The sequence below is a fragment of the Callospermophilus lateralis genome, chromosome 7 (genome assembly GCF_048772815.1).
Source record: "Callospermophilus lateralis isolate mCalLat2 chromosome 7, mCalLat2.hap1, whole genome shotgun sequence".
In the NCBI taxonomy this organism is placed as follows: domain Eukaryota; kingdom Metazoa; phylum Chordata; class Mammalia; order Rodentia; family Sciuridae; genus Callospermophilus; species Callospermophilus lateralis.
Genome location: NC_135311.1, coordinates 55,030,513 through 55,087,949, shown reverse-complemented (window position 1 = coordinate 55,087,949; position 57,437 = coordinate 55,030,513). Strand labels below are relative to the sequence as shown.

Genomic DNA, 57,437 nt, shown 5'->3' with positions numbered 1-57,437 from the left:
GAGTATGGTGGCTGTCTCAGCCTCAGCGACTGCGGCCGGGGCGCCCCCAGCGGCCGCCATCTGCAGCGCACATCCCAGAGGAAGCGGGAGGCACGGGGTGGGCGGGGAGATTCATGGCGGGCAGGCGGCTCGCGGGGAAACTAAACCGCGATGGCAGTTAGTGCTTCACGCCTCTCTGGGCTTAAAAAAAGACAAATGCAGCCAAAAAAGCTGCCTTCTATGGCTTCCTGGGCGCCTTTGGTTTCAGTTTTTGCACCGCTTCTTTTCTCCCCCTCCCCTTCCAGCGATTTCTTTCCCTGGGTTTCAGAGTTAATAGGGACTGTCAGAATATGACGTTGTTTTAGTCAAATTGAAATCCCAAAACTAAAACTTCTTTTAAATACTCAATATTCGTGAACCTTCAAATATGAAATAAAGAAGAGGAAAAAGGAAAGGGATTAAAATGTGTTGAGGGCCTACCAAGTGCCCAGCCCTGTACTGATACAGGCTTTTTTTTTTTTTTTTTTTTTTTTCATCTAATTCCTGTCACCCAGGGTAAAAAAGAGCACAGAAGGAGTTAAAATCACACCTTCCCTTTTAAAATTTGCCCATACTCGGAACTGAAAATGCTTAAAATCAAATTCTGCAGGGTAAACTTTAAAAAAAAAAAATCTTGCTACTTGCATAGCAATTATCTGTGGCGTATAAGCACATGCAATATCTTGTTAAAGTTTATGTTTACTTGGTTACATAAAGTTCAGGTTTTTCAACTGAGATTTTCATCCTTTAGTCTCAAGGACTCTCTTGCAGTAACCTCTGAAAGGGTGTAATTGAAAAGATTCTCTTTCCCAGTTAATTCATTTATTCATTCATTCATAAAAAATATTTTAATTGCATAAAATGTCAATCACGGGCTAGTCCCAATGATTAAAAAAAAAAAAAGAAAAAAAAAACTAAGAATTTTACCCTCTCCTGATGCAGACCTGTTTAGATCCAACATTAAAAGACATGGCATCAAGCCAGGTGCCTGGGAGTCTACTTGGCTCAGCTACCCATCAAGCCCAGCGGCTCTGAGGCTGAGGCAGGAGGATCACAAGTGGCAGCCCAACATGGGAAAAAAAAAACCCTGCCTCAAAATTTTAACAAGTGTGGGGGATCTATAGGTCAGTGGTAGAGTGCTTAACTAACATGTGTGCAAGGTCCTGGGTTCAAACCTCTGAACTGCAAAAACAAACAAACAAACAAACAAATCCCACAAGCAGACAAACATAGAATTAATTTAGGTAGAAGTTGGAGGAAGAAGCAATAAATTGAAATTGACGAGTTTTCTGAATTTCAAATAATGCAAAAGATTTGAGATAAAGTGGGAGGAAAGTGTTCTTGGTAAAAGAAATAGGAAAAATAAAGACCCAGAAACAGAGTGTAAAATGTGAGAATGGGTAAAACGTGTTGCCCAGCAGGACAGAGGGGGAAAGTGGGAAGAGTTGGGGGACTTTGAAGTTTGTCACTTGGACAACTGGGTGGACTGAGTATTGGAAGCAGGAGGAGGACAGGTTGGGAATGGAGAAATAATGAGACTTTTTCTGAACTGCTTGCAGGGAGAGAGGGCCAGCTCATGTGAAAGGTTAAGATTGAAAATATGCTTTGGGGGATTGTGGTATTTACTGATGGCTGAAGTCCAAAAGGCAGGCAAGAATGAATTGCTCTGAAGAATAATTAATGGGTAGAGAGAGGAGGAGTCGATTGTGAAGGCTTTCAAGAACAAAGAGCCAGAGAAAGAGTAAAATCAAGAAAGAGAGATGATCTGGAAGCCAAGAGAGAGTTTTAACCATTCAACATTTGTAGTTACTAAGACCAACTGTGTGCCAGGCTATTATGCTGGGATCTAGATACAAATGAATAAGACACACAGAGGCTTACAAATGAATGGAAGAAAACAGAAAAGCAACAGATCAATGAGAGACAGAAAGAGACAGAGACACACAGAGAGAAGGAAAGACCCATTTCCTATCCTAGGACTCATTCCTTGTTCTAGAGCTTGCAATCTTGGAGGACACAGGTAAGTCGGCAGTCCTGGTACAAAGTAACAGTGAATACTCTCTCTGTATAATGGTACATAAAGACTGCAGAGGGAGAGTATTCTACCATCTCAGGGAAGCTTCTGAGGGTAAGTGACTTTTTGATGAGAGTCAGGGTGGGGAGCAGTTTCCAGCCTACTGTGCAGGTGCAGAGGCTCAGAGGAAGAGAACACATTTCAGAGGGAACTGAAATTACTTCTGTCTGGCTGCAGTTTACAGTGGGGCTGTGGTGATGGGTAGAGATGGGAGCCACTGATGTTTTAAGGCAGAAGAAGGTCATCTTAGAAAGACCTCCAGCTGTAGTAAAACTGGAAGATGAGAGATGGTCTGTTACACTTTTTTAGACTTATCGTCAAAAAACTTTGCTTATTAAATACATACTATGGGTCAGGGTCAAAACAGACATCATGCTCAAAACATTTAGATGGGGGAAGTTTAATGAAAGGACCCTACAGAGTTGGGGCCAGGATCAAGAACTCACAGTTTTGTGGGGAGTTGAAAGGAGGCAGAGATGAATATCTGATCTGTCTCAACTCCTGTTTTCTAATCTCCTGTTGGAGTCTCCCATGGTCTGCCTCAACCAAAGCCAGAAGGTAAAGGAGCCTGGAATATGCAGTTCATACAGGACAGCCTTAAGAGGCAGAGATGATAAGGACAGGTAGTAGTAAAATGATATAAAGCTACCAGCACAAACCCAATTCATCCAGCATTTACTGTAGGAATCCACAACCACTCTAGATATTTCAAAACACAAAGAAATTTCATCTGGCATTTTAGTGCTTCTGAGGTCCTTGGAAGGGATGGAGGAGTAGAAATTCCCAGACCAGTGAGTCCGAAGTTACATCAGTTAAGATGAACATTACTAGTCTGGTCCTATTTCACTTCCTTTTTAAAAATTTTTATTTGTTCTTTTTAGTTATACATGACAATAGAGTGTAATTTGACGTGTCGTACATGCATGGAGTATAACTTCTCATTCTTGTGGTTGTATATGATGTGGTGTTACACTGGTTGTATATTCATATATGAACATAGGAAAGTGATATCCGATTCATTCTACTGTCTTTCCTATTCTCATTGTCCCTCCCTTCCCTTCATTCCCCTTTGTCTAATCCAATGAACTTCTCTTTTTTTCCGCTTCATCCCCATCCTTATTGTTTGTTAGTATCTGCATATCAGAACACTTGGCCTTTGATTTTGGGGGATTGGCTTGTTTCACTTAGCATGATTGTCTATACTTCCATGCATTTACTGGCAAATGCCATAACTTCATTCTTCTTTATGACTGAGTAATAGTCTATTATTATGTATACCACATTTTCTTTATCTATTTATCTTTTGAAAGGCACGTAGTTTGGTTCCATAGTTTAGCAATTGTGAATTGAGCTGTTATAAACATTGATGTGGCTGTTGTCACTATAGTACACTGATTTTAAGTCTCTTGGGAATGTGCCGAGGAGTGGGATAACTGGGTAACATGGTGGTTTCATTCCAAGTTTTCTGAGGAATCCCTTATTGCTTTCCTTACTACTTGCACCAATTTGCAGTCCCATCAGCAATGTATGAGTGTACCTTTTTCTCCACATTTTCACCAGATTTACTGTTATTTGTATTCTTGATAATTGGCATTCTGACTGGAGTGAGATGAAATCTCAATGTAGTTTTAATTTGCATTTCTCTAATTGATAGAGATGTTGAACCTTTTTTCATATATTTATTAACCAATTGTATTTCTTCTGTGATGTGTACATTCAATTTCTTTGCCCATTTATTGATTGGGTTATTTATTTGGTTTTTGGTGTTAATTTTTTTTTGGGGGGGTACTGGGATTCAACTAAGGGAACTAGACCACTGAGCCACATCCCCACCCCTATTTTGTTTTTTATTTAGAGACAGGGTCTCACTTAGTTGCTAAGTGCCTCACAGTTGTTGAGGCTGGCTTTGAACTCACAATTCTCCTGTCTCAGCCCCCCAAGCTGCTGGGATTATAGGCATGCAGCACCACACCCAGCTGGTATTAAGTTTTTTGAGTTCTTTACATATCCTGGAGACTACTACTCTATCTGAGGTGCAGGTAATAAAGATTTCCCCCCCATTCTGTAGGCTCTCTCTTCACATTCTTGCTTCCTTTTGTGTGACTCCTTTACTTCCAAATATGGAAGCTTATTTCTAGGTCCACATGTAGATAGGACAATGTGAGTAATTCTAGCTAATTATATCTGAGAGGAAGCAATGTGTCACTTCCAGAATGACACCATCACAAGCTTGTGAGCATTCTCTAGACTGTCTCTTCCCTGCCACAAAAGTCATGGAAGAGACCCTGGGGTAACATAGTAGGTACAAAGTTGAAGCATCCTAGATTCTAAGAACATAGAGAGCAACTGTCCACATCTACAGTAAACATTTTGGTGTGAGAAAGAAACTTTTACTGCTTTAGGCCACTGAGATTTGGGAATCATTTGTTTTTTTTTTATTTTTTAATTTGATTTTTTAATTGTAATTAAACAGAGTACCTTTATTTATTTATTTTTATGTTGTGCTGAGAATTGAACCCAGGGCCTTGCAAGTGCTAGAGGAGTGCTCTACCACTTAGCCACAACAACCCCCTCCCCAATCATTTGTTACTAATAACCCTGGCTTATTCTGACTAGAATGTACCAAGGATTAGACACTGCTATTGCTGCTATCAGCACTGACTCTCACTCCATGAAGACCACAAGGGGAGTGCAAATGTTACATACATGTCATCACACCTCACAAGTGACCTGCAAATGCAGGAAGGTAAACTTCATTTACTTGTACATTTTTTTCTAAGTATATCTCTTTGGCAGACCTCATTTGTACCTAGAACTCAAGTGAAAATGGATTCTGAGAAATGTCATTTTTAGCTTTTCAACTTCTTGAAACAGGAGGGTGGAGTGGAAGTTGGAAAGGGTACCAGTAATGTACCCATAATGCAAGTTCTTCAAAGGCAGGGGTGGTTTTGCTAATTATCTTTGTATGTTTTGCATCCAGTCTGGGACATGACATTAGTGGTTGCCAAAAAATATTTCTTGAAATAATCTGAGTTTATGGACCAATTCTAAGTTTATATCTCTCAGGTGAAATAATAGAGATGTAAAATAAGTCCTAAAACTACACCCTGCTAAAAATTTGAGAGTTCTGAAAGTACTCTATACTATGAGAAGGAAATAGCAGAAGTCATCAATACAAAGAGTGGAGGTGGGCAGAAGAGAAAATAGCCATACCAAACAACTAGCTAATACCTTGTAAGTTAAGTTAGATTCAACTGCAAATAAAACTTAAAACTGCATTGGCTCAAATATGACAGGAGCTCATTGTTTCCTAAAGACAGGGGGTAAACAGCCTGAAGCTCTGCCATGGGAGCTCCTTGACCCTCAGGAACTCATGCACTGTTACACCATCATCTTTATTGTGTGGTTTTGACCAGATAGTTGATGATAGCTGCTTTTGCACCAGCCACCATTTCTCAGTTTCAGTCAGCAAGAAGATGGTAGGAAGAAAAGTATGCTCCCTCCTTTCAAGAACACTTCCTAGAAGATGCACACTCCTCTTCTATTTAAATCTCATTTAAATAAATGTGCATTGTGAACAGAAGTAATGATACTAATTGAGGCCTGGTCCATAGAGACTGCCCTTATGTGATCCTCTTCATTTCTGGCATCTTCTGGTTAGATTTTTCCATCAAGGGAAACATTGGAATCACATATTGGATGACAGAGCCTCTACTAGCCTGGATCCCTAGGTGATTATGAATCAAAGAGTTACTCCCCTACCCAAACACCTTTGGCCAGGAAATGCTTATGCTGAACTGTGAAGTGAGCAAGAAACAAAAATTTATTGTTACCCTTTGAGGTATATTTGCCACAACAACTAGCATTGTCTTTATACAAAAATTGTTACAGAAGCAGGATGCTATTTTAGAAATCTCAAACTCGTCAGGCAGTAGACAGCAAGAAAACTCACCAGAGACTGGAAAATGGAAATCCATGGCAAAATGTCTTGGTATCTTTTCTCCTATTAAAAACATAACACCACAATTTGGATAGGTTACAAAGAAGAGTGGTTTATTTTGGCTTATAGTTCTGCTTCCAGGTCAAAGGGCTACATCTGGTGATGGCCTTCTTGCTGGCAGAGTCCCAAAGTGGTGCAAGGTATCACAAGGCAGGAGACAGGGACCATGAGAAATGCCTTTTTTAGCAAACCCACTCTCAATCCATTATCCTATTAATGTGTTAATCTATCAATCACATAAATGAGGTAATCCATTCATGGGGGAAGAGCTCTAAACACCTCCTAAAGGTTCTTTCTCTTACTGTCCCATATGGATTCAGTTTCAGTACAAATTTTGAATGTAGAAGACATTTGGTAAGAATTGCCTGCAGTAAATTGAAAGGACAATAAGATGCCTCTAAATCCCATAGCTCTAGAAGAGGTTGGAAAATGAAATGCTGGTAGGCTATATTCACTGGCTGTATTTAACAAGATATTGGAAAAATAAGATGAGGTCCTAGAATAATTAAAAGGTTTCCCAAACATGATGTAAAAGGGAGCCTTGAGGGGTTGAAAAACTGACTGTTGTATACTTCAAAAAATAGGAAATAAAACTGAAAAGGCGTTTGAACAACAAAAGTCGATAAAATTTCAGTCATGCAGCCAAAATTAGATTTAGGGCGTGGCCTCACATTGGAGGTCTCCAAGTAGCTCCCTCAAATTCAGAGGAAAAGAGGCATAGGAATGAAGAAGCAAAGAAATAGGATCAAGAATTATCTCTAGGAAACTTTCATGTTTACTGGCTTATGGAACTCACAGGGAAGCAAATGGATCAGAAGTCTTCTCAGTGTTTCAGAAATTGTACTGCTAAGAAAATCACTTAAGAGCTTATTTGTAAACCTATTCTCTCTCTACAGAAGTCATGCTTCTCAATATCCATTTCAAATGCAGGCTTAGAGAAAGAACTTCCAGAACACAGAGCCAGTGACCACAGAGGACCAAGGACAAGGGGCTTCCCCACTGAGAGTGGTACCAGGATCTAGTGGAGGAACTTTCCTTTCAGGTCCATCACAGTGCCTCCTAGCAGAATCTCATCTTTGCATAGGCCAGTGTCTTCTTTTCCCTGCTTTCCAACTGGACATGTTGACTGCAGTAAATTTGCTGCATTGTTACATACTGGGTGCAGGGTGGAAAAGATATCAGTTCATGGGTTGCAGTAGAGTTTCTCACCCTCAGCACTACTGATATGTTGGACTGAAAAGTTTTTTTTGAGGGGCTGTCCTGTGTATTTTATAATATTCAGCAGCCTTCCTGGCCTCTGCACACTAGTTGCCAATAGTATCCACCTCACTCGCCCAATTGTGTCAGTCAAAACGTTTCCAGACATTCCACAAAAACCACCTCTGGTTGAGAATTATTGGGCCACAGGATAATATGGAGAGATATCACGACCAGATGGAGAATCCTGTGCATTAACTGTGGATCCTGTATTTTGAATTTAATGCAGTGGCTGGGTGAGATTTTAGGTTATCTTTCTTGGTGAGGGAATGAGCATATTATTTGTTTGCAAAAAAATAAAGGATGAAATGGTGATCTGGTGACCAAATGGATGGACTATAGCATAGAATTCAAGGTTATCACCAAACCTGTTTTCTAGACATAACATGTCCAAATTATGACTCATCAGTTGACCCAAACTATTGATCAATGGAACAAGTTACCCTAGGGATAACAGTGTGTTTGGAATAAACAAAATGTAGCTTTTTCACTAAAGCACCCGGCCTACACCCGGGAGATTTCACCCACTATAAACATTTTGAACTAACGCTAGCCCACAACCCCTTACCATTAAATATGATTCATTTTAATAAGTAAAACATTTATCTTAAATAAAAGTAGAGGAGATATAAATTATTACCAGGAGCTATAGAGAAAGCACTGTAAGGGAAAGATGAAAAAAAAATTTATAGTGTAAAAAAGCAAAGACTAAAACTTCTACCTTTTGCATAATGATTTAACCAGAAAACCCTTGACAAGAAGAATTTCAGGCAAGCACCCCAAAACCAGATGAGCTACTTATGAGCAGCTAATAAGAGCTCATCTGTCTATGTTGCAAAACAGGGGAATGACTAATAAGTAGAGGTGAAATCCTAGGCAGCCTGGAGATAGTTGGTTGTCCAGATTAGAATTTTAGATTTACTTTAAATTTACCTGAAGCACAAGCAAGCCAAATGTAATTTTAAATGTTAATCTAAAAAGGGACAGCTCTTTAGAGTCAAGAAAAAACCTTAATTAGAGAGTAAATCTGCTAATTTCCATAGTTTGCCTAAAAGCAGTCTTCAATTGAAAAAGCATTAAATCTTAACCTAAGCATCAAAACTTAATACCTAACTCTCAATAACCTTCTAAACCAACACTGGACTAATCTATTTTTATTATAGAAGAAATTATGTTAAAATGAGTAACAAGAAGATAGTTCTCCCTGCATAAGTTTATATCGGACCAAATAATTCACTGATGTAATTAACAAATTCATAATATTAAATAAATCATAAAACCATTATTAATAACATTGTTAAACCAACACTGGTATACACTTAAGGGAAAGATTAAAAAAAGTAAAAGGAACTCGGCAAACATTAACCCCACCTGTTTACCAAAAACATCACCTCTAGCATAATCAGTATTAGAGGCACTGCCTGCCCAGTGACACATGTTTAACCCATACAAAGGTAGCATAATCACTTGTTCTTTAAATAGGGACAAATATGAATGGCTTGACGAGGGTTTAACTGTGTCTTACTTTTAATCAGTGAAATTGACCTTCCCGTGAAGAAGCAGGAATATTCTAATAAGATGAGAAGACCCTATGGAGCTTAAATTTAATAGTCTAACAGCCTTATCTTCACCTATGCGGTCAAAATTATTGTTAACAGACTAAAAATTTTGGTTGGGGTGACCTCGGAGTACAAATAAGCCTCCAAATTATAATAATCTAGACATAACATGTCCAAATTATGCTCATCAGTTGATCCAAACTATTGATCAATGGAACAAGTTACCCTAGGGATAACAGCACAATCCTATTCAAGAGTTCATATCGACAGTTTAGGGTTTACAACCTTGATGTTGGATCAGGACATCCAAATGGTGTAACCACTATTAATGGTTCCTTTTTTCAATGATTGAAATGCTATGTGATCTGAGTTCAGACCCGAGAAATCCAGGTTGGTTTCAATCTATTACTATATTTTTCCCAGTATAAAAGGACAAGAGAAATGAGGCCAATTAAACACTTATGCCTTAGATAAATAGATGAAATAATCTAAATCTAGTAAACTATTATAAATACCCTGCCCCAGAATAGGGCTTGTTAAGATGACAGAGCCCGGTCATTGCGTAAGACTTAAAACTTTATACCAGAGGTTCAATTCCTCTTCTTAACATTAATGTTTCTAGTAAACCTCCTCCTCCTAATTATCTCAATCCTAGTAGCCATAGCTTTCCTAACCCTTATTGAACAAAAAATACTAGGCTACATACAACTCTGTAAAGGCCCCAATGTCGTCGGGCCCACCAGCTTACTCCAACCATTTGCCGATGCAATAAAACTATTCATTTAAGAGCCTATAAAACCTTTGACATAATCAATTATACTATTTATTGTTTCTCATACCCTAGCCCTAACCCTGGCATTTACCATGTGAATCCCCCTACCCGTACCCCAACCCCTGATCAACATAAATATAGGCATACTATTCAATCTCGCTACCTCAAGCCTAGCTGTATATGCAATCCTGTGGTCAGGCTGAGCCTCCAACTCTAAATACACTCTAATCAGAGCATTATGAGTCATAGCACCAACAATTTCATATGAAGTAACACTAGCCATTATTCTCCTCTCTTTATTACTAATAAATGGCTCTGTTACTCTATCTACCCTTATTACTACTCAACAGTTCACATGATTACTACTACCGACATAACCCCTAGCAATAATGTGATTCATCTCAACACTAGCAGAGACCAACTGAACTCCATTTGACTTAACAAAAGGAGAATCAGAACTTGTATCAGGCTTCAACGTCGAATATGCCCTTTCACCCTATTTTTTATAGCTGAATACACAAATATTATTATAATAAATGCCCTAACAGGAACCTTCTTTATAGGGGCATTACTCAACCCTTCCCTTTCCAAAACTTTTACATTCAGTTTCACCCTAAAAACCCTCATTTTAACTTCTATGAATTTGAGCATCCTATTTATGATTTCATTATGATCAACTTATGCATCTTTTATGAAAAAGCTTCCTACCCCTCACTCTGGTCCTATGCATATGACATATCTCCTTTCCCATTATCACTTCATGTGTACCACCCCTAATCTAAGAAATACATCTGATAAAATAGTTACTTTGAGTAAATAATAGAGGTTTAAATCCTCTTATTTTTAGAACCATAGGACTTGAACCTAATCCTAAAAATTCAAAATTCTTCATGCTACCTTTACACTGTGTCCTAAAAAGTAAGGTCAGCTAAATAAGCTTTCAGGCCCATAACCTTAAAATGTTGGTTTATATCCTTCCTGTACTAATTAATCCCCTAACCTCCTCCACAATCTACCTCACCTTATTTTCTGGAACAATAATTACAATATTCAGCTTCCATTGACTACTTATTTGAGTAGGCTTAGAAATAAGTATGCTGGCATTATTCCCATCCTAATGGATAAAAGGTATCCCCAATCCACAGAAGCTGCATGCAAATATTTCCTAATTCAAGCCACCGCATCAATAATCTTAATAATAGGCACAATTATTAATTTTACAAACTTAGGCCAATGGACCCTATCCAATTCATGCAATCAAATCTCATCATTTATATTCACTATAGTACTCTCAATAAAAATGAGACTTGCCCCATTTCACCTTTGAATACCAGAGGTCACTCAAGGAATTGCACTTAAATCAGGACTAATCCTACTAACATGAAAAAAAAATTGCCCCAATCTCCATGCATATCAAATTGCATCTTCCATAAACTACAACCTTATATTACTTATGGGAATCCTGTCTATTATGTTAGGAGGCTGAGGAGGACTCAACCAAACTCAACTACAAAAAATCTTTGCATATTTATCAATCACACATATAGGATAAATAATAGCAATTATTACATATAATCCAACTTTGACAATATTTAACTTAATCATTTATATTACACTTACCAATAATATATTTATACTTCTCCAATAAAACAAAAAACTTCTACCCTCTCCTTATTAAATTTATGAAATAAATTCCTCCACTAACCCCATCAATTCTAATCATACTATTACCACTAGGAGGATTACTTCCTCTAACCAGATTTGCCCCCAAATGAATTATTATTAAGGAACTAATTTCAAACAACAATATTATCTTGTCTATACTAATAGCAATACTAGCCCTCCTAAATTTATATTTCTACACATGACTTATTTATTCTACATCCCTAACCCTATTTCCATCATTAAACAACACAAAAATAAAGTGACAATTTAAAAATACAAAACTAACTCCCCTTCTACCAAATTTTATTATTATCTCTACCCTCTCCCTACCACTCACACCTCTCCTATCATCTCTGAGCTAGGAATTTAGGTTAACCCAGACCAAGGGCCTTCGAAGCCCTAAATAAGTGTCCAACACTTAATTACTGAGTTAAGGACTGCAAGACTCTACCCTACATCAACTGAATGCAAATCAATTAATTAAGATAAGCCCTTTCTATCTAGACTAATGGGATTTAAACCCATAAAACTTCAGTTAAAGGCTAAATGCCTAATTCAACTGGCTTCAATCTACTTCTGTGGTAAGTAAAAAGGGCGGAGAAGCCCTGGAAGAGTTGAAGCTGCTCCTTTGAATTTGCAATTCAATTTGCTTATTCACCTCTGGGCTTGGCAAAAAGAGGGCTCAACCTCTGTCTTTAGATTTATAGTCTAATACTTACTCCGCCATTTTACCATCTACCTATGTTCATCAACCGTTGATTCTTCTCATCTAATCACAAAGATATTGGAACACTTTACCTCCTATTTGGCGCTTGAGCTGGAATAGAAGGTACAGTACTTAGTCTACTGATTTGGGCTGAATTAGGCCAACCCGGAGCCCTGTTAGGCAATGATCAGATCTATAATGTTATCGTAACTACACACAATTTTATTTATAATCATAGCAATTATGATTAATGGATTTGGGAGCTGATTAGTACCCCTTATAATCGGAGCCCCTGATATAGCATTTCCCCATATAAATAACATGAGCTTCTGCCTCCTTCCCACCTCCTTCCTCCTCTTGCTTGCTTCTTCTATAGTTGAAGCAGGTGCGGGAACAGGTTGAACAGTATACCCCCCACTAGCTGGAAATCTTGCCCATGCAGGAGCCTCAGTAAAATTAACCATCTTCTCCCTTCACTTAGCAGGAGTATCATCAATTCTAGGAGTGATTAATTTTATTACTATTACTTAATTTTATTACTACAATTATTAACATAAAACCCACTGCTATATTCCAATATCAATATCATATGATCCATACTAATCACAGCAGAATTACTTCTTTTATCTCTTTTAGTCTTTGCAGCAGGGATTACAATACTTCTAACAGATTAAAATCTAAATACTATATTCTTTGACTCCATGGGAAGTGGAGATCCTATTCTCTATCAACAATTATTCTGATTCTTTGGGCACCCTGAGATCTATATTCTTATTCTACCAGGGTTTGCTATTATCTCCCATATTGTAACATATACTCAGGTAAAAGGAACCATGCAGTTATAGAGGAATAGTATGAGCTATAATATCTATTGGTTTTCTCAGATTCATTGTATGTGTGCACCACATGTTCACTGTTGGGATAGATGTCGATGATACCCAAGCTTACTTCAAATCTGCAACTATAATTAATGCTATTCCAAGAGGAGTTAAGTTATCAATTGACTAAGCAACCTTACACGGAGATAATATTAAATGGTCACCAGCAATACAATGAGCCCTCAGCTTCATTTTCTTATTCATCAATGGAGGTTAGCAGATTCCTGCTAACAGGAATCATTCTGGCTAACTCTTCATTAGATATTGTCTTACATAATACATATTATGTTGTAGCCCACTTTCACTAGTCATATCTATATGAGCTGTATTTGCCATCATAGGAGGGTTCATTCACTGATTTCCCCTTTTTTCTGGCTATACACTAAATAATGTATGCGCTAAAATCCAATTTACTGTAATGTTTGTAGGGGTAAATTTAACTTTCTTCCCTCACACTTCTTGGGATTATCAGGAATACCATGTTGATACTCCCACTACACAGACACATACACGGCATGAAACACTGTATCTTTGATGGGCTCATTTATTTCCCTCACGGCTATCATAATTATTATTTTTATAATTTGAGAGGCATTCGCATCAAAATGAGAAGTTCTTACCGTAGAGTTAACACCCAATAACTTAGAATGACTATCCGGGTGCCCTCCACCTTTTCACACATTTGAAGAACCGGCTTTTATTAAAGCCTAGACCAAGAAAGGGAAGAATTGAACTTCCTAAAACTGGTTTCAAGCCAGCAACATAACCATTATGAGTTTCTTCATGAGATATTAGTAAAATAATTACATAACTTTGTAAAAGATAACTTATAGGTTAAACTCCTTTATATCTCTATGGCATACTCCCTTGAATTAGGATTTCAAGATGCCACATCATCTATTATAGAAGAGCTCCTACACTTCCATGACCACACTCTTATAATTGTGTTCTTAATTAGCTCTCTTGTCCTCTACATTATCTCATTGATATTAACTACAAAACTAACCCATACAAGTTAGAAGTAGAAACTATCTGAACTATTCTTCCTGCTATTATTCTCATCTTAATTTCCCTTCCCTCACTACATATTCTATACATAATAGACAAAATTAATGACCCATCTCTAATGGTAAAAACTATAGGCCATCAGTGATATTGAAGTAATGATTATACAGACTACGAAGATCTTAGTTTTGACTCCTGTATGATTCCAACCTCAGATCTGGCCCCAGGAGATCCTCGATTTCTGGAAGTAGATAACTGAGTAGTACTTCCAATAGAGTTACCTGTGCGAATACTAATTTCACCTGAAGACATGCTCCACTCCTGAGTGGTCCCATCCCTTGGCTTAAAAAAGGGTGCAATTCCAGGTTAACTTATTCAGGCTACCTTAACATCAATATGGCCGGGGCTTTACTATGGGCAATGTTCTGAAATCTGTAGCTTTATGCCAATCATCCTTGATCTGGTCCCATTAAAACACTTTGAAAATTGATCCTCACCAATGTTATAAATTCATTATGAAGCTACAGCAGCATCAACCTTTTAAGTTGAAGATTAGGAGCCAAAATCTCCTCATAATGAGATGCCCCAATTAGACACATCAACATGATTTGTTACAATTTTATCAATTATCCTAGCCCTTTTTTTTTCATATTTCAACTTAAAATTTCAAACCATCTGTACCTGTCTAACCCTTTCCCAAAGACATTAGATTAATTGAACACAAAACCGTATGAGAAGAAAGATGAACGAAAATTTACTTGCCTCTTTCATTATCCCTACAATAATAGGACTTCCTATTGTTATCTTTATTATTATGTTCCCCAACATCTTCTTTCTCTCACCCAATCAACTTATCAACAACCACCTAGTATCATTCCAACAGTGATTAATTCAACTTGTACTAAAACAAATAATGGCCATACATAACCCAAAATGATCAACCTGATCCGTAATACTGATTTCACTGATTATATTCATCGTCTCTACAAATCTACTAGGTCTACTCCCTCACTCCTTTATACCAACAACCCAGCTGTCAATGAACTTAGGAATGGCTCTTCTCTTATGAACAGGTGCAGTAATTACTGGTTTCCACTACAAGACTAAAGCATCCCTTGCCCATCTTCTTTCACAAGGAACCCCTATCCCCCTTATCCCAATATTAATTATTATCAAAACAATTAGCCTTTTTATTCAACCCATAGCGCTAGCCAAATGACTAACAGCTAATATTACAGCTGGCCACTTTATTATAGACTTAATCGGAGGAGCCACCCTAGTATTAACATACATTAGCCCTCCCACAGCTATCCTAACTTTTATTATTCTAGTATATTAACAACACTCGAAATTGCTGTAGCAGTAATTCAAGCCAATATCTTTACCCTCCTAGTAAGTTTATATTTACATGATAATACTTAATGACCCACCAAACCCATGCTGATCACATAGTTAATCCTAGCCCCTGACCTTTAACAGAAATCCTTTCTCCCCTACTCTTAATCCGGCCTAGTAAGATGATTCTATTTTAATTTAATTTCTCTTTTCTCCTCATGTTAGGCCTAAGAGACATCATCTTTACAATATACTAATGATGATGAGATATTGTACATGAAGGTACATTCCAAGGGCACCATACAAAAATTGTTCACAAAGGTTTATGATATGGGATAGTCCTATTCATCATTTCAGAAGTATTTTTCTTCGCTGGATTTTTCTGAGCATTTTATCACTCCAGCCTAGCTCCCACTCCAGAATTAGGCAGCTGACGACCTCCAATGCGAATTAACCCACTTAATCCTCTAGAAGTTCCACTATTCAACATCTCCATGCTTTTAGCTTCAGGGGTCTCAGCTACCTGGGCCCACCACAGTCTAACTGAAGGTGACCGAAAACACATAGTTCAAGCATTTTTTATCATGATTGCACTGGGATTATATTTAACCTTACTTCAAGCCTCAGAATACTTAGAAACATTTTTCACAATCTCAGATGGTGTATATGGCTCAACATTTTCCATGGCTATAGGCTTTCATGGTCTCCACCTTATTATTGGGTCAACCTTGCTCTTAGTATGCCTTATCTAAATTAACTAAATTTCCACTTTACATCTAATCACCATTTTGGATTTGAAGCAGCCTCATGATACTGACATTTTGTAGATGATGTATGACTATTTCTTTATGTATCTATTTATTGATGAGGCTCATACTCCCTTTGTATTAATCAGTATAGTTGACTTCCAATCAATAAGCTTTGGTCAAACCCAGGAGAGAGTAATAAACCTTATAATCTCCCTACTTATCAATTCTTCTATTGCACTATTACTAATCTCAGTGGCATTTTGATTACCCCAGCTAAATGTATACACTGAAAAAACAAGTCCCTATGAATTTGTTTTGATCCCATAAGATCTACCCACCTACCATTCTCAATAAAATTTTTCCTTGTTGCAATTACATTTTCCTTTTATTTGACTTAGAAATTTCTCTACTTCTCCCCCTTCCCTGAGCCTCTCAAACAGTCTAAATCTTATACTAACTATAACTTTTTTCTAGTTCTAATTCTCATCCTTTGGTTAGCCTATGACTGAGTTCAAAAAGGCTTAGAATGAATTGAATATGATAATTAGATTAAGATAAAACAAGTGATTTCAACTCACTAGACTATGGGTTACCATAATTATCAAAATGCCTATTATCATACTTAACATCCTCCTAGCTTATACTACATCTTTACTTGTCTCATTTAATATCATCATTCCTATGCCTAGAAGGCATAATATTATCTATATGTGTATTATGCTCCCTCCTAATTCTAAACTTTCACTTTTCCTTATCATTTATAATCCCTATTGCCTTACTACTATTTGCAGCGTGTGAAGCATCCTTAGGGATAGCTCTCCTTGTAATAGTGTCTAACACATATGGACTAGACTATGTTCAGAACCTAAATATTCTTCAATGTTAAAAATTATTATACCGGGCTGGGGATGTGGCTCAAGCGGTAGCGGGCTTGCCTGGCATGCGTTAGGTCCGGGTTCCATTCTCAGCACCACATACAAAAAAAGATATTGTGCCTGCAGATACCTAAAAAATAAATATTAAAATTCTCTCTCTCTCTCTACCTCTCTCTCTCTCTTTAAAAAAAAATATCATACCTACAATTCTACTCTCCCCACTTATATGATTCTCAAAACCCTCAATAATTTGAATCAACCCCTCGATCCATAGTCTGATAATCAGCTTAATTGTGCTCCTTACATTAAATCAAACACAAACACAGACCTAATTTTCTTACTAACTTTCTTCTCAGATCCCCTATTCTCCCCTGTACTGATTTAACACCATGACTCCTTCCCCTTATAATTATAGCAAGCAAAAACCACTTAGCCCTGGGGCTGGGGATGTGGCTCAAGTTTTAGCCAGCTGGCCTGGAATGCCTGCGGTCCGGGTTCTATCCTCAGAACCACATACAAACAAAGATGTTGTGTCTGCCAAAAACTAAATAAAAAATACATAAATATTAAAATTCTCTCTCTCTTAAAAAAAATAATAATTAAAAAAAAACCCACTTAGCCCAAGAGCCACTGATCCTAAAAAATCTTTATATTCTTATACTAATTTCCTTTCAATCATTTTTTTTAGAGAGAGAGAGAGAGAGAGAGAGAGAGAGAAAGAGAGAGAGATTTTTAAATATTTATTTTTTAGTGTTTGGCAGACACAACATCTATATTTGTACATGGTGCGAGCATGCCAGGTGAGCGTGCTACCGCTTGAGCCACAAACCCAGCCCAAACATTTTTAATTATAACTTTTTCAGCCACCAAACTAATCATATTGTATATTCTATTCAAAGCCACCCTAATCCCCACACTAATTATTATTACTCGATGAGGAAAGCAAAGTGAGTGTCTAAATGCAGTACTGTACTTCCTATTTTATGCTCTGGTAGGCTCCCTTCCCCTTCTAGTAGCATTAGTCTGTTCAAAAATCCACTGGATCCGTAAACTTTATTATCTGTATAAACCAGTCATCTGTACTCTCTTCTTCCTGAACTAGTGATATCTTGTGACTAGCATGTGTCATAGACTTTATAGTAAAAATACACCTTTGACTCCTCAAAGCCCATATTGAAACCTCTGTTGCTGGCTCCATGATCCTGGCAGCTATTCTACTCAAACTTGGTAGATAGGAATAATCCAAATTTTAGCTCTACTCCACCCTATTATAAGTAATATGGCATATCCCTTTATTAAGTTATCGCTATGGGATATAAGTATAACAAGCTCAATCTGCTTACAACAAAAAGACCTAAAATCCTCATTGCCTACTCATCAGTAAGTCATATAGCATTAGTTATTGTAGCAATTGTAATTCAAACACCCTGAATCTTTGTAGGAACCACAGCACTAATAATTGACCATGAATTAACATCCTCCATACTATTTTGTCTCGCAAGCACTAATTATGAGTGAATTCATATCTGAACTATAACGCTAGCCCAAGGCTTACAATCCATTTTTCCCCTTATGGCAACATGATGAGTTCTGGCTAGTCTAACTAATCTAGCTCTTCCCCACACAATTAACTTGATTGGAAAACTATTCATTATCACATCATCATTCACCTGTTCAAATATTATGACGACTTTAACTGGCCTTAATATATTATTCACTGCCTTTTACTCACTATATATATTAATCATAACACAATGGGGAAAATTTACATACCACACATCTAACATTAATCCTTCTTTCTTGTGAGAAAACACACTCATGTTACTTCACCTCTTCCCACTTATCATTCTATCAGCAAATCCTACTATCATCCTGGGACATTTATACTATAAATATAGTTTAAATAAAACTTTAGCTTGTGAGTCTAACAATAGAGAATCATAATCCCTTATTTACCAAGAAAGTATGCAAGAACTGCTAATTCATGCTCTCCGTGATTTCACCCATGACTTATTCTTAACTTTTATAGGATAGAAGTAATCCGTTGGTCTTAGGAGCAAAAAATTGCTCCAAATAAAAGTAATTAATATATTTTCTTCACTCAATCTTATGTCACTTGTTACACTAACTTTCTCCATTCTCCTTACCATAACCAACTCCTATAAACACAGCAACTACCCAACCTATGTAAAAACATCTATTATCTGTGCATATTCACTTTGTATAATTCCAACACCAATATTTACCAATTCAAATGATGAACTTGTTATTTCAAACTGACACTGAATGACAATTCAAACTTTTACTCTCTCCATAAGCTTCAAATTAGATTACTTCTCTATGCTATTCATGCCCATAGCACTATTTGTTAAATGATCAATCATAGAATTCTCAATATGATATATATATATATATATATATATATATATATATTTTTTTTTTCAGACTTCTTTAAAACCGCTTCTTCAAATATCTACTAATATTCCACATTACCATGATAATCTTAGTCAATCTAACAACCTATTCCAACTTTTCATTGGCTGAGAGGGAGTAGGCATTATATCATTCTTACATATTGGTTGATGATATGATTGTACAGATGCTAATACAGCAGCTCTCCAAGCTATTCTATACAACCGAATTGGTGACATTGGATTTGTTTCAGCCATAGCATGATTTCTACTCAACTCAAACTCATGAGAACTAAACAACTCTTCATAATAGATGTATCTCTACTTCCCCTCCTAGGCTTACTCTTAGCAGCAACAGGAAAATCCACCCAATTTGGCCTACACCCCCTGATTGCCCTCTGCCATGGAAGGCCCTACTCCCTAATCAGCTCTAATCCAGTCCAGCACTAGAGTAGTAGCAGGAGTATTTCTCCTTATTTGTTTTTATCCCCTAATAGAACATAGTAAGACTATCCAAACACTTACTCTCTGCCTGGGAGCCATTACCACTTTATTCACTGCCATCTGTGCCCTCACCCAAAATGATATTAAGAAAATTATTGCATTTTCTACCTCAAGCCAACTAGGATTAATAATAGTCACTATTAGAATTAACCAACCCCACTTAGCATTTCTCCACATCTGCACCCATGCAGTCTTCAAAGCCATACTATTTATATGTTCTGGGTCAATCAATTCATAACCTAAATGATGAACAAGATATTTGAAAAACAGGAGGCCTATTCAAAGCCCTTCCATTCACCCCATCCTCACTCATTATTGGAAGCCTAGCACTAACAGGGATCCCTTATCTAACTGGCTTTTATTTCAAAGACCTAATTATTGAGTCTGCAAACACATCATATACCACCAATGCCTGAGCCCTTACTATCACACGCCACTTCCCTAACTATTGTCTATAGTACACGAATTATCTTCTATGATATTAAAGGACAGCCTCGATTTTCAACACTAATCTCTATCAATAAAAACAACCCCCAGCTACTTAATTCAATTAAATGCTTTCTAATCAGCAGTATCTTTGCAGGATTTATCCTTTCCTACAACATCCCACCTATAAATGTTCCAGTACTAACCATTCCTATGTATCTAAAAATCTCAGCACTACTAATCACCATTCTAGGATTTATAATTGCTATGGAACTAAATTAATAACCCTCTATCTTAAAACTAAAATGTACTCAAGCACATCAAAGTTTTACAAACTATTAGGCTATTTCCCTACTATTATTCACCGCTCAGTTCCCTACCTTAACCTTGTTATGAGTCAAAAACTCTCATCAACCTTGCTAGACCTAGTCTGATGAGAAAAAGCCATCCTCAAACTCATTGCCAACCTTCACACAACGGCCTCTGTTAAAACCTCAAATCAAAAGGGTCTCATCAAATTGCATTTCCTATCTTTCCTAATCTCAACACTACTAGCGATTATCACTGTACTCTATTTCCATGCATAATTTCAATTACAATAAAAATACTAACAAATAATGATCAACCTGCTACAACCATCAATCAACTCCCATAACTATACATAACTGCCACCCCCATTAAATCCTCAGAAATCAACCCTAACTCATTCCCCCTAAAACATCATTCAATTCTCAGAATTCTTAAATTCAATTACAATCTCTACCTCATTATACAATACCATTAACATAACAATCAAAAACTCCATTAAAAATCATAACAACAGTACACCCCAAATTACTACACTTGACCCCCATGTCTCAGGATATTCTTCCATTCCTATAGCTGTAGTATAACCAAATACCACTAATATATCTCCTAAATAAATTAAAAATACTATCAAAACTATAAAAGACCCTCCAAAATATAATACAACCTCACACCCAATTCCTCCACTAACAATTAACACTAATCTACCATAAATAGGAGACGGCTTTGAGGAAAATCCTACAAAACCTAAAACAAAAAGTATACTTAATAAATATGTAATGTATGTCATTATTTTTACATGGAATGTAACCATGAACAATGACATGAAAAATCATCATTGTTTTTCAACTATAAAAACATTAATGATAAACCTCCGCAAAACTCATCCCTTAATTAAAATCGTCAACCACTCCTTTATCGACTTACCTGCACCCTCTAATATTTCCACATGATGAAACTTTGGTTCCCTATTAGGCTCTGCCTAGCTATCCAAATACTTACGGGGCTATTTCTAGCAATACACTACACATCAGACACCGTAACAGCCTTCTCATCTGTCACTCACATTTGTGGAGACATTAATTATGGTTGACTCATTTATTATATACATGCTAATGGCGCCTCAATATTCCTTATCTGTCTCTTTCTTCACATAGACTGAGGGTTGTACTATGTTTCCTACACCTACTTTGAAACATGAAACATGAGTTATTCTTCTCTTAGCTGTAATAGCCACAGCATTAATAGGCTATGTTCTTCCCTGAGGCCAAATATCATTCTGAGAGGCAACCATAATTACAAATCTTCTATCTGCTATCCCCTAAATTGTAACCACCCTCGTCGAATGAATTTGAGGAGGGTTCTCAGTTGACATAGCTACTTTAACACGATTCTTTGCATTTCACTTTGTACTACCATTTATTATCACAGCACTAGTAATAATCACCTTCTTTTCCTCCATGAGACAGGGTCAAACAATCCTTCTGGCCTTATCTCTGACTCAGATAAAATCCCTTTTCACCCATACTGTATTATCAAAGACATCCTTGGGATCCTTCTCCTTATCCTAGTCCTAATAATCCTTGTCTTATTCTCACCAGACCTTCCAGGAGACCCAGATTATTACACATCTGCTAACCCTTTAAACAACCCCTCACATAAAACCAGAATGATACTTTCTATTTACCTATGCCATCCTCCAATCTATTTCTAATAAACTAGGAGGCATATTGGCTTTAGTTTTTTCTATCCTAATTCTTATATTCTTTTCTATACTCCATATATCTAAACAAAGTAGCATGATGTTTCTACCATTGAGACAGTGTATATTCTGAATCCTGGTAGCTGACCTATTTACAGTAACCCATTCATTATTATTGGTCAACTAGCATCAGTCTTATACTTCACCACCATCCTCCTTATTCTACCAACTGCCAGCTTAATTCAAAACAAACTCCTCAAATGAAGAGCCCTAATAGTGTAAATATTACCTTGGTCTTGTAAACAAAAAACGAAGTTATAAACTTCTTAGCAAACACCTTCAACTCCCAAAGCTGATATTTTTTACTTAAACTATTCCTAGTAATTATATGTAGTTGCAAGAAAATGTCAGTCAACAAAATATGTGCAACTTTCAAGCCTGGTTCATGAAGAACTCCTGGGTGTGATCCTGTCATTCTTCTTTCCATCTGATGGCTGGATATTAGTGTCAAGAATGACCTTTGAAGCCAGGTGTTGTAGATGGAAAAGGCTCTATCAGCCTTGTTCCCTATTGGAAGTCTATAAAATTTGTGTGTGGGAGAGGAGAGAGAGAGAGAGAGAGAGAGAGAGAGAGAGAGAGAGAGAGAGAGATTTAAAAAACACATAGGACCTCAAAAAATTACATTCCTAGCCAAGAAAAAGTTTTTTTTTTAATTCACTTCCTGGGTTGGAGTTGTGGCTCAGTGATAGAGTGCTTGCCTAGCATGTGTGAGGCACTCGGTTCAATTCTTAGCACCATATATAAATAAATGAATAAAATAAAGGTCTATCAACATCTAAAAAAAGTTTTTAAAAAGTTCACTTCCAAAGAAATGTGGTGGTAAACACACATTTTTCTTTGGTATTGTGGTTGAATAGATATTATTGATCCCTAAGAACTGATACATAATCATCTTTAATACTAGTTGACCTGATTGAAGAATAAAGGCTTTCAAATATAGAATATTTCTGAATTATCTTTTAATGCTAAACTTGATATCTTTCATCACTAGTTCTTTTTGTTTGACCCATGTTCACATTTCTATGGAAAGATGAAAAATTTCCTTTGTAGTTTTTAATAACAAATATTAGATTGTAGAATTTTCTATCAGAAACTATAATGTTTAGCCAGATGTGAGGGTGCACACCTGTAATCCCAGCAACTTAGAAGACTGAGGCAGGAGGATCACAAGTTAGAGGCCAGCCTGGAAAACTTAGTAAGGCCCTAAGCAACTTAGGAGATCAAAATAAAAAATAAAAAAGGGTTGGGGATGTAGCTCCATGGTCAAGTGCCTCTGGGTTCAATTCCTAGAATTAAAACCAAAACAAAATACCATGAATTTGTTGGGGTGAACTCAATGGCTGTGTATAAGTAGAAAGCTCAAATGAAAAAATGAAAAGAGAAAAATAAATGAGAATGCTTTTTCAATAACTTTTTTTTAGTTAGGACATAACTTGAGTGGATCAAGAGTGATCTTCAGCTGAGCAACAGTGAGAGCTCTAAGTCCTCTCTAGGGGATAGCCTGAAGGGGATCTCCAAATTCTTACTTGATCCTTCCTTTCCTAGACTTCTTGATAGTGTACTGTTAGGGAAGCCAGAGGAATGATCAGGAACAGTGGCTTTGTCACCTCTTTATAATTATTCCGGTCCTATCAGGCTGAACTGGATTTCTCTTTTTCTAGAGAACACTAAACACTAATTTCTTAAAAAAACACATCATGGAAGTTGTAGAAAATGAGACCTTTTCTCTAAAAGAAATGAAAAAAACAGTAATGCTCCCTATAAAAGCAGAAAAAAAATCTTTTCAAATTAAAACCAACTTTGAATTTTAAGTCATAACAAACTGTATTCATTTGTTGTTTAAGATCCAGTCAATTTTTACAAATCAGTAAATCTAGAACTGCATTAAAAGAAACCAAAATAAAAGCACCCTTTAAAACCAGAGCCTATTCTATGAATCAATTTTTCTAACTAAATTGGCACAAACCCATAATATTTTAATATTTTGTTTTGCTAAACACATTGAAAGCATTTTGAAAGTTAGCATCATTTTTTTTTCTCATACACCAGAAGTACAGAACTCCTAGATACATTTTGTACCTGCTGTATATTTTTTATAAAACATGCAAATTGATAATTAAAATACAAATAACTTCTATAGCAATCGTAAGACAAAGACCATGTTTCATATAATATCACTGGAACTCTAAGATAAGGTTACACATAATTGGAATTCTGCAATGAATCATCTATAACTTAACAACAATGGATTTGATTTAGGAGTTTCTAGTTTTACTCCAAGTTCTGCTCCTAATAGCTTGGTTTTGTGCAAGTGACAACTTCCCTGAGCTCATTCAGTTCTGCAAATTGAGGGAAATAGTCTAGACCAGCATTGGCCAATAGAACTTTCTACAATGAAGGGATTGTTCTCTGCTTATGTGGTAGTCGCTAGCCACATATGATGACAGAACACTTGAAATGAGGCTGGTGTGTCAAAGGATATATTTTAAATTTTATTTAATTCTAATTAATTAATTAGCCTCATGTAGCTAATGGCTGCTTATTGGACAACAGAGGGCTACATGCACTCTCACACCATCACTCAGAAAGCTCATGAGTGCCTACAATCCCCCAAGCAACAGGTGAACAGGTGAGGTGAAGGCAAGGACACTGGTCATTATAATGTCTTTGCCCTCAAGGAGGGAGAAAAACTAAATGTTTTTGCTAATACAGATTCGAAAGCACTATGTACTCATAGAAGGGAGAGAAATAACTGGAATTATAATTAATTATAATTATAAATAACTCATTTCTAAGGTTCTCTTTGGCTCTAAAATTGCATGAATTAAACTTAGCAAGTATTTACCATTATCTGTGGTGCTCTTTATTGGCTTTATTTTATAATACAGAGATAGTAGGAACCAAGCTCTTTATTGGCTCTATTTCTTAATATGGAGATAGTAGGAAACAAGTACTAAGTGCACACTCATTTCATTGATTGATTATGTGGATGACTAATTAATTAATTAATTCATTCATTCTTTCAATATTTAGTGAAGTATTGTTTTGTTTTGTTTTAATACCAAGACTTTGCTAGGCACACACAGGAAAAAACAAACAAAACAAAATAAGAATAAATCTGATAATGTCTTAAGGGTGATCTAAAAAGTTCATAGTGAAACAAAGACTTTATTTTTCAGGAAATGGTTACTACCAGGTGCTATGTTCACTTGGGACATATTTAGAATTGATGGTGTTTCAAGTGTTATTTCAACAAGGTAGGGCTAAATTAGGAGTGTTGCTTCATGCTAATAATAAAGAAAGTAGAATAGTTCTGCATATCTGTCTGTTAGGCAGTAGCTAGCAATGAGTAGTGAAATGCATGGCAATGTCACAAGTGTTCTTTAAACTACTTCCAAAGTAGATGAGAAAGCAAAGTATGGTAGTTCATTTATAGAAAATAAATAGAAGCAAAGGCACTAATGAGAACACACATCAAGAGAAAAGGATTAACTCTTGACAGGGTCCATTAAGACTGGTGTGAGTCTAGGAATTATGGCTACAGGGGTTTCCATCAGTGTGGGAAAGAAGGCTTTTTTAGTAGCTCAGGTGCACTAAGGTAACTTCTAACTGGCTATTGACTCCAGTACCCACATTAACATGGGATTGACTATTAGATGAACACCCCTCACCGCCCAAAAGGATGGCCACCATGACAGCTCCAGAGAGGACAGTAAAGGTCAAAACTTCACTTCCTGAGGTGAAGAAGGAGTTGAACACCTGATTGGCAAAGAATGCAGAAGGCAGTCCCAGTTCTCCTGGTAAACAGCACACAGTAATGAACCTGGAGACAGCATTGTCTCCTTTGTCATTCTCTGCTGGGAGACAGCTCATTGTCTCTCTTGACAGGGCTCTTTGCTTAAGCCTCATTTGGATTTTACTTTACTTTCACCTCACTTTCTCTTTACATTTACTTATAATCAAGTTCTCTTGCATGGCTTTCGTTGCCTGACTTTAAATTTTCTTTCATCAGAATGCAGGAACAGAGGTTTGGAGTTTTAGCTCCCTGCTTTTCTGTGAAATGTCCATTAAAAATTACACACATGGGCTGGGCTAGCCTTGCACATGTGAGGCACTGGGTTCAATCCTCAGCACCACAAAAAATTAAATAAATAGAGAAAGTATTCTGTACAGCTACAACTAAAAATGTTTTTAAAAAAACTATGCACAAAAGCCAGGCACAGTGTTGGGTTTGTAATTCAGTGGTAGAGTGCTCACCTCACACTTGGGAGGCCTTGGGTTTCATCCTCAGCTCCACATAAAAATAAATAAATTAATTAATGTATTATGTCCATCTACAACTAAAAACAAAACAAAAAAACCAGCTGTGCTTGGTGGTACACACCTGTAATCCCAGCAGCTTGGGAGGAAGAGACAGGAGGATCAAAGTGAGCCTCAGCAACAGAAAGATGTTAATCAACTCCATGAAACTTCTGTCTTTAAATAAAAAATATACAAAATAGGGCTGGGGATGTGGATCACTGGTTGAGGGTAAATCATGGTTATATTCTGGTTTTAAATGCTAGAGAGGAGCATCTAGATTTTGTTTTGCAGTTTGTAAGACATTTGAGAAGGGAATGAAAAATCATAGTTGTTCATTAAAGGATTGATTTGACAGAAATCAATCTTTTTGCCTTGAGATAGGGAGAGGCTAAATGCAGGGAAAAATTGTAGGAGTAGTTATCACAGGAGGGCAGGTAATCTCTCGAGTTAGGGGATTGGAGAGGAGTGCACTCGAGAGGTTATTGCAAAGCTACAACCAACAGAACCTGGCAACTGAGTGCATATGGTGATGAAATAAGGGAAGAATTTTTTAAAAAAGACTTTAGTATTAAAAGCCTCCCTGATAGATAGGATGGTGGTACTTCAAGAAAATTTAAGAAATGCAGGAGGATAATCAGATTTAGGTTGAAATTAGAAAATATGCTCTTGTAAGGAAGAAACATATTCAAACTACATTTTTGAAAAAAAATAAATAATTTTTAGGCATCTATATCCATCTATTCATCTCTCTCTCTTTCTCTCTCTCTCTCTCTCTCTCTCTCTCTCTCTCTCTCTCTCTCTCTCAAATATATATATATTTGACTTTAACTGATATAAGGAGCACCCTTGCAATTGTTTGGGGCTGATCAGGGGAACAGCTTTATGTTGTGGTCAGTCTCCATCTGTGTGCTTAAATAAAGGCTTGATTCAATTATACATGAGTGATCAAGAAGTCAATCTATGAAACCCCAGGATGATGCTTTAACTATGACACTTGGAGCAGCTACTGAAAGATGCAGAGTCCTTTGTGAATCTGGATAAAAACAGCATAGAACCACTTCTGGAACACTGGCCAATTTCACCTGTACAATCTAGGAACACAGAGCCCATGCTTTTCTAGAGAAATGAGTGAACTTCATCAAAACTAATTCAGGGATCTGGGGAATCACTCAGTGGTAGAGCACTTGACTAGCATGTGGAAGGGCCTGGGTTCCATCCAAGACATCACAGAAATAAGTAAACAAATAATTCTAAAAATGATGTGACCATATTGGGAAGGTTTAATTGGAATAGAGCTGTCTATCTGTTAGAAATATTTGAAAACAAAGAACCAGAATCCACATGAAAACAATGGAATGCATTCTTTAATTGGCCTGGACAGGTATGTAAAATTGATGTCCTGAAAGATTCTTTTCCAAAAACAACTGCAAAAGCCAGATTGGTGATGCTCAGCTATAGTTCCAAAAGTTCAGGAGCTGAGACAGAAGAATGGTGAGTTCAAAGGCAGCCTCATCAATTTAGTGAGGCTTTAAGCAAGGTTGCAAGACCCTGTCTCAAAATCCTCCCTGAGGGTGTGGCTCAGTGGCAAAGCACCCTTGGGTGCAATGCCTGGTCCCCAAGACAATAACAAGTATAAAAATCTGGTTGGAGTGACACATGTCTGGAATAAAGCTACTTGAAAACTTTAATTAATTTATATTTTCTTCCAATTTTACTAATTGGGGGCATAATCAATGCTTATTTTTTCCAATCCCTTGACATGCAGTATTGGGCCATTTATTTGAGATTTTTTCCTAATATAGATATTTCTTGCTGGAAACTTCTCACTTAGAATTACTTTTGCTGTATCCACAGGTTTGAATATCTTGTGTGGCCCTGTTCATTAGTCTGCAGACATTTTACACTTTCATTTTGATTTCTTCAATGACCCATTGGTTGTTGGGGAACACGCCAAAGAATTCCCATGCTTTGTAACTGCCTGGGGGTTCCTCCTGATATGGACATAACCTATGTACATGCTCCTGTGTGCTTCAAATCACCTCATACAATGGGAATAATTCATAGCGGTTTACACAATGCTGTTTAGAAAATAATGACAAGAAAAAGTCTCTACACATTCAGCATAGATACACTCATCTTCAACCATGTTCAATCCAAGGCTGATTGAGTCCAAGGATGCAGACCCTACAGCCTCAGAGCCCAGATGAGAGATGCAGTAGCACAAAAGTGTGAGCAGAGGCAGAAGCAAACAAATAATACGACCAAAGAACCAGGAGAAGCAGCCTTGAGAATTAGAAGCACCGCAGCTATGACATCTGCTTGGTGTCACCTCAGAGAGACCTACACCTCTGGGGCCACTAAGGGCATTTCTGAGAAATAAGTTAGTAAGAATGAAGCTGGTAAAGTTCATTTGATGCCTAGGTTTCAGTAATTCAGGGAGTTGTGTCTCTATTAATTTTTCAATGGATCAGTCCAATGTTTTATCTTACCTCAAAGCAATAAGCTTCATAACTCAGGGGACTGAATAATAGGAAAGGCCTAATTACCTAACATCCTCTATAATTAAACTATTCTTTTCCTTAAGGTTGTATTTATTGAATAAAAAGAAAGAAAGGGAAAAAAAGGCTGGAAATGTGACTCAGCGGTTCACTGTCTCTGGGTTCATCACCTGGTACCAAAAAAAAAAAAAGAAAGAAAAAGTGATTTCTGGTATTTTGATCTTTTACTGAACACAATTTTAAAAATGTGGATTGTAGTGGACATGGTGGCACACACCCAAAGTCCAGCAACTCAGGAGCTGAGGCAGGAGGATTGCAAGTTCAAGGACAGCCTAGGCAAGTTAGTGAGACACTGCCTGAAATTAAAACATGAAAAGGGCTGGGAATGTGGCTCAGTGGTTCAACAACCCTGCGTTCAACTCCCAGTTCCTCCAAAATATGGGGTTTGTGGATGTGGTTCAGTGCGTAACAGGGGTTCCCTTGATGCTTTGACTATATCTCTGTGGCTTTGAAACTTACACATTTTGTTTCTTTTTCCCAAATCTTCTCCCTAACCTTCTCCTTCCTGATCTTCGTTTCCCTGATCTCCTTCCTGATTTCTCTCTAATCTAATTTTCTCTAAACACCTCTTTAAAAACAACCTGTTCCTGCTGATGGGCAGAATCACAATCTTTGGGACAGGAGTCCCCTGTGTTCCTCTTTTGTAAGCAAAGTAATAAACATTCTTTTTTTCTTTTTCTCAAAACTGTGTTCTTGTTATTGAATTGTCATCAGGGTCAAGTACAGAACTTTTGGCATTCAGTGGTATAGTGCCCCTGGGTTCATCTTTGGTATGAAAAATAAATAATTAAGCAAGAAAGCAAGATGAGCATACCTATCCCTAGGCCACTGGCCAGTGGTCCTTTGATAGTTCCCATGCTTCTTCCCTGGTTTTAAAAAGTTTTAAATACTTTCCTATAACCACATGCACTCCAAACAACTGCCATCAGTTTCAGACAACTCAAGAAAACCAACACTGGTTGTGTCCTTGCTAAGTACACTGAAATCCAGTGTACTTACAGGTGAAACTAATGGTGAAAGTTGTCCATCAAATGACACCACTCCAACACAACAGGGCTGGCAGGGTGTTAGGAATTGGGCATCCTGGACCACAACTGCCTGCTAACAAGAGCCTTCACAAAAGACTCATGTAACCACAGCCTTGTGCAAAATCTTAGGGCCTACTAATTTGCTCAGGCTGACTTTGAACTTGCAATCCTCCTGCCTCTGCCTCCCAAGTATTTGAGATTATAGACATGCACCACTGTGTCCTGCTCAAAATTATTTTTTTTTTCTGAGAAGAGACCCATGCAGCAGGTCCCTGTCATCCTGGACCAAGGCCACCCTTGTTACTGAATCCTTGCAGCCAATGATAATGGTTTCAAAGCAACTTATGCAGCCTCTGAAACCCTGTCTTTCTTTGCCTCCTGGATGGTCTGGACTTAACTTGGGGTCCTGCAGTTTCTGTCCCTTCTAAAGTCAGTTTTTGGAGAGCCACTTTATTGTTACTTGGGTGGCAGAAACATCTACCTGTCTCTAGTCCCAAGCACCAAGTCAAAGGTGGCAGCCGAGAGTGACACCTTGCCATTTCAACCCTCTTTCTCAGCTGCCTCAAGAGATGCCTCAAAACAAGAAGGAGTTAAAGACATGTCAAATTTGAAGGCTGGGCTTCAAACATTTCTCATCAAAGAAATCCCATTTATGTCTTAAAAATAATCCTAAGCATGCTTCAACTGCAAACATAAGTGACATGAACGTGTGTAATTTCTGCTACACACTTAAGAAAAAGGCACAGCCCAAACCAACAAACACAAAAAAAGCAACTATATGTGTTTGGTGGTGCACACTTGAAATCCCAGCAACTCAGGTGGCTGAGGCAGGAGGATCACAAGTTCCAGGCCAGCCTTGGCAACATATCCAGGGCTATCTCAAATTTTAAAAGGGACTGGGGACATATATGACTGCAACATACATTGTGTACACCAGAGAAATAAAAAGTTGTGCTGCAATTGTGTACAATGAATCAAAATGAATTCTGCTGTCATATACACTTAATGAGAATAAGTAAATAAACAGGTAGATACTTAAAGATAGTTCTAGTTAGTTGAGGTTTATTATTGAGTCTGTCATTTAACTGAGACAATAGAGAGTGGAGATATGGGGAACGGGAAAGAATGTTTTGGTGATTTGAGTTTTACAATATGATATGGTTTGTCAATTTTCAAAGAATTAGAATAAAATTTTACTGAAGGTAAAATAAATAAATAAATAAATAAATAAATAGGTCAGATAAATAAGTAAATAAATATGGCTGGGGGTGTAGCTCAGGGGACAGCACCCTTGCATTCAATCCCTGGAGCTGCAACACCAACACAGACACCAACAAAGATCCCTTTTGCATTTTCCCATAGGCACTTGTGTCTGACAGGTTGCATGAACGTGTTCAACTTTTTAACTCTGATGCTCCCCAGTTCCTGATTGGCTTTTACTCAAACTCTCACCTTTCATTATGCTACAGAGAATTCCCTTATGGGCTCAAGGGACATAGAAATTGATTATGGTTGATGCAGACTGGGAAATACCCCACTTTAGGAAGAACCAAAAGGCTCCAGGTGACAGCTACCATGGAGACAGGGACAGATGCCTTTGGTCCTATTTCTATCTCTCATGTTCCTAAGAGCCTACTCTTTACTCCTGGTGTTCACTCAGGTCTATCTTTCTTTCCTTCCTTCCTTCCTGTCTCAGTACAGGGGATGAAACCCAGGATCACTAGGCGAGTGCTCTTCCACTGAGCTCCATGCCCAGTCCTTTTCATTTTTTATGTTGAGGCATGGGCTTGCTAAGCTGCCCAGGCTGACCTCAAACTCACAATTCTCCTGTCTCAACCTCCTGAGTTGTTGAAATTAGAGGTGTGGGTCAGTATGCCTGGCTCTTGGTGGTTTTTTGTCTAGGCTCTCTTCCCCTGGTTCTGGCCATGAGAATGCTCTCTGGCTTTCTGTGTCAATTTACTTTTTTGGAGGTTATCTTGTCCAGCAGGTTTATGGGGCTGATTCCAGATGGAGACTCCCTTTTCTTTTCTGGACAATCAAAGAAGGCATCTCCCTCCCTGACCTCAAGGACAGAACTGAGATTGAATGGTTTCTGTTGTCCCTCCTGTAGCTACTTCTCTTCTGACCTGTAAACTCCTTCTAAAACAGATACTTTAATCTTTTCACACCCACCACCCAAGAGACCTGCACGACACCAAAACAAAGCCCCAGGAAGGCACCAAAAACAGCTGCATGTACTTCCCACTACCTTGGTGATTCAGAGTTCCAATGTCCACACACAGCCTCAGTGACCCAGTAACCAGCTCTACTCCCATTATAGCTGTGGCCTAATCCTCTGGATCCAAGTTTGGGAAGATCAGTCATGTCCTCAGGGGTTCCTCTCTCCCTCCCTGTGTGGGCACATGAACTGGTATGTTAGGAAACATAAAACCCAAGTGACAGTTAATACACTGAGTAACTCTGACATATGTGTGTAAATTCAATGTGGTCACATGGGCATGGTGGTGCATGCCTATAATCCCAGTAACTCAGGAGACTGAGACAAGAGGATGCCAGGTTCAAGGCCAGCCTTGGCAATTGAGTGAGGTCCTGTCTCTAAGAAAAAAATAAGAGGAGTTGGAGATGGAGATCAGTGTTAAAGTGTCCCAAGGTTCAATCTCCAGTACTGACAAAAATCATTTGTGTGTGTGTGTGTGTGTGTGTGTGTGTGTGTGTGTGTGTGTGTATATATATATATATATATATATATAGAGAGAGAGAGAGAGAGAGAGAGAGAAAGGCATGGCCAAAGAAATCCCATGAATTATGCATTCTGTTGTTTTTCCCTAAGACCAAAAACAGATTTAACCCTTTTCTGTTTCACACTCAGGACTATAAATGTCAAATACTAATAAAAATCAATCAGTAATATAGAGTGAACAATTAATGTGTCCTTGATTGAGACCCTACTCTTCACTTATTCCCTTTCAGGTATGGACATTTGATTAAATTAGTTAATTTGGAAAAAAAAAGAAGTTCAATGAGATTAAGTGGGTGGAGATTCAACTATTTAACCATATCACACTAATTGGAGCTAGGAGTTGAAAAGAGGAGGTGGGATTAGAAAGACCCCATAAAAGCTTCAAGGAGCCATAGAAACACAGAAGCCTAGAGCCCTGTGTCACTGTCTGGCACTGCTAGGATTCAGAACTCCCTGCCAATCATCCAGCTCTGGTAAGTTACCAAACACCACAGAGTCCCCGTTCAGGCTGCCTGGTGGCATACACCTTTAGTCTCAGCTACTTGGGAGGCTGAGGCAGAAGGATTGCTTGAGCCCATGAGTTCAAGATCAGTTTGGGCAACTGAACTCAAAACAGAACCTCTATGGGGGTCTACTCTCAGCCAGTCTTACCCAGTGACCTACAGCCTAGGAGATGTAGCACATGTCTGTAAACCCAGCAACTCCGGAGGCTGAAGCAGGAGAAGCACAATTTTAAGGCAAGTCTCAGCAATTAAGCAAAATCCTGTCTCAAAATAAAAAAAATAAAAGGAGCTGGAGATGTAGCTTGGTGTTAGAGCACCACTGGGTTTAGTCTCCAGTACCAAAAAAAGAAACAAAAAATGGTGACACGTAGTTTGTGATAGCAAAGAGAATATCATATTCTCGCTCTCCAAAGGACCAGATGTCTGAATTTTGTGTCTCTAAATGCAGCTTTGCCTTCATCCCAATAATTTTGATTTCTGCTTTGGTTTAGGTCATATTAAATTTCTTTCCTTCTGGTTTTCTTTTTTATTTTAAATGAATTTCCACCTATTTATCAACTTTAATTTCAAAATACTTCTCCCTTTGCATCTTCATGGTAACTTTGATAACAGTTAGAGAAACAGACTCAAAAAAGTAGATTGGACTCAGAGAAATGGCTACTGCAGTTTTCCAAACATAATTGTCCTTTCTTCTCTCTGGGTTTGGTACTCTTAAGACAAGTCTCTTCTTAAATAATTCGACAAATCTTCAATGGTTGCTGGACTAGAGCAGGCATTTCAGTAAATATCTGTTGAATGAATGAAGAGTAAGGAAACCCTTATTCAGACCAAAGCACTAATGTTCTTATTTAACATTCAGCCACTCAGTATCTGAAAGTTTCTTAACACTCTCATGCTTGGGCTTAGTTGCCTTCACTTAGAATGTTTTTTTTTTTCTTATTTTTTGTTTTGTTTGTTTTTATTTTGTCTCTGGGTGCCACAGTCTGGCTAGGCACAAAATCACGAGCCACTCACAGCCTTGTAGATTCAAACAGCAATTCTTTATTCCCAAACTCACACCGGCACTCTACACGCATGTTCTGGGCAAAATCCACACTCTCCACTGGGCTTTGAATCCCAAAAACTCTCTGAATCCCGTGAGAACTCAACAGGAACTCAAGGCACCTGAGGCAGCAGGATATGCCCTATTCCCAGCAGGAATCACCTTAAACCTGGAACCACCCTAAACTGGGATCGCCCTATACCCCGATCTGCCCTAAATCCTGATTCACCCTAAACCCGGATCTGCCCTGGTCCTTGAGCAAGGTCACCTTTCATGTAAAGTCACTGCAAATGACCTGGGTCCACAATGGAGAGTCCTTCCACTAAGCAACATGGGGTAGGCTGACAAAGAAATTACCATGCATCATTCCTACTTGGCAATGGCTCTCAGCATCTCCCCCCTTCTGATTAATTAAACAACAAGCAATGTGGTTTAAGGACCGTGCCTGGTAGGTTGCCCAATTCAACATATGGTTTTTACCCGTCATCGGATAAACTGACCTCTAGGCATCAGCCTCCTGTCTTAGGTTGATACCACTGCAATTGGATCATACCTGTCACTGACTACCAGTCCAGCATACAGCCATACTTGTGGATAGGGCTATGCACCAGTGGGGGGGTGAGGTTCGTTGCCTCACCTTTGTTGGCCTCCAAATTTGGCCTTGGTGCCAGTGGGGGGATAAGGTTCTTTGCCTCACCTCTGTTGGCCCCCAAATTTTAGACCATTAGTAGCAGAAGGGAGGAGGTTACAGAAATGCCATGACACCAAGCCAATTGACGGCTCCTTAGGAAAAATTGCATCACTGGTGACACCATCAGCAAAGATATGCCAGCACTACCATAATTTGCTGCACCAAAGGATAGTTCACAATGCATACAAGTGATACATAGTCCAGGCAAGTTCTGCAAGCAGTTCAAAGTGGAGGAGTCTATCAATATGTCCGTTTCCTCCCAAAGTAAGTCAACTCCCTGATTGAGCATTACTTATTGAGTTATATTCATTGATGCATCAGTTTATACAATTTACTGTGATAGCTATCATAGAAGCTGTAGTTTGGTTTTATCTTTGTCTTCACCAGCACTGGGATGAAGATAGGAATTCTGGCAATGATGCTAAAGAGACATTATCCTGAAAAGAATTATTAAATATAATGAAAAGGAATGGTGAAAGTGAACAAACAGATCTGTTAACCTCCTTTAAAAACAATCCTTAACAGCTGTTTATCTAATTTAAATTAAACCATTTATATCAGGTGAATAAAAAAAAATTTGGATCCATTTTTTCATGAGCGCTCCTCATATATGAAATATGGACATACGCACATACAGACATACAACACAAAACAGAAGTGTGCACACATAACGTACATCACATAAGACAATAGTAAAGGCCTTGTAGCTTTACCTAGGTGAAATCTCCATTGCAATGTTTAAAAACTCCACAGTCAAAAAATAAAACTGATCAGAAAAACCTTAACCTAGGTTTGTATGAGCTCAACAAATAAAATAGAAGTTTATGATGTGGGAAAAGGAAATAATAAAATAGATATTGAAAAAAGCATCCTGGTTAATCACTGTCAGAGATGTAAGAATAGCCAAGCTGGAGCTCTGGATATCAGCTGTTATGGATTTGAGTCAAATCATCTTCTTTTTGGTCTGTAGAAATTGTTTTGGTAAGTCTCTGTGGAATTCAAATCGGCTGCTGTTCTCCCTGTGGAAACACACAAACAGAACCCCGACTCCAGACAATCACTGGGTCAGGACTTTTCCATTGTCCTGTTAGAATATCTTCCCAAAGTACCTTAGGCTTATGTACATTTTTTGGATACATATGTCTTTCTACATCACTAAGCCCTAATAAATCCAAATTTAAAAAGTTTAGAGTAAAAAGGGTGATTTTAAGTTTATCTTTGGGGGATATATACCCCTTTCCAATTCCTCTTTTTGTTTTAATAAGTACATTTTAATCTTTTATTTTATCTAATATTTGACTTTAAATTTCTCTCTTTTACTTTTTTCTATCTTGAATGCCTGTATCTAATAGTTGTCTTAGCTTTTTGTATTTTTTATCTGAAATACCTTTATTTGACATTTTTAACCATTTTTATCTTGTTTCTATCTTCTAGTTTTCTTTTAAGGTTTGTACATACACACTTAGTTGGTTTTTTTCCTCCTATTTTTTTTTTGTTTCCTATTTTGTGGGTTTAAAAATCTTGTCTTCCTACATCTTTTTTATCTTCCTTCTGTCTTAATGTGTTCCACTTCAAATTTTTAATCTTCTTTATCTAAATATCTTTTATCCTATTATCTTCCCATTTTTATAGTTTCTTTTAAGTAATCTTTTTAAGATTAACCAGGCTTCAAAAGATGCAATCTTTCCTCCATCATGAAGGCATCTTAACCATCTTCAATTTAACCTTTTAAAGCCTTTCAATTATCATCTATACTGTACTTTTAAATGTACTTTTTCACCACCTACAGCTTCACTCTTTTAAAGGAGGCTTAGATTCTGTTTAAATAGCTTTAATGTTAGTTTACATGACTGCCCTTCAACCAAAGGCCTTTTTTTAACTTCATTAAGAAGTTTTGTCTCAATCTGCCATGTACAAATATATTTTTCTTCTTTCTTCCTTTCTCAAGCTTTAAAAGTAAGTCTAGTTTCCTCAAAATCTTTTTAAATGGCATTTTACAACTTTTTACTTTACCACAAAGAGATTATTTCATCTAGAAACATTTCTTTTTTTTAACTATGCCTTATTAAAATATATTTCCACATCTTGAACTAACCAATCACACCTACCCAACTTGTTCCTGCCAGTGTTAAGAGTTGTTTGATTTTCCCGTGGTGTGTGATTATTTGTTGTATGACATTGTAACACATAGAGTATCTTCCAAAACCTACAAAATCTCACTGAACAAAGGACCAGGACTCACTCTTTGGGACAGCTGCATTGGAAACGGTTGTGAGTCCAGGCTCGCGCTTGCAATAAAGAATCTTGTGTGACTGTATCAGATTCAGCTTCTGGAGGTCTATTGGGGTCCCATGAATCTGGAATTACACTTCCATGACACATCAGTAGTTGACTCCGGTTCTAGAGTCTACAGTTCTGGGGTTAGAAATGCCCAACGATATTGTATCCACCATTATAGTGTCACGCAGAATAATTCACAGCTTACAGTTTCTTGGTGCTCCAGCTGTTCAGCCCTCTCTCCCACCCAAACCTGGCAACCACTGGGCTTTATCCTGTGCCCCTGGTTTTCTGTCTTCAGGAATGTCTAAAGTACACCGCCCTCAGTTGGCTTCCCTCCCTGGTGACTGCACTTCAGGTCCCCTGCGTCTTTTCACAGCTGTGTGGACCACTGTGTGTGTCTCCATTCCCCAATTGCAGGACATCTTGTGTCACTGAACAGAACAGCTGGGGTCCCCACCCGACCCCCGGGGCAGCTTCACTCATGTGGTGAATACCTGGAGCTCTAGGGCTGGAACATGGACTAAGGATGTTTTCCAGTTGTTTACTGGACAATCTCACCTGATAGATGGAGCTGCCCCTTGAAGGGCAGGGACTGTGTCTCCATCTCCCTTGGAGCTGAGCATGGAACTTGAGGCTATGATCACTACATATGTGCATGTTTGAGAGTGTGTGTTTGTGTGTGTGTGTGTGTGTGGATTTGTATGTATGTGCAAGTGTGTGTGTGTGTATGAAAGTCCAGCAATCCTAAGGGGCCCATGTGGGCAACCTTCATCGGTTTTTGTACATTCTTTGCCCACATAATGCACAACCATATTCTCCCTGTAAAAGGTTCAGTAATGCAGACACCTTCCCAGGCCTTGCCCTTCATCCTGTTTCCAAGCATGGGTATCTCTTGGCTTCTCAATGTCTTCTCCTTGTTTTTAGCTCTATCTCTCTTAAATCTTGTTTCATCTTCTCTCATAGATCATTTTTGCCAATTTAGAAACAATTTTCCATTGAAAACAAGAAAGAAAATAAAAAGAAAGAAAAACCTTTCTCACTCTTCAAACCTCACCCCACCCAGCCAGGATTCATTTCTGCCTAGGGGACCTTCTTAGAATTCCCTTCTCTCTCTCTGAATCTCCCATATATTTTTTGTGGGGTGGGTGGATACTTGGGATTTAATCCAGGGGCACTTAACCACTGAGCCATGTCCCCAGCCCTTTTTATGTTTTATTTTGAGACAGGGTCTCACTAAATGGCTGAGGCTGATTTTGAACAGGTGGTCCTCCTGCCTCAGTCTCCTGTAGCTGGGGTTAACAGCATGCACCATCATACCTGGCAGACAAATATTTTTCCTTGTGTCAATTGAGATGATAATTTTTTGCTTTATTCCATTCAGGGTTAATCAATAAAATTGTTATTCAAATATAAAAGGAGATTTGCTTTCCAGGTTTATTCCAAAGGTTAAACCAATCTTGGATTCCTGATGAATTTTCAATCCTAACCAATCTTTCTTGGTCTTGGTCCATATACTGCCAGAGGCAATTTCTTTCTTTCCCTCCCTTCCTTCCTTCCTTCCTTCCTTCCTTCCTTCCTTCCTTCCTTCCTTCCTTCCCTCCTTTCTTCCTTCCTTCCTTCCTTTCTCCTCCCCTACCCTCCATTTCTTTATTTTTTCCTCCTTTTTTTCCTTTCTTTTCCTCCCCCTCTTTTCCTTTCTATCTTCTTTCCCTCTCTCCCTCTCTCTCTCCCTCCTTTTCTTCCTTCCTTCCTTTTCCCCCCTGTATGAGGGATTGAACTCAGGAGTTCTCTGTCACCAAGCTACATCTCTGCCCTTTTTATCATTTCTTTTTTTATTCTGAGACAGGTTCTCACTAAGCTGCTGAGGCTAGCCTGGATCTTGCCATCTCCTGGCAGCTTCTCTGAGTTGCTGGGGTTACAGGGGTGAGTCACCTTGCCTGACTGTCAGAGGCAAATTTAACCAGACCTCAAAGTCAAAAAAAAAAATGTCAACTTGACTTAAGAGGTTCTGCTAACACCAGAAACCTGCACTGGGACACCCAGGCCTGTCTCAAGGCTGGCAGGCTCCCAGCAAGAAATCCAAATGTGAATCTGAAGATTCTTGTGGAATCTGTAATGCCCCCTAACTCACCACTTTCCCTAGAACTAACACAAGTGAAAGATTTAATGCTTGAACCTCAGCTTTCTTCTTCAGTGATAAATAAAACTAGTTCCAGAGATTTTCTCTTCCTCTGGAGAGAGCCTGCACTCTGCCTTGAGTGAGTATTCCTTGCTTTACCCCAAAGGCATATTCCTTGAGATTGCACCACTCTCCCTAGAATTTGTATCTACTTTACCAAATAAATCTCTTTCTGTGGCTTAGGGGAAAAAAAACAGTGCCAGAGCCAAGTGTAGCTGCAGATACCTATAACACTGGCCACATCGGAGGCTGGGGAAGGAGGACTGCAAATTCAAGGCTGACCTAACCAATTTATCATGGCCCTTAGCAATTTGGCCAGAACTTGTCTCAAAATAAAAGAAAGAACTGGGGAGGTAGTTAAGTGGTAAAGCATCACTGGGTTCCATCACCAGCATTTAAAAAGGGTGGGGAGAAGGAAGATGGCAGGCCAGAGGAAGGCAGCATTCTGTGTCAGTCCATGATCCAGATCATCTCACCTCATTGGAATACTACATTTCAGAGAGTGTTTGAGGACTCCTAAACAGCTGCTTTTCACAGAAATCACCAGGGCTGTGACCGCACAAAGGGCTCCAGGCCTCAGCATTGGAGCAGGAATGAATAAAAAAAGAAGTGGCCTATATACACAATGAAACTTTTCTCAGCAATAAAAGAGAATAAAATTATGGCATTTGCAGGTAAATGGATGGCATTGGAAAAGATAATGCTAAGTGAAGTTAGCCAATCTCCAAAAAACAAATGCTATTCTAATGTTTTCTCTGATATAAGGTGACTTACTTATAGTGGAGTAGGGAGGGGCAGCTTGGGAGGAACAGATGAACTCTAGATAGGGAAGAGGGGTGGGAGGGGAAGGAAAGGGGAAGGGGATTAGCAAGGATGGTGGAATGAGATGGACTTCATTATCCAAAGTACATGTATAAAGACATGAATGGGCATGAACATATTTTATATATAACCAGAGATATGAAAAAATGTGCTCTATATGTGTAATAAGAATTGTCATGCATTGTACTGTCATTTATTTTTTAAAAATCAAGTAAAATAAAAGAAGAAAAAATAGTTGGGGGCTGGGGAGGCAGAGCTAAACTAAAAAATTCTGTTTTCAAATGCCAGTACCATAAGTAAGTAAATAAATAAATCTAGTTATCATAGAGTTTTTAAAAGTAATTACTATCATATAATATATATTAAAAACAGTTTTTGCCAGGTGCTGTGTCTTATGCCTATAATCCCATCAATTTGGCAGGCTGAGGCAAGAGGATCACAAAAAGATTATCATTACCTCAAGTAATTTATCAAGGCTCTCAGCCACTTAGTGAGACCCTGTCTCAAAATAAAAAATGAAAAGGGCTAGGGATGTAGCTCAGTGGTAAAGCTGACCTGGGTTCAAACTCCAGTACCAAAAATAAATAAGTAAACAATGGTTTGTGTGGGTCTTGGTGGCAAATGCCTATAATCCCAGCTACAGAGGCTAGGGCAGGAAAATCACAAGTTCAAAGCCAGCCTCAAAAAAGTGAGACACTAAGCAACTCAGAGAGACCCTGTCTCTAAATAAAATACAAAATGGTCTGGAAATGGGGCTCAGTGGCTTAGTGTCCCTGAGTTTAATCCTCAGTAGCCCCACCCATGCAAAAAAGAAAAAAAAGGTCAGTTTGGGCAACTCAGTGAGATCTTGTCTCAAAATAAAAACTGAGAAGAGCTGGGGATGTGACTTGGTGCTTGAACACCCTGAGGTTCAGTCCCTGGTAGTGCAAACAACCAGTCAGAACCAAACAAAGATGAAACCAATTTCTTCTTATATTGTATTTTATGAAGTTGTTATTAAAAGCTCAAACATAAGTGAATATGTGAGAGAAGGCTTGAGACTCTCAGGAGCAATTATCATAGACCTTTCTCACTGTTTTATTACTTAGAGCCAGTACCGCTGGTTGGGGAGAGTTTTTTCTTTCTTTCTTTCTTTTTGCTAAAATGTTTCATATTCAATGTACCTGAGCATGCCTCCTGCTTGCCCTGCTTCCAGAATGTTCTCATCCAAAATCTTCAATCTCCCCTAACGAGGGCAGAACCTGTGAGGGAGATCTAGATGAGTTGCACAGGGGAAGCCACCGTGATCTCAGCATCTGGGGACATGGCACCCTGTGTGTGAAGATGAGTCCACTGTGGAAAGACATTGGTCTTCAAAAGCAGGCTGGGAAGGGGAAGGAGGGAAGGGAGGGGGCCAGGGGGTAGGAATGATGGTGGAATGAGTCAGACATCATTACCCCAAGTATGTGTATAAGACATGAATCATGTGAAAATACTCTGTGTACAATCAGTGTCTTGAAAAATTGCACTCTATTTGTGTAATATGAAATGACTGCCATTGTGTATAACAAAATAGAATAAAAAATGATAAATAAATGAACTAGGAATTTCCTCAGTATTTTAAAAAAATTGTTCATAACATTAGCTTATTTAGAGTGTCTGCTGGGATTACGAGAGTCTGTACCTCAAGGTACAATTGACTGAGATTTCTTTTTGACTACACTCAGGTTAAGTATGTACAACTGCCTGAAATGCTATAAAATCAATTTAAAAAACAAACAGAAAAAGGCAGATCCAGTGGAAAACAGCAGGAGCAGCAGAGGCTGTGGCTCTGCAGAGGAAAATAAATTCTTAAAAGGTATTTGCAGCAGGAGCTTAGTGCCACCTGGCAGGACACAGCTGTGGCTACGCCTCTGGTGGACACAGTGGGCTGGCACTGTGAAGGTCCACACGGGTTACCTGGGGACTGGGGTGCACTAGAGATTCCCAGAACTGGCAGTAAAGTGGATGCCAGCCCCAGAGGCTGACTGGAGCACCCAGGTATTTTCTGTAGTTCACTCAGGACATAAATTGTGACCCATACCTCCTGAACTCCGCCCAGGTCCCCTGAGCATTTTAATTATACTCTGGATTCTCTTCCAGCAGTGTGATCTGAGGTGAATAACTTGGGCTCAATAGTAGTTCTTGCTTTCTTTAATTTTATTCTATTCAACAGAAAGAAACTTGTACCCTAATTGATGAAAAGTGATGTTTTCCTGTTAAAAAAGCACTACCACCCTCAATTTTCTTTCTTTCTTTCTTTCTTTCTTTCTTTCTTTCTTTCTTTCTTTCTTTCTTTCTTTCTTTCTTTCTTTCTTTTTTGTACCAGGAATTGAACTCAGGGGCACCCAACAACTGAGCCACATTCCCAGCCCTATTTTGTATTGTATTTAGAGACAGGGTCTCACTGAGTTGCTTATCACAACAGTATCCTTGCTGTTGCTAAAGATGGCTTTGAACCCACGATCCTCCTGCCTCAGCCTACTGAGCCACTGGGATTACAGGTGTGTGCCACCATGCTCAGCTTTTATTTTTTATTTTAAGACAGGGTCTTGCTAAGTTGCTGAGGGCCTCGTTAAGTTGCTGAGGCTGCCCATGAACTTGTGATCCTCTTGTCTCAGCCTCTCCTGTCTCTGTGATAACAGGCATATGCCCCCATGCCTGGCATCACCCCAAATTTAATCACCTTGAAAAACAAACACAAGGTTTTGATCAGATAAATAGGCCTCCACCATAGATTTATTAGTTGGTTAAATCATGTCATTTTTTTTTAAAAAAAGTATAAACAAGTATTTATTTTGGATATATTTTTTTCTTTTTTGGTATTATGGATTGAACCTAGGGGGCTTGACTACTCAGCCACCTTCCCAGACCTTTTTATTTTATTTTGAGACAGGTTCTCACTAAGTTGCTTAGGGCTTTGCTAAACTGCCCAGGCTGTGATCTTCCTGCTCAACTTCTCCAGTTGCTGGGATTACGAGTGTGTGCCATTGCACCTGGCCAGAAAATATCTTTCATTATGGAGTTCCCCAGTTCTTGGATTGCTTTTTAGCCAAATAAACTTTTATCTTTCAGTGGTGGCGATGAGAGACTTTTGTTGAAACTAGATCTTTCACTGTAAATGGTCTCTTCCAATTAATGCTCTTTTTTTAATACTTAATCAATGTGATAATATCATGCTACTGTGGGTAAATTTTAGACCTTCCTAGGTCTAAGGAACAATCATCATACAAATGGGACCATTCTTCTTGTACCACCTACAGGACCCTCATTGTTTTGTGCACTATTGGCAGTACATGTTGGTTCAATTTACATTGAAAGATATAACATTTTAGGAAAGCTGAGAGAAGGGAAATTGCATGGAAATGGAAGGAAACCCTCATCATTATATGAAATCACATAGATGAGGTTGTGAGGGGAAAGGGGGGGAAGGGAAAGAACTGAACAACAACAGATGAGGTAGAGAGGGAAGATGGGAGGGGAGGGGAGGGGGATAGTAGGGGATAGGAAAGGCAGCAGAATACAACAGTCACTAATATGGCATTATGTAAACATTGTGAATGTGTAACTGATGTGATTCTGCAATTTGTATTTGGGGTAAAAATGGAAGTGCATAACTCACTTGAATCAAATGTATGAAAGATGAAAAAAAAAAAAAAACTTTTATCTTGTAAATTCATTAGATTTTAATATTTAACATTGTGGCTTTAGGAATGTTTCTTTCTTGAAACAAGAAAAGAGTGTTCATTAGATTAAAAGAAAATACCCATATTGGGTGGGGATGTAGCTCTATGGTAGAGGAGTTGCTCACTGCAAAATAACTGGGCCTGATGGTGCACACCTCCCTGTAGTCCTGGCCACTTTGGAGGCTGAGGCAGGAGGATGACACACTCAATGCCAGCCTGGGCAACTTAGTGAGAGCTTTTCTCAAATAAAATTAAAAAGGGTTTTGGATATAGCTCAGAGGTAGAGCACCCATAGGTTCCACAAAAAACAGTACCACAAAAACCCCCAAAGGCAGCAAGAGGAGAGCTTGAAGTAGATTGAGAGTTTCAAAGTTATTTTCCCTGTAAGGAGGGGCCGGGGTGGTGGAGCAAGAGAAAAATCACAGATTGGTTAACCCCAGACTACTTCAAGTCACTTTTTTAGGGATTAAAAGAAGAAGTCTCATACTCCCATGTCCTAGACACCACTTTTTCCTGTTGTTAAAGCGAATTAAAGGTGTAAGGGTTTTCATACTTCTGCTTTTCTTAAAGCAATGAAGGTTTTCTAATTTTGTTTTATTATTTTCTGTTTATTTAGTTACAGTGCTGGAGATCCAATCGAGGAGTGCTCCACCATTGACCTCTCTATCCCCAGGCTTTAAAAACAAAATTGTTGTTGTGAGGCAGGGTCTCCCTATATTGCCCAGGCTGGCCTCAAACTTGATATCCCCCTGTCACAGTCCTCGTCCTGAACATCAATCTAATAACAAAGACAAGGTCTTGAGAAAAAAAAAATAAAGAAGGTGTATTGCTGTGATTTCACCTATTCACAGGAAAGGGGTAGAGGATAGAGGTGATTCAGAGAAAAGGAGATTAAGGAGGACAGATCAGAAAGAAGAAGATCAGGGAGAAGTTTAGGGAAAAAGAAAAAAAATGTATGTTTCAAAGCCCCATAGGCTATATATAGTCAAAGCATCAAGTGAACCCCTGTTACACTCCTATAATATTTAATGTGGCTACTTTGTGTCCTTCTCATAATTTCAAATAGAGACAGATGCAGTGGTGCACATCTCTAATCCCAGCAAGTTGGGAGACTGAGGCAGGAGAATTGCCAATTCAAAGTCAGCAATTTAGAAAAACCCTGTCTCAAAAGAAAACAAAACAAAACAAAAAAACAAAACAAAACACAAAAACAAAGGCCTGGGGATGTATCTCAGTGGTACAGCACCTGTGGATTCAATCCTCAGTACCAAAAATAAAAACAAACAAACAACAAAAAAGAATAAAAGGAAGAAAGGCAGGAAGGAAGGAAGGAAGGAAGGAAGGAAGGAAGGAAGGAAGGAAGGAAGGAAGGGGTATAACATTAAACTGAAGTCAGGCATGGTAGTCCAGTCCAATAATTCCAACTGCTCCCCCATGGCTAAGCAGAAGGATTCCAAGAACACTGCCAGCATGAGCAACATTGTGAGGCCCCTATCTCAAAACAAGTTAAACTTAATAATAATTGAATTATTTAAATGTATCCATACACATGTGCTCCATTTTTTTGTGATTCTAAACAGACTGAGTTTTCAGAAATTCTTTTTAATTTTAAATATCTTTACATCTAGAATCAAGTGAAACATAATTTAAATATTGGACTTAGTTTTCTTCCATCTGATAGGGCTTAATGAAACAAGTTAATCTAGTTAAAATAAACATTAAATATTTCTGAGTGAGGTAGACATGGTAAAAAGAGTAGTTTGTTGGTCAGGCACAGTGGCACATACCTATAATCCTAGTGACTTGGGAGTCTGAGGCAAGAGGATGGCAGATTTGAGACCAGCCTGGGCAAGTTAGACTCTATCTCAAAATAAAAATTAAAAAGGGCTATGAATGTAGCTCAGTGGTAGAGCATCCCTGGATTAAACTCTAATAAAACACACACACACACACACACACACACACACACACACACACACGATTTATTTATCCATATTCTTCAGTTTCTGCCCTGCAATAGGTGGATTCAATCCCCAAAACCAAAAGTAAAAACAAACAAACAAACAACAAAAAAGGAATGAAAGGAAGGAAGGAAGGAAGGAAGGAAGGAAGGAAAAAAGGAAGGAAGGAAGGAAGGAAGAAAAGTAATCTGTACATTAATGGGGTAGGAGACTAAATGTTCCCAAGAAGCTGTGTTTCCAAAATGAGCATGGAGGACCAGAGGGTTGCTGCTCTCTGAGTTTGGGCAACACAAGAGTGGTCATCAGTTTTTAAGAGTAGCCCTTACAATCCACAGAATTCTGTCACAGAATATATCATAAAGTTATGTGGCTTTTGGGGGAGGTATGGGGGATCCAAACCAGGACAGCACACTTGCAAAGCACATGCTCTACCACTGAGCTATACCCACAGCACAAAATACTTCATGATTTTTGTCAAAACCTATGAGACAAAGCCGGGCATGGTATCACACACATATAATCCCAGCTTCTTAGGGGACTGAGGCAGGAGGATCATAGGTTCAAGGCCAGCCCCAGCAATTTAGCAAGACCCTAAGCAACGTTCTGAGAGCGTATCTCAAAATAAAAAATAAAAAGAACTGGGAATATGGCTCATTGGTAAATCACCCCTGGGTTCAATCCCCAGTATACATTAAAAAAAAGAAAAAGATAGTATTTTTGCTAGCATTTTTTTTTTTTTTTGGTACCAGGGATTGAACCCAAGGTTTTACATGCAGTAGGCAAACACTTTTCCACTGAGCTTCTTCCCTATTCCTGTTATTGATTTTTTTTTTTTTTTTGTACTGAGAATTGAACTCAGTGGCACTTAATCACTGAGCCACATCCCCAGGCCTTTTGATTTTTTTTTAAGGCAGGGTTTCACTGAGTTGCTTAGGGCCTCTCTAAATGGCTGAGGCTGGCTTTGAACTCTCTATCCTCTTGCCTCAGCTGCCTAAACCACTGGGATTATACACATGTGCCACTATGCCTGGCTCCTGTTGTTGAATTTTTGACTGCACAAAAAGACATAATGATTAAAACTTGTTGTGCCCTTGACACAGGCATGTTTGGGAATTCAGGTTTTGTCTTTTTACAAAAGTCATATATCAACTTAATTTCTGTTTGAGTATTAATATGGGTTACTGCATTTTTATTTTCAGTCCAGTCTGTTAGAGCCTAAAGCATAAAATAGTTCAAAATAGCCACCTCATATAACACTTATCTGACATGCTTTTATTTATACTGAGAATTTAAACCAGGGTCCCTTGACCACTGAACTTCATCCCCTGCCTTTTTTTTTTTTTTTTTTTTTTGGTGGGGGGTACCATGGATTGAACTCAGGGGCACTCAACGACTGAGCCACATCTCCATCCCTATTTTTGTATCTTATTTAGAGATATGGTTCCACTGATTGCTAAGTGCCTCACCATTGCTGAGGCTGGCTTTGAACTCAAGATACTCCTGTCTCAGCCTCCTGAGCTGCTGAAATCATAGGCGTGCACCACTGTGCCTGGCTTCCCCAGTCCTTTTTATTTTTAAACAGGGACTTGATATGCTGCTGATGGTCTTACTAAATTCCAGTGCTTAGGCAGGCTCAAACTTGTAATCCTCCTTCCTCAGCCTTTCCAGTTTCTTGGACTACAGACCTGTACCACCATGCCTTGCTATTATCTAACACTCTTTAAAATGTCATTGTTCCTTAGACTTTGCTTTTCTAGGATAAAGGACCCTGGAACTGTGTGGGGCTCAGCATTGCCCGGGAAATGCCTGTATAGGAAGAACCCTGACACTAAAGACTCCAGGTGGTGGCTGCCATGACGAGAGGGACCCACACTTTGACCTACATTTCTTGCTCCCCAACATCCTGAGAGGTACCCACAGCTTCCACCCTCAGTGGCTTCAGACATGGAAAAGTGGCCTTCCCAGGCCTGGTAATCAAATCTGCTCTCTTGTCTCAAGTCCCAGCTCATATTTGGTGAAAATATTCTCAAGCTAGTTTGCTGATCCAATCCCCCTGAAACATCCTTTACCTTGTAAGGGAACAAAAGACTGCTTCTCCCTCCTTGTCCTCAAGGGTAGTGAGAGGTTTTAGGAGTCTCTGTTGTGGCTCTAGCAACTCCTTTCCAATTTCTTTTCTACTGAGCCACTTTTTGTATTTTATTTTGAGACAGGGTCTTGTTGAGTTGCTCAGGGCCTTGCTAAATTGCTGAGGTCAGCCTTGAACTTGCAATCCTCCTGCCTCAACCTCCGGAGCTACTGGGATTAGAGGTGTGTGCTGCCACACCCGGCTTCATAAAGCATTTTTGTTTTTGTTTTTGAGATGGGTTCTCACCCTGCTGACCAGGCTAGCCTGCAGCTCCTCACTTTAGGGATTGACCTCTTTCAGCCTCTGGGGCTGCTGGCATAGTAGATGGGATTAAGTAAGTGAGCCATCACACATAAAAGGTTTTAACTCTAGAACATGTTCACAATATTAGTGTGGCCACGGAATCGTGAACAATGGGCTTTCAGGTGATTCTCTCTGTCCAATATCAGATTAAGTCCACTGGTGTCTCATGCTCAAAACTGTGTGTGACCCTGTGAATGAAACTCTGTGAAAGAAATCCATGAGAGGATCTCCACCCCACCCAGAATCCCTTCCCCTTCCTGCTTGGAGATCTGTTAAAATCAATCAATAAGCTGAAAATACAACCAGGATTAATTGGATGAGATTCAATAATCTAGTCAGATATGACATTTTAATTAGAAGGGAGGGGTTTGGAGAGGAGGAATAAAAGCTTCAGACCAGCCAGAGAAGGTTTCAGAGAATCCTGGACCAAGAGTCACTGCCTGGATCTGTTGACAGTTGGAGAGCCATACCATTCCATCTAGACGTGCAGATAGGGTAAGTGACAGCCCTCCCTAAAGATGTGCCACCCTATCTACCCACAGCCAGTCTGCCCTGGTGACTGCAGCCCAGGTTGCCACTGCTGCTGCTGCTGCTTCTTTAGGGATTGAACCCAAGGATGCTTTACCACTGAGCCTCATCTCCACAGACCTGTTTTTTTGTTGTTTTTTTTTTTTTTTTTCTTTTAAATTTGGTCCACGTCTTGCTAAGGTTCTGTGACTGACCTGCAACTTGACTTTTTTTTGGACTGGAGATTGAACTCAGGGCTGCTTAACAAATGAGCTATATCTCCAGCACCTTTTACATATTTTTTTTGACACAAGGCCTCAGTAAGTTGCCTAGAATCTCCCTAATTTGCTAAGGCTGGCCTTAAACGTTTGATGCTCCTGCCTCAGCCTCCTAAATTGCTGGGACTACCAGCATGCACCACTGCACCCAAAATTTTTTTTTTCTTTTTTGGGCACCAGGGATTGAACTCAGGGGCACTTGACCATTTGAGCCACATCCCCAGCCCCATTTTTGTATTTTATTTAGAGACATGGTCTCACTAAGTTGCTTAGACAGGGTCTCACTGAGTTGCTTAGTGCCTCACCATTGTTGAGGCTGGCTTTCAAGATCCTCTTGTCTTAGCCTCCCAAACTGCTGGGATTACAAGCATGTTTCACTGTGCCTGGCCCAGTCCAAAATTTTTAAGTGAGAGCTCTCTATTTGATTTTGAATTTTCTTGACAATTTGCATATGTAGTCTGTATTCCTTTAAATGACAGTTAATGGAATTTTTGATATTGTGATTTTACAATTTATTTTATATTTAGAGCTTAAAACAGGGTGAGGGTGTGCTCAGTGTTAGAGGACTTGCCTAGTACGAGGACCTGGGTTCAAACGCCATCATCACAAAACAAGGGAATATGTGTGCATGTATGTGAAGTATGCATTTTTATATCAGTGTTTCTTACTGGATTTTGGTGTCATGGTTTGGATAGGATGTATTCTCCCAAAGGTTCAAGTGTTAACGTAAGGGGTGAGTGGATTGGGTTGTAAGGTTCATAATCAGTACACTCATCTATTTAATGGATTTGATAGGACTACATACTGGGTGATAAACTCTATGCAGGAGAGGTGTGGCTGGAGGAAATAGGCCCCTGTGGTTGTGTCAGTGGGTTTATATTTTTTCGACCAAAGTCTTGGTCCCCATCCTCCATGCTGATCCAATGGCAATGACAAGATATTGAGAAAAAGGAAATAGGTTTATTATTTTGCTGGCAAAAAAGAAACACAGGGACTAGTGTCCCAAAGCCTGTGCTTCTGCCTATTCTCAGAAACATTGGGAATTTATAGAGGTAATTCAAGAAAATGGGATTAGGAAGAAGAGATCAGGAAGGACATCAGGGAGATCATGAAAGAGAATGTTAGAGAAAAGAAGACGCGGGGGGTGGAGTGAGAAATATGTAAGTTTCAAAGCCACAAGGGATATAGTGAAAGTATCCCGTGAACCCCTGTTAAAGTTTCTTGGCACCATGCCCACCACTTCAGGCTGCCCTGTATTGATCAGCTTTTCTGAGGCTCTGTTTGGTCATGTTCTTCTGTCTCTTGAGCAGTGGAGCTGGCTCTCCATGGAATGAACCTCTGAAACCAGGAACCCCAAATAAACTTCCTCTAAGTTCAGCAACAAAAAGTTCTAATTTTCATTTTTGTGGTCCAATGGGGATCTAAACCAAGGCTATATGTGGGCTCAGTTACCTCCTATATCACTGAGCTATCACCCTCAGCACAGCCCTAAGCTATCACTATATCTAAATTTACATCTGTACATGTCCACATATGTATATGGTTTTGTGTATGTGTGTGTGGTACAGGGAATTGAACCCAGGGCCTCACATGCTCAGCACGCTTGATATCACTGAACCACATCTTGAGCTTTGGTCAAGGTCTTGCTCAGTTTTCCAGTCTTTCCTTGAATTTGAGGTTCTCATTTTTTAAAAAGTTATTTTTTGGTAATGGGGATTGAACTCAGGGTGTTTACCACTTAGCCACATTCCAGCCCTTTTAATTTTTTATTCTGATTGGGTCTCTCCTGAGGGCCTTGGGTCTTGTTAAGTTGCTGAGGCTGGATTTGAGCTTCTAGTCCTCCTCAATGTCGCAAGTTGCTAGAATTACAGGCTTGTGCCACCAGGCTGGGCATTGGCCCTGTGACATTTCTATTCACATTAAGGGGGTCCTAAGTGAGTTTTAGGCTTGGGATCAGTGGTAAGGCACCTGCCTGGCATGCATTCGGCCCTTGGTTTACTCCCCAGGATCTCAAAAGTGAGGATGAGTCACCTGTCCACAACGGGACTGGTGAGCCTTCAGACTGCTTGATAACCAGTGGGATTAAGGTTGGGAGGACCAGAGGTGGAAACTGGATACTGGGGATTTATTCCCCACCACCACAGAGCTGTGGCTTACCAGGATTTGGACCTCAACTGGTTAAGGAGGAATTTTTCAGGCTTCGCCTGAAAGGGTGTCTGCTGTTCCCTGCAGATTCAACAGGATGAGCATCAGGACCATACCCACACTCCAGGACCTGGTGATTCAGAATGTACTGCGCAACGAGGCCTTGCCCATCCCCAATCTGGAGTACCTGCCCAGGGTGCTCACTCTGCAATTGTACAAGGAGGCTATAATGGGGGGACACATGGAGATGGTAAAGAAAATGGTGCTGTCCTGCCCCTTGGCCTGTCTGCCTGTGGAGTACCTGCTGAAGACAAGAGATGTGAAGGCCTTAAAAACCCTACTGAATGGGCTAGACTTGCTGATTTCCCAGAACGTTTACCCCAGGTGAGGGGGGCCCAGGAAGAGACAGCTGAGGGAAGCAGAACAGGGTGAAGGGTGGACCAGGTGGTGCCAGGGAGGTGGCTGCCCTGCCCTCTCCACAGGATGGGTCCCTGGCTGAATTCAATGGGAAAGGGCATGGTGAAACATAGGAGAGCAGATGAGTAGCCACCCAGAACAATGGTTTTACTGGGGTATAATGCAGAGGTTGGAAATCCGGAGAGTCTTTGTCTATTTTTTGAACCTCCTTCCCATTTTCTCCATAGGAAATGGAAACTGAAAGCAATTGATTTTCGGGAAGTGAATCAGGACAGCGGCAATGAGTGGTCCAGAGCCCCAATGGGTGCCTGCTCACAAGAGGCCATGTCTCCAAAGGAAAGAGAGAAATGTAGCCAAAGAGCAGCGAAGCCACACTTGAAGATCTTCATAGATTTTGATCTGGACAAAGTCTTCCAAAGATTCCTTGGCAGCCTCAGGGAGTGGGTGGAGGAGAGAAAGGGGGTGGTCCGTATATACTGCCAGAAGCTGCAGATCGGGGGTTTCTACTTGAAACTCTCTAAATTCCTGAAGACTCTGCCATTGTACTATGTGCAAGAACTGGAGGTGAATGCTCAGCACTGGACTCGAGAAATAATGGAACATTTTTGTTTTTGCCTGATTGAGATGAGGAACCTTCGCGTCCTCCATCTCTCCGACTTGAGCCCTCAGGTCTTCACCAGCCGCTCGGTAAACAGGTGGTTTTCCCATAGATTCAGCCTTCAACTGCGGAAGGTGAAAAAACTCCACGAGCTCTATGTGAACAACGTCTTCTTCCTCTATGGAGTGCTGCACAAAATCCTCCTGTAAGCATGAGGGGTGCTCATTGCCGCAAAAGCCATTTTTGCTTACCGAGCATTAAAAGGGCTTGTGCCCCGGCCACTGGCCATGTCAGGAAAGGAGATGCGGGAGAATGACCAAGTGACCTCCAGGTCTGGTCCCCTGCTCAGTCCTAAAGGAGGGTCTCATCACCACCCACCCAGAAGCAGAGGGCTAAACCGTGGTGCATGGTCTGGGAAGTGCCACCACGCTGGGAAGCCAGCTGGAGGGGAAAGGAGCTAGCAAGGGTGTGTGAGGTTCCTTCCCTGGGAGGCCTGTTCAGCGAAGGAGGTGGGAGACGGGTTAAAGGAGAGGGCATTGGAGGAGGGAAGCCCCCACACCTGCACCTTGCAACAGGGAAGTTCTGTGCTCTCCAGAGGGGAGCAGAGGAGCCGCCCCCAATGCCCCCCTGGGGAAGGCTGCTCTGAGCCTCAGGTGGTGATTCTGGAGTTGAGGGTGAGCAGGAGGGATGGAGGGTACAGGGTGTGAGCTATGCAGGTGGATAACCCCGGTTGGTTTTCTTCATCTTGCCTGGGTTTGTCCTTCATACATAACTCCCCTGACCTCCTGTCGCGAGAGCTGTGGCCTTGGGCTTGGCAGTGAGGGGAGGAGCCTTAGAGATGATGGACTCACCTGGTCACTCATGTGGTGGTGAAAGGCACACTCTGAAACTGGGTGATGTTTAGGAGCATATTATGCAACCTGCAGTGTCCTGGGGGGTCCACCATCATCAGAAGGACAGGGCGACCTTGGGTTTGAGATTAACCAGTTCTCTTCTACCATTTCCCACTCTATCCACTTGGTGCCTTCATTCACCAGAACTCTTTGCTTTCTCTCCAGGAGTCAGACCCCCTTGAAAACACTCTCGCTGAGAGGTTTTCCGCTCAAGGAGAAGGATTTAAAGCATCTGTCCATGTGTCCGAGCACTGATCAACTCAAGTATCTGGATCTCAGTTCTTTTTCCATGAAAGATATGAGTCCTGAGCCCCTCCGGGTCCTGCTGGAGAAGGTGGCACACACCCTTGAGAACCTGGTCTTAGAGTTTTGAGAGATAACAGAGTCTCAGCTGAATGCCATCTCACCAGCCTTGGGTCACTGTTCCAAGCTCAAAACCTTCAGTTTCTGTGGGAACCAAATCCCCCTGACTGCTCTTAAGAACCTGCTGAGCCACACCGCTAGCCTGCCGCTGGAACAAGCAAAGTACCCGGCTCCTCTGGAGAGCTTTGATGAAATCCTCTGGGGTTTTTGGACTGAGATCAACCACATGAAATTTGACCAGGTTCGGAAGGAGTTGATGCAGCTGGTGAAGGACATCAGGCCTGTCCACGACATCCAGATTTATTCTTACGATTGTGTTCTTCACCTCAAACATACAGATTTTATTGCCTAAAACCCAGTGGCAATTCGGTAGGCAGGGGATTATTGACATGCACATCACATTAGCTTTCTTGGGCTGGGGATGAGACTCAGGTAGAGTGCGCCCCGCAGGCATGAGGTCGTGAGTTTGATTTCCAGAACCTCAAGAAATGTTTCTTATAAATGTTAAATGGGGTTCATGTGTGCATATGGCCTCAAAGTTGAGTCTTGACAACTCAGGAAGACTGTCTCAAAATAAGGGCTGGGGATGTAGCTCTGGGCAAATGCCCTGGCTTCAATCCCCAGTACCCCTGAAGAATGGGCCTTCAGGAAGATAGGTATAAGGGCCTTCATTTTATTATGCTACTTGGTTTTTGGCTCTATTATTCCATAATAAAAGTGTACTAAATTTTCACTGCTATGATGATTTTTGTGTGTGTGTGTGTGTGGGGGTATTGAATCAAAGGGTGCTCAACGATTAGGCCACATCCCCAACCCTTTTAAAGACAGGTTCCAAGTTGCCCAGGACATATTTAAGTTGCTGAGACTAGCCTTGAACTTGATCCTCCTGCCTCAGTCTCCCAAGCTGCTGGGACTACAGGTGTGTGCTACCACACCCAGTTGCTAATTTGTAATCCTTTGGAAGCGTGTAACATAACTGCCATACCCACCATGCTGGATTTGAAGCCCTGCTCTTTTTTTTTTTTTTTTGTGCCTCTGCTCAGGTCAAAGAAGCAAGTCTGAGCTACCAAGACAGACTAGCAGTCCTGTAAGCCTGGTGCTGCCAGGAGATTTCTTCAGGGAAGTGAAGGGGAAGGTTAACTCTGAAAGAACAGACAACCATAGCTAAGGTCAGAGGACAGAAACCATAGGTACTTTAAAATTATAGTCTGCACTATGTAACCAGGCTATTTTAAAAAAGGTCCAGTTGCCTAGTTTAGACACCAATGGAGGTTCAAGGCTATCTTCCGGCATAACTGAGGAACAAGATTCAAGACTAGGATTGTTTTATGTTTGGTGGGAGCTCAAAATGGATTTTTTTTTATTTGGTCATTTGCTGACAATCTGCCCAGTGTGATCAATAAAGCAGGACACTCCTGTTCCCCATTCTTGTGGATTTAACCAAACCATTTCTCGACTATTCTTTTTGCAATCAAATAACTCTCTCCTTGCTCCAAGCATCTGCAACTTCCAGAACAAGTGGACGAGTGTTCCGAAGGGGCTCATATATGTAGATTTGTGGCCAGGCTGCAATTTGGGAGGAGTGTCAAGAAAGATCAAAGTGCTGTCACCTTCTGCATCCACAGCATGTTGCTGAAGGAAGTCATTCTCCTTCATGTAGACTGGCTCTCTCGCTTCCTCTTGCGGTGAAAATCTGCTACTTGCCAGGCAAGAGCAGCAGCTGGAGAAGGGGTTCAACTGCTGTGCTGACTGGCTCTGGCTGTGGAAGAGGCAGGCAGGGGGGCTCTCTGCTGTCCCCATATGCCCCCTACTCCCCAAAACCAGTCTGGCTCCTCCTCCAGGTCTCAGTTGTGATCACCTCAGAGGCCCTCCCTGAACACCTTGTCGTCCACTCATGGTTGTTCCATAGAAGGAATGGATCACAGTTGGCCACATTGCACATTCTTGCTTCTTATAGGTGGCCAGCCTCAGAGATGGACTCACCTGCCATCTTCATCCATGTTGACCCAACCTGATCCCCCTGCCTAGCCACACAGGTGCTTAATACATAGTGTTATGACTGAGCTACATCCCAGTCCTTATTTTTTATTTTGACACAACGTCTCAAGTTACTAGGACTGGCCTCCAACCTGTGATCCTCAGGCCTCAGCTACCTGAGTTGCTAGGAATACAGCTATATACCACAGTGCCCTTTGGCCTTCTCTGTATGTGGCCTGTTGCCCACCAGGGCCTCCCCTTGTTGGGTGCACTTCTCAGTCTGGTGTTCTCAGGAGGGCTGAGCTTCCTACATGATAGTGGCTTCCTAGGGGAAGAAAGCACAGCCTGCCAGATGTGTTAGGTTCCCTTCCAGGGCCCAGTTCAGCAGCACTCCAGCGTATTCATATTCTATTCTTCAGAGCAGGTCTGAGGATGTAGCTCATTGACAAATTCCCCAGTCTCAATCCCTTATACCAAGCTCAATCCCATATAAATAAATAAATACATTAATAAATAAATAAAAAATAAAGAGCGCTGGTTGTGGTTGCACATGCCTGTAATCCCAGTGACTGCGAAGCCCGAGACAGGAGGATCCCAAGATCAAGGCCAGCCCCAGCAATTAGCAAGGCCTTAAGCAACTTAGGGAGACCCTATCTCAATAAAAAATTAAAAGGCTGAGAGATGTGGCTCAGTGGGAGAGGATCCCTGGGTTGAATCCCCATTACAAGAAAAAGAAAAAAGAAAACTCAATATCCTGCAGATGCCAGGGAACCACTGTGAATCTTCCTGCCCATCCCATCCAGACCGCTTTAACTGACTGTGTCTCACTGGGCACATGGCTTCCCTTGTGAGCACCAGTGTCCATGAGGGAAAAGTAGCTAGTAGGACCAGTCTGGCATGAAGATTTGAAAACTATGGAAAGTACTAGACCTGTGCTAGGAGCTGATCAGGTCACCGGGTCACCAGGTCATCATCAGCATGACTCTCTTCATCCTCCATCCTCTCCAAGGTTGGAAAGACCCCAGGGCACATCTGTAGTCACTTTCCTTGAAGAAGTCTAGGGTTATGGGTGACACAAGTGCAGAATCCAGGACCCTACCACCACTCCATATAGACTTCTAATACTGAGCCTAGGGACCCTGCTGCCTTGCAACCTAAGGCCGGGTTGCTCTTGCAGGAACTAGAACTCATGGCTGATCACTAGTGGTAACCCCTTTGCCTGGGGAAACTCAGTCCACTTACTTCCAATGGTTAGAAATACCTAGAATCATTCTGCACCACCTTGTGGGTAGGGAGGGGGAAGGGCTGGAGATGGAGGCCAGGCCTCATGCAGGCTAGGCAGGTGCAGCACCCTTGTGCTCCACCTGCAGCCTGGAGCCATCATTTGATACTTTTGGTTGTATTCTAATTTGTCTTCTGTGTCAATGTGTTTTTTTTTCTTTTGAATTGCTAATGCATGCATGTCACTGCTGGATTCTGTGTTTGTGTGTGTGTGTGTGTGTGTGTGTGTGTGTGTGTTGTGTGTTTGTGTGTATGTGTGTGTGCAGCACTGGGAATTATGTACCTAGGGCACTTTACTACTTAGTAACACCCCCCAACATCTTTTATATTTTTATTTGAGACAGGGTCTGACTATATCACCCTGGCTGGCTTGAAACCTCCAATCCTTCTGCCTCAGCCTCCCAAGTTACTGGGATTGTAAGTGTGCACCTCGGTACC

At 39.9% G+C, this 57,437-nt stretch overlaps 1 protein-coding gene and 1 pseudogene across 1 annotated transcript; both read left to right on the top strand.

Moving 5' to 3' along the window:
• The first annotated feature begins 10,797 nt into the window (after positions 1-10,797).
• Positions 10,798-11,707, top strand: LOC143404282 (NADH-ubiquinone oxidoreductase chain 2 pseudogene; annotated as a pseudogene).
• Positions 11,708-24,833: 13,126 nt separating this feature from the next.
• Positions 24,834-54,093, top strand: LOC143404281 (PRAME family member 12-like). The gene is made up of 5 exons (XM_076862510.1): positions 24,834-24,931; positions 51,558-51,854; positions 52,115-52,690; positions 53,544-53,712; positions 53,809-54,093. Exons 1-5 carry the CDS (start codon positions 24,834-24,836, stop codon positions 54,091-54,093), a joined length of 1,425 nt encoding a protein of 474 aa, XP_076718625.1.
• The last annotated feature ends 3,344 nt before the right edge of the window (positions 54,094-57,437 follow it).

Coding starts and splice junctions, on each gene's coding strand:
- LOC143404281 (XM_076862510.1), top strand. CDS start 24,834: ATGGCTGCTTATTGGACAACAGAGGGCTACATGCACTCTCACACCATC. Junction 24,932..51,557: donor CCCAAGCAACAGGTGAACAG/GTGAGGTGAAGG, acceptor TGTTCCCTGCAG/ATTCAACAGGATGAGCATCA. Junction 51,855..52,114: donor TCCCAGAACGTTTACCCCAG/GTGAGGGGGGCC, acceptor TTTTCTCCATAG/GAAATGGAAACTGAAAGCAA.